Source organism: Cyprinodon tularosa, unplaced genomic scaffold (assembly GCF_016077235.1).
Source record: "Cyprinodon tularosa strain WSP-4 unplaced genomic scaffold, ASM1607723v1 ctg1586, whole genome shotgun sequence".
NCBI lineage: Eukaryota > Metazoa > Chordata > Actinopteri > Cyprinodontiformes > Cyprinodontidae > Cyprinodon > Cyprinodon tularosa.
Window position 1 is genome coordinate 1 of NW_024038423.1, and position 56,069 is coordinate 56,069.

A 56,069-nucleotide genomic window follows, 5' to 3' on the forward strand; every position below is an offset into this window, starting at 1 on the left:
TTTTTTTTTTCATGTGATGATTTGGTTGGGAAACACTTTGACTTTTAATTTTATTTAAAATTAATTAATATTCTAAATATTACATTTGAACATTCCACTAAATTCAAATTATCTTCTTTGATAGGTTTGTGTGTTTTAAGGATGTTTAGAATCTAACGTATACATTTTATTTATATTCGTTTTCTACAATAAGGTGTATGTTTCTACAGTAGATAGATTTCTTTGAAAGTTGATTTCATTTGTACAAAACATCTTGGTTATGTGTTTCATCTTTTAGCTATTTGAATAATTAAATTGAACATGTTTTTTTTTTCTCAATGATTTTAGCTTTTTGTTTAGTTTTTTTAACCTATAATGATATTGAGTGATGTCTATACAGCATAAACCTGATATGCGTAGAAGTGATTGTTATATGTATTTTCTGCACTTTTGCTGTTCATTTTATGTCATTTGCCTAATTAGTTACCTTTAAATACATAAATAGGCTGAAAAAAATTCTGATGCTTTTAAAATTTAGCAACTGCTAAATATATTTTAAGAATGCATGATTTCCTTGATAAAGCATTACTACTTTAAATTTATTTCAGTACAGCCAAAACATTTTGATAAAACTATTACAGTTGCCCTGTATCTGTGATATTTGTACCTTTTGTAGAGACTGCAGATTTTGTTATACCCGTCTTCTAACAAACCTGTTGTGTATCCCAAAAGACCCTAATTGCTAAGAATGTTTTAATTATTAAAGAGCTTTTTCATTAATGTTGCAAACAGAGAGAGTTAGAAAAGTTTTTTTTTTTTATAAATCATCTGTTAATGTAAGAATGAGCAGTAATTGTTTAATCATAAATGGTATGCATTAGCTAGTATTTAAAACACAAGTCTTCCCTCTGAGTCATTATTGGTGCAATGAGCATGTGTTAAAGTTACTTTCATTTTTTTTCTCTCCATACAATCCTTTACATTCGCCCAATATGGAAAAAAAAATCTCCACAGTTATATGAGCACCAGCAGTAAGTTCACGAGAGAGTCATTGGGATCAGATTCCCTGGGAGGTTCCATTTGTTATTCAGACTTACCATCAGTGCAATATTCATACAACCCATGAAGTTCTTGTGCTGAACAGGGCCACACTTCACTAGAATGATGGTTTCACATACCAGTTTCTGAAATAACTGCATAAAGCCCAAGACCCACTTTTGTTTCAAAATAAAATCAAACAAACCCAGTAGGCACATTAGTTTTAATGACATTGACAGTGTGTAAAGTAAGCAGAAAACAGAAAGACTGAGATCATAGAGGATTCCACCACGGCAACTGTGGCGTCACTGGTTGAGACATAAGAACCCAGGCACGGACGAGTGGTCAGGACCTTTTGATTGTTTTAGACACGAGTATGGACCATGCACAAGGAGGACAGATGAGCAGGGACCCCGGTAATGGACCTGGCGCAATGTGGCAATCTGCACAGAACCAGCTTGCATCAGGGAGCAGTCAGAGCATAACAATGTTTTTTGTACTATGTTTTGTTGGATCAACCTTTCTATTACTGTTGTGGGAAAAAGGTAGCATTTTGTTTTACTTTGTAAAGTAAAAAGAGAACCAGACAACAGCCCTCCCTGCATGGCGTTCAGCCCTGTTTTGCATAATGAGCGTTTGTCTCTCAAAAATTAACCCTGCGAAGGTCAGATCTCTACCCAAACAAAGACAAACATTTTTTGGAAATATAACATAATGTTATGAAATAATCCCTGAGAAACGGTCTAGATGTCATGAGGGCTTTTCATAACTTTTTCCCCTTTCCACTCATTTACTCGCTAGCTACAGGGTTGGAGGAGATACACAGAACATTAAACAGGAGCTACTTCGATATATGTTAAAGTAAAAGTTAGGAGACGGGTTGGTTAAAACAATTAGAGATGCCATCGAAAAATCTGTTAGTTAAACATATCACTTGATCACTCTGTTGAGGCCTTGGCATGCGAGATCTTGGAGCGGGAACAAGAACAGAATGAATGAATAATAAAGACAGCGCAAACCATCCATGAGGGGATGAAGAAATACATGTCACATAAATCAGTGCTTTGGAGCATAGTGTCTACTCCTAAAACACCAACATACAGACATGCAATCCCAACAGAAGCATCTCCCCTCCAAATGGACCTCCGAAAGCCCTCCACAGCAAAATTCCCTGTTTCCTGCCCGTCACTACAGCTGAATCTCTCAATTCTAAATGATAACTCAATTTCTCCCTCCATCACCCCCAAAACATCCTCCTCGCCTCATCTTCTCAGGTAAACACTACATGAAAAACTCCTCCTCCCTCGACTGTGTCTCCTCAACATGCAAAGACATATAGCAGTGTTGGCAATTAGTACCTTCAAATTACTTTCTTGTGAAATGCTTTGGGTTCAACTTTATCAGAAACGATTCTCTCCAGGAAAAACTGGGGCCTCAAAAAGAAGATGGATGTAAAATCTCAGTTTTAATATGTGGCAGACAAAACAGCAGTAAATCATCCAACTTGAAATCAATACAATGTAGAGCTCAACCAGCTGGAGAGAGAACATATCAGCCATCCCTCTGTAAGGAAAATAATTTTAAATCAATTACTTAATTAATCTGCAAAATCTTGATTTTGTGGTTATAACAGAGACGTGGCTTGATGACAATAATGAGATGCCAACTTTATTTGAGACTCCAGCTCCAAATAACATTTTTCTACAACAGAACAGATTGTTTAAAAAAGGGGAGAACTTGTTAATCTGTTTAATGATTCACTACAATTTGAAAATTGATCCTGGGTGACTAATTCTTTTAAATATCTGACCCTGTTTGAACCCTGTTTATGAAAGTTTATAGGCCAAAAAAAAAACATTTTTAATTGTTTAAATTACCTTTTATCTGTGATATGTATTGAAAATGACTACCTAATTATTGTGGGGGACTATGGAGCACATGTTGACAACCCTAAAGACAAAGGTAAAAAATAACACTGTGATATAATTAAAAGTTTTGGTTTGACTCCGTCTGTTAAAAAGCAATCACACTGGTCATCAGCAAAGGTCAAACTATCTCTAATGTTTCTCTAACTGATGTTGCCCTATCAGATATTTTTGTTATTTTTACTTAGAAACAATTTTGACCCATGTTCTACATTTAATTTTTGAGAACTGAATGTGAACCTTAAAAAAACACTAAGCTGAGAGGGAACTGCTGACAGGCAATCACAGGATGTCCACAAGAAGTGATGCCAGCACCAGGCATGTAAGATTTTCTCAGACTCCTCTCATCAGGCCATACTCTTTCTGTTCCTCCCCCAGGCTCTACCATTTACGCAGTTTGCAGACTAACACAAGCAGGTTCAGGTTGATAGCCGGCAAACACTTCTTGCACTGCACGGTTAAATTTGAGCCATTTTCACAGATGTAAATAAAATGCTCCTTAAATTTCCAGTGCTGGAAGGCTGTCATTTTTGATGCGCTGCTTGAGCTGATATAGAACCGTCCGCTCGCTTGCTGTTCCTCAAGGAGGCTCCACCAGCACAGGATGGATCATCAGAGTGGCAAATATGATAGAGACAAGGAGCCGTAGCGGGAAACGGTGATACAGGGCGCGAAGCAATAAAAGTATCATTACTGTACATATTTCGCAAAGGTTTTTCTTTATATTTTTTAAAAAATGTAACTAAATTTGTAATTCTTAATATTTTTGGAAGTAACTGTAACTGAATTACATATTTTGTCATTGTAACTGTAACGAATTACAGTTACTCTGTTTTTGTAATTAAATTACGTATCGTCGTTACATATAATCCGTTACTCTCCAACACTGCTTGTAGCGACAGTGGAGAGGAAACTCCCTTTTAACAGGAAGAAACCTCCAGCAGAACCGCACATTTCAAAACAACCTTTCATTTAGATTACACAAATTTATTCAGATTAAAAACTGTTTAAACTGAAGTCAAACCGAATGAAATCTATAGAAAGTTATATGTTTTGCATTTCAATATTGATATGATCAACAAAAAGTTTGATATTCATATATTATGTTATTATAGTATATAAATATTATATATATAGTATATCATTATTATTCAGTAATTTTATTAAGGATTCATCTTTGATAATTTGTATTATGATCAATAGAGCAAACATAGTTGTAATGTGATTTACAAAAGTGAGGAAAGTTATTATTTTGTATTTTTTTATGAATTTATGTTAATTTTTGTTTATTTTTTGTCAATGTCAAGACTTTTGATGAATCACAGTGAATGGGAAATTTATTTTGTGTTTTTCCTTTTAAGTTTGTTCTTCTTAAACACCAGACATAACATTAACTGTGAAACATGAGGATAATCTGTCATAAAATCCCACTTATGAAAGGTAATCCCACTGAATCTGTTTTTGTAATCTCCTTTAACTGGTGCATCCATAGGCAGAATAAAAATTGGGTATCCTGAGAGGTACCTCTGAAAATTTTATACCTTTTAATACAAAATCTAAATTATGTATTAAAAATAGAAAATCAGATCAATCAGTTGGTCCCATGTAGCCCGAAAAACATTCTTATTTTCAGTCAACCAATTTATCTGGAAATCGGTTAGGAGTTCACCAGATCCAGAGTGTCTAAATTCATAATGTAGGGTAAGCCTCTATTGACTGTACTATCTATGACAGCAGCTTGGTCTGACCTAAGATGGCCACTCTGTCAGCAAATAAAAGCAAACACAGTAGGCACATTGGTTGTAATGACAATAGCATTGTGCAAAGTAAGCAGAGCACAGAAAGACTGGGATAATAGAGGATGCCACCACGGCAACTGTGGCGTCACTGGTTGCAACATAAGAATCCAGGCTCGGAGGTATGGTTAGGACACAAGCATGGACCATGCACCAGGAGGACAGAGGAGCAGGGACACCGGTAATGGAAATGGCACAGTGTGGCACCATTGGGAGTGGCTGCCCTCCAACAGAGAGCTCTTGCAGACCTGAGCCTTGGGTCTGGGAGAAACCCTACTGCACAGAACCAACTCACATGCAGCAGGGAGCAGTCACTTTATTTGATAAAATGTATCATCTTGTTGTGTATTTTTTAAAATACTGATTTAAAAAAAGAATTGAATGTGTGTAATTTTTTTTTCAAAGTACTCAAAATGCCCCTATTGTACAACTGTCCATTGTGCTGAATGCAACTGGTAGCTTGACATAACATTCCACAGCATTGAATTCTTAAAGAATTCTTGAAAGTTAACATTAGTTGCACAGATATATTGCATCTAATGTTGCAATTATGATGTATTTAGTGACCATCTCAGTAGGGATGACAAATGTTATTTAATCAAATAATATTCAGATGATCATAATGTTCTATGAACACATGCCCAAAGGCTGTGTTAGAACGAAAAAAATGTGTCATAAGACAGGACAGAAGGACCCATGTTCAAGTTTAGACAGACAGTGGAAAAATTCAAATTCTTTAGAAGTGGGCTGCGGATCCGCGATATCAGTGGCTAGGGCGAGGCACTGGCAATCACTGGTAACTCTGGTTGCAGAAAAAGACAGATTGGAGACCATGATAATCTGACATGCGATGATTATTCGTGTGAGTCACTAACCAGGTTTAACAGTTCAGTCCATCGCCCAAGAAAAAGGTAGCATCCAGCCAGTGGGCTGCCAACAAGATGCGGCGGGTGTCATGCAGTGTCCTAGATGCTGCAGCCCTGGAGAACATGCACGAATCCAAGCAGGGTCAGGGAGACAGATCAGAACAGGAAGGCTGAGAGAATAGGAACCAATCAGAATAGGAGCATGCCGGTTCAGGGTTCCAGGAGTCCACAGACAATTCAGGTCAGGATCAGGAAATCAAAAACAATATGAAACGCTTGAGCCCTCTCTCCACTGGCCCCCAAAGAATGAGCACTAAAACAAGAGCAAAAATCTGGCCTTGATGGTTGGGACTGAGCCGTGTAAATAGAGGAAGGAGCAGGGGGATCAGATTTGCAGTACTGAGCAACCGGGCAGAGTTAGACAGGTGAATGGAGTGAGCAATTAGGTCAGCCATCAGTGCCAAGATCATGACAAAAGTAAATGAAATGATGGAGGAAATTCACCACAACTTCAATTTCAAATATAAGCTTAATAAAAATAATTTAGCCCAAAATGAAACATGTCAGTTAAAAATTCTTAATTACATTAGTGCAACTCAACTAAACTAAGTTATAATGTAAACAAACAACACGAAAAACTTGGTTGAAAACCATAAATAATAAAAAGAAGTAATGATAACACAGTTCAGGATTAGAGAGATATTTCTTGAGAGATATTTTTTGCTGAAAAGGGAAAGATGCTCTGTTTACAATGGAATAGCAAAATATGGTTATTTAGCCTAAAATACAATAAAAAAATATATATAATCCTTTTCAAGGCTCTAAAACTGGGTTTGCTGAGTTTTTGGAAACCTACAGCTATCAATGTGAGGACTCCTGTCTGTGTGTTTGTGTTTCTGTGTTTGTCTCCCTTCCTCCACCAGGAGGCACCTGGTTCTGGTCCACCTCCTCACACACCTGCTGATGGTTTCCGCGTTAACGGAGTGTTCTTAAGCTGCTGACTGCCACTACCTCCACGCCAGAGTGTTTGCCAATTTTGGGTACTCTAGCCAAGCTGAGTTTTGCTGAGTCAAACTGAGTTCTTGTCAACCTGAGTTTTAGCATTGTTTTTGTCTTTGCCTCTTGGCAGGAAGTCATCCTGCAAACTTGATTTTTCTGTCCTTCTCTCCCTGTAAGGATCAACAGAGCTATAAGCTGAGCTGGGGTTACAAACAGGAGGTTTGGATCCACTTTCCCCAAGAGATCGTTTGAGCTTCACACTGAGAAAGGGATTAATCTCCACCACGACCCATTTAAATACCGAAGGAAATCTGAGTGGCAGTCAGATTCTCCGTTCACCTACAAACAACCGCATTCTGGGTAAACCCTGTTCTGCCCTCCACCGAATCAGACAAACATGGGAACAACAGCATACAGACTGGAGTCAAAGATTCAACAACTTCTCTGGAAACGTGAGTCAGCAACCAGATCCTCTTCTCCAAGTTCACGAATCAAATTTCCCACTGAGCCTGAACTAATCGCTGTGTCTTCCCCTCACTTATCAGTTCTGGTTGAGCAGTGTTCAGAGCAACACTTCTCTGTGCATTATCTCTTCAATAAAACCTGTGAAACCTTTTCTCCTGGTCTCCCTGTTTGGTCTTCAGCATTTGGGTATGAACTTTAGTAAAATCAAGACAGTCAGGAAGTGTAGCAGTTTGTAGCTGGACCCAAGATGCAGAGGTGGAGGCAGAGATGGTTTCTTGTAGATTTAATGATGAAGGCAGTGGTAGTATAAATCCAAAAGTAATCAGGCGAGGAACAAGAACAGAGTACAGAGGAGGTGACTGACAGGAACTGAGGAGTTTTTCCTCCCCACTGTCACTACATGCATGCTTGTGTGAGTCGATGCAATCAACTAGTTTTCCTTAGATAGAAAACTTTGAACCAATCTGACTGTATGAATTGTCTCTGTAAGGTGTCTTTAAATAACAAGTGTTGTGAATTGGCACTAAATAAATAAACTAAACTGAAATTAATTTAAAGTGGCACAAACACTAGCAATACTTACAGGTTATCTACATACTGATTTCTTCTATCACGTTTGTCTTAATACATCCATTGTATACAATGAATACGATGTTTCTATGTAAGCACAAAATATAGTAGCCTGGGTGCCAGTCCGAACTTAGTGCCGCCCACAAGGTTTGAGTTCGGGGAAGTTCGGTCTGGCTCTGCTCCATAGTAGCGCGAGTATTAAAGCCCACTGTCAGGCGATCCAATCAAATTGTCAGGGCGGGCTTTATACGATGATGGACAGATGATCAAGAGTAACGTTATCAACCACGTGACCAATGCGCGCTTGGGTGACAACAATAATGGCTGCCGCTGGAGAGTTTGGGTGAGTAGATTCTGCTATTAGGTCTATTCTAGAAGATATCGACAGCAAATTAATTTTAAAAGAGGAACAGAGAAACGCGATCAAGTCTCATCTTCTTATTCTAGGCGTGAAACTGCACGCTTTGATTTTTGTGGACAACAACTATGCCTCGCTTACGATACGTCACGCACTCCGTTGCTCTTATTGGTTGTAGGTCTATCCAATTGAGTGCAGAGGCATTTTTTTTCCTGGTTCGTTCAAAACACGCCCCATAATCACAGCTCTATGGAGCAGTATCAGACTCATATTCTGACTAGAATTGAGTCGGACTACGTCAGGCTAGCAATATAGAGTTGGAGTGCTCATTTTTTTAAGCAACATGAAGGGCCATTTTCCTAATCAAATTCCAAGTCAGATGCAAAATCAAAGTCCGACCATGACCTAGATGAACTAGAATTTACACAGTTGTTTGTGTTGTACCATATTATTTCTCAGTTTAATTTGCATAAACATCACTGCTTTTTACAGATGATTTTAATCCTGTCAAACATGATAAATTAAACTTTAATGGTTTTGAATGTTAGACCTGCTGATATATGTGAGAGGCATGGAGCACATGGCACATTTCTATAAGTAGAAGAACATTTTTTTACATATATTGCTGTTAATAATTGGAATTGCCAATATAAAGTGCAATAAGAAATTAAATGAAAGCAATTCTAACAAAATTTTAGCTTAGAGTAATTGATGCTTGTATTTTATAAGTATAGAAAGCTTGTTCTCAGTGTGCACAACGTAAATGGTCTGTACTTATTAATCTTAACACAACATTCACTCATCCACCCATTCATGCACACACTGATGGTGGCAAGCCACAATGTAGCAACAGCTGTGCCAGGGCTATTTGCTAACAGCAAGGCTGCTTATACCAGACCCTCAGATCAACCAGCAGTGGGTAATGTGGATGAAGTGTCTTGCGCAAGAACATAACAGCAATGAAAGCCAGAGGCAGGTATTAAGCCAACAACCCTCCAGTTGCAGGATAAACTCCTGCATGTAATGCAACAAACACCCCCAGCCTGTGGCGTTAAAGCAGACAAGAAATTTGAAACATATGTCAATATGGACCGAGCCCACAGTGAAATGATTCACTGTGACCTCCCACAAACCTAGGTAGAGTCCTTAAGAGAAATTCTTCATGACTGAGCTTCAGTCAGAGTTCAGGGAAGTGAGCTCATCAACAATCAAAAATCACAAGAGATTGCAGATTGGTGAGTAACTTTAACATTAAAGTCAAAGATTTTCTGAAACCTAAACGTTCTCAAATAATCTAGTTATCTTTAACCATACTGATTCACTGTCAAATTATGATTTGTAGTATTTGCAAATTCAGGCAACCAGACTTTTGCTCAGTTGTTTTGGAAAAGTATCTGCACCTTTCCAGGAGTCCCTGCTAGTTATTTTTTTATTATAATATAATTGTATATCATTTTTGTATTTTTTTTATATTTATTTTTGCCAACTTAACAAAAGCCAGTTTAGATAACCAAATGCTTCAAGTGATTTACTAACATGTTGAAATCACTTGAAGTGTGTGGATCAAGTGACTTCAACATGAAAGATAAAACTGCAGGAAGAATAAAACTGCATCTAACACAGAGAAGATAAGAGACACAGAAACATTGTCAAAAGCATTTGCTCAAAACACAAAATAACGGTGAATTTCAAATCCAGCAAATACTCAGATAAAAGCTGGTTCATCCTAGAAAGACCACAAAAAGCTAAGCAGAGGACTGTATAGCCTCCTCACTGGAGAACCACAACTAGATAAACAAATTGCACAGCATAGGAGAGGCAGTTGTTCATGCAAGATTCAACTGAAAAAATGCACCTCAAGTATAAAGAACCTCAAGAATAAAGGACACACCTCTTAGACCGATTTAGGTCAATTCTGCTTAAATAAAAATGGGCTCCAACTAAAGATTTCTCTGGTGCAAGGCTACAGGTCTGACAAAGACTCGTGAATATGAGTTGAAACATCTTCAAAAAACTGACCAAAGGTCTAGTTAGCTTCCAATTTAAGTCTGTTTTGTGGTTTCCATGACCCAGATTTCTGAGAATTTACACAGGCATTCTCCCTGAATCTACAGTGCATCGATATGTTGGGTAACTTCTCCACTCCTACGGATCCCATGCTCTTTAACTGCTCGAAATCAAGAAATGCAAATTACATCTACATTGGCATGCAATCTGTGAAGACAATCCTTCTTCTCCCCCCCTGCATTTACATCTTCTATCTGGGTTACCAAAAATGGCACCGGCAGCGCTCCTTTCAAGTCATGAGCCACTCTGACCTCTTCACCTACCACCTGGCTGTAATGGAGCTGTTCTGGGTTCCTGGATTAATCTGTTATCTCTGTGGCACCTACACAGACTGCAAAGTGTTATTAATTTCTAGTACCTACAGCTTTTCTGTCTGTTACTTTGGAGAAAGTTTTTTTCACCTCCTGACCTGTGTAGAACGGTACCTGGCTGTTGTTCACCCCATCACCTATGTAGGTTTTCGAAATGCCCGCGGAATCAGAATCAGAAACATCTCCATCGGGAGTGTTTGGATGCTATGCATTGGACTCTCAGGTTTTACTGCTAATTTATCAATCGTTTATGTTGTTATTTTAATGCTTACTATCTTGTTTTTCCTCATGCTAGTTATAACTTTCTGCAGCATCTCTGTGCTTTTTGTTTTGGTTCGTCCAGTGCCAGGGGATAACGGTAGGGGAAAGAAGCAAATAGATCAATCAAAGTTAAGAGCATTTCAAACAATCACGGCTATATCATGTGCACTGTGGTTGTGGGGCGGTGCAGCGTTGTTCTACTTTGCTTTATTTGTGTCATCTCTGCAGACTGAAAGTTTGCTGTGTTTATCAATTGCAAGTAGTCAGTGGTTCAATTTGCCTTGCAGTTTAGTGTTACCTCTGTTGTATCTAAACAAAGAAGGAAAACTATGGAGGGGAAGAAGCGATTGTGACTGACTCTGAAGGGTTCCACTATAACACAAGATAATAATAAAGAGAAAGGTAATAAAATATTTCAAAACCTTTAGTTTTTTTATGATTGCAAAAATTTTCATTGTTTGATGAGAGACTACTGCTGCAGTTTAGACTGGACTGACCACTTCACACTAGACCAGGCATCCCCAAACTTGGTCCTCGAGGGCCGCTGTCCTGCAGGTTTTAGAGGTTAACTTGTTCCAACACAGCTGATTTGAATTGAAAGCTGATTAACAGGCTTTTGCTCTACTGCAATCATTATAATCAGCTGTGCTAAAGCAGGGAAACCTCTAAAACCTGCAGGACAGTGGTCCTCGATGACCGAGTTTGGGGATGCCTGCACTAGACAGAGGTATCTTTTGATTTTAAAGCAAATTAACAACAGAAGTGATCTGATACTTCAAAGCAAAGAGACTTGATCAACAGCTATCAATAATTAATCAGATTTTATTTAAAGGAAGACACAAGAAGCACAGATTCACCACAAGTGCAGACAGCTGTGCCCAAAGGGTGATCTTACTAATAAGTAAATGAGAGACAAGAAAGGAGTCCCATTGAAGTCAGAGGGAATAAACCGATTTGTTTGGCTGGTATCGCTCATCATGAAAATCTATATGTTCAGATCTGTATAAAAAAGTATTTCCACTTAAAACAACAATGGAATGGGAGTGAGTGAATCATGTGATTATTGCTTTCTTTTCATAATCAATGGCTCTGTTCGAAAACCTGGGCTGCATCCTTCAAGGACGCGGTCTACCTAGACTGGATCCTTCGAGGTCCATGAAAATAAGGAGACCGGAAGAGTTTTGGCTGTCAATTCGAACAGGTCTACCCTTCGACGGGTTTTACCGCCGTGCCCTCTGTTGCTTAGCAACCGTGAAAGTTGACACACAAAGCAGGAAAAGAATGAAAATCGAAGTTTTCAAAACTGTTTGTTTATTTATTTATTTTTTATTGTAAAGTGAACAAAGACTACACTGACAAGAATCCAGAATGGAATAAAGGTTCCAAGCACCGGGAGCAGGAACAAATAAAATCAAATGTAATGATAGAAACCTTAGTCAGCTAAATAACATGCTGCTGTCATTTTGCACATCTCTGATGTTGCTGCTTTTTTCAAATATCCATTACTGTAAAAATGTCCATAGCATATTGGTTATTAATTCTCCAGTTTTATATTGTTAAAGCACTTTACAGTATTGTATTGTTTATATTTTAACTCTTCCCTATTATGTTATTCTTATAAATTTTTTAAGGTCCACATATGTGTGACCATTTTCAATAATCTTTCTGCTGCTGTAAATTTGCCCATTGTGGGACAATAAAGGGATTTTCTATTCTATTCTATAAAAGGGGTAGAAAGATATAAGTAAATCTAAACAATGTTTGTATAAAAAATAAATCTGCGAAACCTCTAATATTCAACAACAAAAAATACTTAGTTAAGCATATTGTGCAAAACAGCAATAAAAAACTAAAAATCCTATCAGATTTATAGTCCCCACCCTGCAGATCTTTTAGAATCTTTCCTTAAATTACAGCCAAACCCATTTACACAGTAACAGATTAAAACCTTTAGATAAATCAAACATTGCCTCCACATATCTGACTCTATAACCATTAAAACAACTATTTTCATTCATTTCAGATGGAACTATTCACAGACTGGATTATATTAAACTGAACTTCCAATTTTCACCACTGTTCGGCGTCAAGTAACCTTTCCTCTGATCACGGAGCAGCCGGCTTGCTTGGTCTCGCAATGAATCCTGGGTAAACCAAGGATACATCGGTAAAACAAATCGGGCAAAAACAAGGACGCATTTTAAGGTCGCATAACGAGGAGTCTTGGAATCCGACCAGACCTCGGCGCCTCGCTATGACGTAATTGTCCTTTGAATCTGGCCTTCTAAGGACGCATCCCAGGATTTCGAACAGAGCATATGTTTTCTGCATCACTACCTTTTATTGTAATTTCGGTGAGAGCAATACTTCCTTTAACTAAACAAAGACGTAAAACAAAGAGGAAATTAAGACTGGCTTAATATAGCAGCCAATTTGCTAATGGTAGAAAACAGACCTGCATAACCATACTAAGCTTTTACAAATACGGTCCAATAAAAGACAAGATAACTTAAGTTTTTTCTATGCTATTCATCACTCTGCTAAAGTCTTGGCTAGTTTTTTTCCCAAAGGAAACTTATTGTTTACATTTTCACTTTTTTTTCTTTTTTTTTTTTTTTTTTTTCATGTGATGATTTGGTTGGGAAACACTTTGCCTTTTAATTTTATTTAAAATTAATTAATATTCTAAATATTACATTTGAACATTCCACTAAATTCAAATTATCTTCTTTGATAGGTTTGTGTGTTTTAAGGATGTTTAGAATCTAACGTATACATTTTATTTATATTCGTTTTCTACAATAAGGTGTATGTTTCTACAGTAGATAGATTTCTTTGAAAGTTGATTTCATTTGTACAAAACATCTTGGTTATGAGTTTCATCTTTTAGCTATTTGAATTATTAGATTGAACATGCTTTTTTTTCTCAACGATTTTAGCTTTTTGTTTAGTTTTTTTTACCTATAATGATATTGAGTGATGTCTATACAGCATAAACCTGATATGCGTAGAAGTGATTGTTATATGTATTTTCTGCACTTTTGCTGTTCATTTTATGTCATTTGCCTAATTAGTTACCTTTAAATACATAGGCTAAACAAAATTCTGATGCTTTTAAAATTTAGCAACTGCCAAATATATTTTAAGAATTCATGATTTCTTTAATAAAGCATTATTACTTTAAAATTATTTCAATACAGCCAAAACATTTTGATAAAACTATTACAGTTGCCCTGTATCTGTGATATCTGTACCTTTTGTAGAGACTGCAGATTTTGTTATACCCATCTTCTAACAAACCTGTTGTGTAATTCTCAAAAGACCCTAATTGCTAAGAATGTTTTAATTATTAAAGAGCTTTTTCATTAATGTTGCAAACAGAGAGAGTTAGAAAAGTCTTTTTTTTGATAAATCATCTGTTAATGTAAGAATGAGCAGTAATTGTTCAATCATAAATGCAATGTGTATGGTTGGTTTTTCGCCCCTCCCACAGCACAGAAACAGCTCTCATCAGAGTCACCAGCGATCTGCTGATAGCTTCTGATTCCGGTTTCATGTCCCTCCTCATTCTTCTCGACCTCTCTGCTGCGTTTTACACAGTAGATCACCACTTAATACCATGACACACTTGCACATGAATGACGCTGGTCAAATTTGCCCTGCAGCCTTCAAGAAAAGAATGTAGAGAACAGCTCTCTACATGTTTTAATATATGTGGTGTAATATCCCAAATACATGATTGTGCATTCACAATCAAGAGAGCAATAATGTTTTTTTTGTTCAAGTACTTCTGCCTCTTTGCCTGCTCAGACACATCTCTTCCTTGCTACTCGTTTGCTTACATTTTTATAACTTTTAGACTTTCTATCTCTCAGCCAAAGTGACAGTAATTTAGGCAAAACTATTTTTTTCTTTAGAGATTCTCTAGCTGGACTCATTTTTAAAGATTTTTTATATTATTTTGATCACCCCGCAGAGAAGGACACTTAAGGGCAAAATGCCTGCCTTGACTGCACAGGACTTAGACAAGCTTCTATAGAGGATGGCTGTATTGGAAATTTGAAGATTAACTGAATTTAAATAAATGTGGAACTGAATGCTGGTTATGGAAATTATACAACCCCGCTGTCACAGTCTTGGTTTTCCATTTGTTATCCTCTGCTGCCCTCTTGTGTCCTCTTTTCCCTAGCTCTGTTTTCTGCTCTGCCCTCACCTGTTTTCAATCCCCTCGTTAGCCCTCTCTTTGTCTCTGTCCCCTTTAAAAGCCTCCCTCTTCAGTTCATGTTTGCTGGATCCTCGTCTAACGTCTGTCTGCCTTCCTCGTCTCTCCCTGGTTCCTAGAGTTTGGTTTTCCCCTGATGTCTCCTTGGTTCTGGTTCGTTTTTTATTTTGTTGGATTTTTTGATCCAAAGTTCCTGTGAACTTTATTAAACCCACTTAAATTCACCTCTGCCAACTTGCCTCTGCATTTGGGTCCTCAAACCAACACCAAATCCTGACACCCGCCAACGCCGACCCTCCCAGTTTCTCAAAATGCTGATAGAACCCCACCAGTGGTTTTGAATAGCAACTCATCACAATAACAAATGACCAACGGAACATAGAAAAGAGGTGCTGCTTCTAATGAAAAAAAATCAGACTTGCAGCCCCGCTAGGAAACACTTGGAGCAAAGCCAATCAACAAACAATCCAATCAAGAGCTCAAAATCTAACAGGACAAACACCACATTTACAAACCTGGCCAAGAATTCAGAGAGAAATGTCTTCCACCCCAAGTATCCACAGGTGCAAAAAGCTGCTTTCTCACAAAATAAAAGATAAGGAACAACCCATTGTGATTAAAACTTTTGCTAAAAACTTTTAACCCTAAAAGAAACTGACCTTGAAGAGAACAGCCCGTTTCTGTTTCCAGACGTCAGAAAAAAAAGGCATGACAACACTCAGCTGTCATGTTGGGGTCTAATCTTCTAACCCACATGCAGAAACACTCAAGAGACAGGAAAAAAGTTAACCCTCCTATCGTCCTCAAATATAGTAACAAATTTGGTCCTTGGGGTCAATTTGACCCCAGGGATATTTACCTGCAGAAAATGATTTACAGAATATTGTTGACCAAGTTTTTGTGACAGGCACTTTGTTTATTTGTTGAATACATAAATAACCCCTTGAAAATCAGTGAGTTGACCTTCCCTCTAGCGCCACCATCAGGCCAAACCTTTAAATGAAAATGAGTTTATTTTGATTTTTTTATACAAATCTTCTCAAATTTACAGGTTTTGAGCACATTCATGACTCTCACCAAATGAACCATATTGACTAATGTTGGTGACTCCCCCTTTCCTCTCATAAACATATTTATTTACTTATTTTTGTCTATTTTGTTGTAATATATTTGTTGCTAGTTACTGTAGGATCTTACTCACCCCTCCTCTTTTGTTATCCGGGCTTGGGACCGGCAGTGGCAGAGTTATAGAGTTTTTTTTGTTTGTTTTTGGTTTTTTATGATTTTTTTTGGTTGTTTTTTCTGTTTTTTTTTTTTTTTTATTCATTTGTGTGACAGAAAATGGATAATGAGAACATGTCACGTAGTAGTTAGAACATGGAACAGTTTTTAGAGAGAAACAACATGAAAATCCATCCATTTTGAACAGTGTGACAATGTCAGTAGCTAAAACGTGGAACAGTTCATGCCACAGTAGCTAAGCGTTTAGTCTGCACTACTGTACACAGGATGTGCAGAGTGTGTGTGCATGCTCCTTGCAGACATACTTTTTGCATTTTGAACAGGTCATGCTGGTCTTGCAGTCGTTTCGGGTGGGACAGACCTGACACCTGCCACGTTTCTTGCCTGCAGTTTGTGCCACTGGGGGAGTTGGGGTGTTTTTCTCCCTCTGTATGTCCCTCACAATAGCTGCAGCAACTGGTGATGCTCTTGGAAGGCTCTGTCTTCTCTCAATTTGAGGCCTGACCAGTGCATTGCCAAGCTCCTCCAGGAAAAGCCTCCTTCGGCTGAGTTTTCCCCTATTCCAGTCTTTGTTTATCTCACACCAAATCACGAACGCATTATATGCACTCACATCAATGATGTGGAAGAAGATGACAAGGGGCCAACGGGCAGTCATGCGTCGACAGCTGTATGTGGCTGTGACCTTGTCTAAATTGTCCACCCCTCCCTTTGTTTTATTGTAGTCCAGCACCATTTGTGGCTTTTTGTCTTCTCTGCTGCTCAGGGCAGCATCTTTGTGCATGGTGCTGAGCAGCAGGACATTTTTCCCTTTCTTGGGACAGTAGGAGACCAGAGTTGCTTTCTCAGTGAAGGCAAACATGGAAGATGTTACCTTCCTGCTCTTGACAGAAAGGAGTTCAGAGGGAAGCTCTGGCTTGTTCTTTCTCACCGTCCCCAACATCGTAACCTGCCTTTTGAGCAGTTCCTCACCCAGGGCGTAAGACGTGAAAAAATTATCACATGTAATATTATGCCCATGCAGTCCTTCAGCCATATCAAGCACAACCCTTGTGCCCTGATTTTTTTCTGGTGCTTCGCCACGAGATTTGCCCGTGTACACCTGCATGTTCCAGGCAAAGCTGGACTGTGCATCACATGCTGCCCATATTTTGATGCCATATTTAGCAGGTTTGCTAGGCATATACTGTCTGAATGGGCAGCGCCCACGAAACGCAACCAGGCATTCATCGACAGTCACGTGAGCTCCTGGATTATAAAGCAGGGGTAAACGCTGCACCCACTTGTCCCACACATCCCTTACTGCAGCAAGTTTGTCACGTTCTCGACGGCCCTGCCTTGTTTGTTTGTCATCAAAGCGTATGACACGAGACAAAATGTGGAATGCCTTCAGAGACATGGTGGCTGGAAATATTGCCCTTCCAGTCTCAGCATTCCAAAGACTTGCTGTTGCTTCACCTTTTGACTTATAAACTCCTGCCAAAATTAGCAAGCCAATGTAGGCTTCCAAGTGAACTACATCCAAGTCTTTCCAACTGTCCCCATAAACACGCTTTCCCTCTAAATTTGTCATCCCAAGCACAATATTTTTAATTGATGGTGTTATGAAGAGCTCGAATGATGACTTGATGTCATCAACATGGCTGACTGCATATCTGGTGGGTCCTGGAACCATTTTGATTATATTACTTGCGCTATGTCTACCCTGCTGTTTCAGTGGGGAAAGGGACCATATTATTTTTCCATTTTTGGAAGAAATTGTGTCTGCTGGTGGTTGAGGGACAATAGGAGGGTCAACACTCTCATTCTCATCAGATGAGAATTCCTCAAAATCAGGGTCCTCCTCAACACAATCCTCAGTCTCAGAGACAGTCTCCTCTAAGTCACTTTCACTGTCAAAGAGCTGCTCCAAAACCTCTTTGACAGTAAACCTTTTTCCAGAAGACATTTTCAAAGAGAGAGTGTGCAGATTGCAGTATACTCAGAGCACAGTGAGGAATGATTTGGATAGAGGACTGTAGTGCAAGCTTATGTTTGCTCCTCCCTGATTTGGCATGAACTACCAATGGCGTTGTAGGAATAACCCGCCCTTCACAAGGCGGGAAAAATCAGTTCTACTTTGGCAGGTGTGAGTTCAGAAGTTCACACAGATCCCCAGATGTCTCAGTTCAAATGTATCAACTAAAATGTATCAACTCTGCACCTGCAGGTGTGGTCATGTTAGGTCACTGACAAGTTTTAGCAGCTAAAACAGCTTGGGGTCAAATTGACCCCAGAGGATAACCAATGCGTGTAATATGTGTTCAGCACATTAAAAAAATAACATCACAAACATTTTATGCTTTACCAGTTGTCCCCATCAAATTAGGAAAAGTCATGAAATATGAAGCAAAAAAAAAGTTAACTACTATTTTTTGAATTATAAACATTGAATGGGGTCAAATTGACCCCAAGGACGACAGGAGGGTTAAAAGGTTTATTGACAATGATTTCAGAGAAATGTGAACGGGGTCTTGGTTCGTCAGGCTGGTCACGGGAGGGAAGATACTAGAGGAGGACAGATCGGTTAGAGCGGATCCAGGAAACTTGCTGTTTAACAGCGATTTGAGTTAATACCTGCTCAGGGGGTATTCTGACCGGCAGGGGGGGAAGCTTGAGGGTCCAGAGGCTGATCGGCAGGCTGAGGGCTGAGGCGGAGACGGAGGCTGAGGCAGAGGGCAGACAGGCAGGTTCCAGGCAGTGAGAGTTTTCTCCAGGAGTTGACTGATAACCAGATATGTCAGGATCTGAGAGGCAGAAGAACACAGGGTCAGACTAGTTCCCAAAAAATCAGGAAAACAGATCAGAGTTAGCTGGCTCAGGTTTGCTGGTACCATTATTGGCAAACACTCTGGCAGGGAAGTGTCAGCCTCCTCCTCCTTAAGAAAGCCTCCAGATGAGCAGATGGGAAACAGGTGTGCAGAAGTCAGCTCACGCCCTCAGGAGGAAGATCTCAGGCTCCCTGTGGTGGAGAAAGGTTGACAAGCCTCCAGATCCCAACATCAGCTTTCTCTTAAACAGCCTCACAACAAACTAGCTGCCAAGCCAAGCACTTTAATAAATGGCAAGTGGCCTATAAAACACTTGTTCAAGTCAGGAGACTTGACCAAAGCACTTTACACTACATTCAGGAGGAGGTCTGGTGGGAGACAGTGTGTTTGAGTCTGGTGTTCAACTGCTTTCCTTCTGCAGAAGGCGTATGAAAAATCCCTTACTGTATATTTCAGTTCTTCTTTTGCAAACCTACATTTATGAACCCAACATACACCACTGCAGCCATTTTCAAATCAAGGTGTTCAAATCAAATGAGGAGGACTCCACTCAAATTACACATACTATATTCTACAACAGCGGCAGTAAGATCCTCTAAAAGTCAGGTTTCTTACCGGCTACCTCTTCAGTTTTTTGATATGGGTCCTCAATTCTCTGAAGATTAGCAGCTGCCTTCCTAGGTGTTAGTTATGCCTTCACCAGTGTGAGGCAAAGCACTTCAGGTGTGCACACTAATAGCCCCGCCCTGGGCTGCCACCAATTAGTAGGCCAGTGCAACTTTCACAAAGTTAACAGAATTAAACACAACCTTGAATTACTTAATCATTCTCATTGGAGCACAGAATTATGTTGCGAAGAGGAATATTAAAGGATGATGTGATTAGTCTCCTTTGCACTGCAGAACAGACACATTTTAGTTTTCATTAGTGGCCCTTTCACACCACCTTCAGCGGTTCATTTCAATTCAGTTTATTTATATAGCGCAAATTTAAAACTTGCCATCTCAAGGCACTTTACAATTCAACCAGATCATACAGTCAAACTGATTCAAAGTTTTGTATCTAAGGAAAACCAGCTGATTGCATCGACTCATTGACTCAAAGGGTTCCCTCACACTAAGCATACTTGTAGCAACGGTGGAGAGAAAAAACTCCTTTTAAACAGGAAGAATCCTCCAGCAGAACCAGACTCAGTGTGAGCGGCCATCTGCTGAGGCCGACTGGGGTTCAAGGAGACAGAAGCAGACATAGCAAAAGAAGCAGAGATACAAAAAGCAACTGGAGATGGAGTCTTCAGCTGAGTTTCTTACCTGAATAATTGGATCAAATGAGCCTGCTCTGCAAGATCGATTGGTGTTATTGAAAACTTTAATATCTTGTTGGAAAAGAGACATCTGTTCAAAAGAGATGGATTTCACCTTAATGGAACAGGTGCAAAACTTCACTTAATGAAGTACAGGATATGAATGAAACCCAGATAAAGAGCTTCCATCATGATAAATGATAATCACTCTGCTGAGGCCTTGGCATGCAAGAATAATAAAGACAGCCCAAATGGTAGATGAGGTGATGAACAAATACATGTCACATAAATCAGTGCTTTGGAGCATAGTGTCTACTCCTAAAACACCAACATACAGACATGCAATCCCAACAGAAGCATCTCCCCTCCAAACGGAACTATGCAAGCCCCATTTCCAGCCCAACACTACAGCTGAATCAATGACTAAATTACTCAGCATAATCTTGATTTTGTGTTTCTAACAGAGATGTCGCTTAATGAAAATAATGAGATATAGATTTTATTGGAGAATGCACCTCCAAATTAGATTTTTCTCCAACAGAGGAGATTGTTTAAAAAAAGGGGAGAACTTGTTGCTCTTCCTGTAACTGAGATTATCAACAAAAACATCAACAATATTGGCACCTTAATTGCAACAGGTAACAGGTTAACAAACCCTCCTATCTCTGCGGCTGATAAACTACAATCTAAAAAGGCCTGCAATAGCTTTACAAAAGTAAAAGCAGTCCTGTTATCAATGCCATCTCCAGTACCAATCCTGTTTCCAGTTAGAGAAACATGGTAAAATGTTCCTATTCTGCCCAATAAACTGCAAAAGCTTGGAAGAAACTGTTCATCCGCTAAGCTCTCCTTCCTTCTGTCTTGATGTTTTATCCACATGTTTTATGAAGAAGTTGTTGTCTGATTTAGTGTCTGATTTGATTCAAATCATAAACACATCCCTCATGGCGGGTATTTCGTGGGTATAACTGCAGCAATAACAATTCCCTAGAGATTTCCAAGTAAACTGTTTTAAAGGTTCTTCCATTGCAGTCAGCTACTATATTGTGCTTTCCAACTTTTTTAAGTTTAAGTTTTTGTCTAATTAGCCATAAGTTTAAAGGTGAAAAGTAGTTGAGGAAACGCGTCATATGTCAACTGTAATCGACTGCTTAGACAAGAAAGAGTATAGCCTGCTCGGTGGAAATATGTAAATATTTGTAAATGATTCTAGGAATCTGCCCGAATTTATTAGACAGATGTCAAATTGGCAAATAGGTTTTCATTTGAATAAACAATTTAATGTTATTAGTGGCCTGTCTGTTAAAATGGACTTTAAAATCATATGATTACTCCTTTTCTGGTAGTATGGAAATCATCCATCCATTTTCTCCTGCTTAGATCTTCTCCAGGTCACGGTGGGGCCATTTTCCTAGTATGGAAATCACGCTCAATAAAAATGTCTGAATAAATTTTTATGGTTAATTGGTAGCCATATTTTAAGAAGCGACCTATTTGAATACATGTGGTTGAACAGCTTAAATGAACAAAAAAAAATTGTAGTTAATAATGAAATTAGATGTAGTGGTCTCGCCATGCAAACAGACCAGCTTTGACTAATCGATGGTACCACAGGTGTGCCTATAAATATGCCTAAGTTTGCCATTTCACCACTACATAAATGTATCTGAAAACTGGAAAAAAGGATTATATACAATTTATCTGCCAAGGTTTGTGTGTTTATCTGGTCTTTAAACATTCATCATTCTCTGTTTAAACCAGTAGAGTTGTAGCTAGAACTGGAAATCTTTTGTAAATATTGGATTTAATTACTTCTTTGGAATTAACCAATAAATGTAATACTTTAACTTTGCCAAAAGTCAAAAATTACACTTTGAAACTATCAGACAAGCATGATTGTTTGCTTGGGCATTTAACAATAGCACTTATATGCAATCGATACCAATACTGGAGTGATTTGCACAGGCATCCTGGTAGGCAGGCACTCAAATGGGGTTAAAAATGGCACCTTGTTTAGCACACTGAGCAACAAACTGTCTTAGTAGTTTGATTTTTTACAGGAACAGCTTAAAAACCTTGTATGAAAGTTTCTTTAAATTATGATCCATGTTGTCTGATGCAAATGTTTGAAAATGTTTAAAATATTTATTTTCTACAAATCAAAATTGAAACAACAGAACTAATTATTGCAATTCCAAATTATTATATGAATAAAAAGAAAAAAAAAATGAAATACAGTAGTTCTTAGAAAATGTAAAATAGACTATTTCAAAGACATGAATCTTGACTTATTTTTTTTGCTCAAATTCTTACATAAGAATTACCATTCTCTTTTTCTTTTTTTCCTCTTTTTCTTGCTTTAAGGAGCTTCCTCTGAACTGCATTGATATATATGTGGAAGCCAACACCACCTGCCAACAGGTGATGGTGAATGAGGACACCTTGATAAATTAGTGAGCACCTATACAGTATGTTCTTAAAGATGTAGGGTGACATGATGAGGAAGTAAAAATATAATAAACTCACCACAGGGATGCGTTTGAAGTGCACTTAGGAAATTCTTAGGAAAACAACAAAATTAGTAAAGACTGGATAAGAGGTAGAACAATGACTCAAAGTTTTATTGATATTTTATAGTCTAATTTCAAACTAAAATTCTCCCTACTTTTATTCTTGGTAATATTTTTTAAAAGGTCTGCAAGTAGCCAATAAATGTAACCATAATGATTTGGTGCTGCTTAAAAAAAATAATATTAATGTTCTTTTAACCCAGACTTATACTTTCAAACTAATAAGAAAAGCATCATTTTTATCTTGTGCAACAGTTTGAAAAAGTATCACTGAAACACAATCAACTCAGTGTGACTACAGTAGGCTATGTACCTTCAAGTTCATTTCTGACTAATTTAATGTATTCAAGTTCAACGTTCCCTCAGTTTACACAGTGTATTTCTGCTGCTTAATATTATTTGATATAAATGTTGAGAGCTGTTAGTTTGCAGCAGTTTGATGAAAAGACGTTTAAACTTCGGCTTTATGCAAATTTTTTTTTTCCTTTTTCTCTCTATATGAGTTATGTTCTCCCCCTTTTCTTTACAGAAAAGCTACAATTATGATGAATCTATCAGAAAACTCTTCATTCACACCCAGCAGTCTACTGCAGCAGCACTGCACCAACATTTTTATTTCCATCTCTTGGATCAGATTCATCCTCCTCCTTCCTCTGTCAACCGCTGTCCTCTATCTAGGTCTCCAGAAATGGCTTCAGCAGCGCTCCTTTAAAACAGCAAGCCACTTTGACATCTTCACCTATCATCTGGTTGCCATGGAATTTTTGTGGGTGCTTGGATACCTCTGTCAAGTTTGTGCTCATATTTATTCTTCGGAAATTCTAAAATATATAACACGGCTTCTGACTTTCAATGCTTTGTGTGGGGAGATTTTATTTCACACCCTGATCTGTGTGGAGCGTTACATTGCTGTGGTTCTGCCCATTACTTACATGAGGATAAGAGCCTCATCTGGGGTGAGGGTCAGAAACATCAGCATTGTCTTTGTCTGGCTGCTGTCCTTGGGAGTGACAAGTTTTCGATTTGTTAGATATTCAATCTTTAACTTTACCTTATTATGTCTTTTGGGTTTTGCAATTATAGTTTCATCTTTCTGCAGTTTGACTGTTCTCTGTGCTCTGATTCGTCCAGGGCCTGGGGAAAGTAATAAAGAAAATGGGCTGGTTGACCGATCAAAGCAAAGAGCATTTCACATCATCACAGTCATATCTGGCTTGCAGTGGTTGTGGTTCTTAAGCCTACTATCTTCTACAGCTATACTGCAATCTTCTCTGTTAAATTTTGCTGCTGCCTGTGTGTTGGGGGTGAGTGTAGGATTTTGTAATCTGCCTTACTGTTTGGTGGTTCCTCTGATATATCTTCACAGGATAGCAAAATTATCACAGAAATAATTAGAAATGAAAACAAAGAAAAAAGCATCCTTAAATAGGCAATGTGCACCAGGAGATAAGTCACTTTTTTTGATTCTGAAGGAGGTATGATAAAAGGTTTCCATTCATCATGTTAGCATTTATTTTGCCAACCTGATCAGAAAACATTATGGCTTAGAGTGATGGAAAACTTTCTTCTTTGGGGTTAAGTAATATTATATTAGTCAAACTTATTTACACTAAAACAACAAATAAGGTAAATTAGGATATGTTTTAACACATTATGATAAAGAAAAGAAATGTTCCATTTGTTTGTTTTGTTCCTTAGCTGTTGAAATATATTGCCTTCCCAAATAAAGGTTGGAAATTGATGGCGTAATATAATTTTCACACTTTGTAAACATATTCAAGGCCTCATATATAATTAGCAACATACACACATAATATAGAAGACAGGGTGTTTGAACTTTAGCACACAGAAACATTGGAAAGGATAGGTTATGTAGAAATCTTTGCAAAAACAAGATCTTAACCTGTGACCTGTATGTACCGGTAGGTTTTTGAACCAAGAGATTTTGGCAAAAACAGGAAACATCTCTTTCCTGATTAAGGAGCAGAGCCCATCTTTGGCCAGAACACAGACACTACACACATGCATACATACCTAGGAAATTTATAGCCAAACAGATGCACATATATTTCACAAACACTCACATCATGGTTCAGGAAGGTATAAATAGGGTTCAAATAGTGTAATAGTAATGGTGTAAATCGTTTTCATTTATCCTTCTTTCTGTCATATTGTGCATTGTTAAAATCTGTATTTCTCTCTAAAAAATATGTTAATAAATAAGCAGTACCAGATATATGCACAGCGGGTATCATTAGAATAGAATAGAAAATCCCTTTATCGTCCCACAATGGGGAAATTGTGGTGTTGCTGCAGCATTACACCAAACGCGGTCACAAAAATGTGGACCTTAAAGGTGTTTAATGAAAAAAAACAGAATAAGTGGCAGAGTAAGACAATAAACAACATAAAATACTGTACTGTAAAGTGTTTTTACGAATATAGATATTGTCACCCAAAGAATAAATAATGAATAATAAATATAAAAATAAATTGAACATTATTGATCTCACATTGGAGAAATTTATCTCTGCATTTAACCCATCCCCTTGGGGAGCAGTGGGCTGCCATTGTGAGGCGCCCGGGGAGCAGTGTGGGGTTAAGGGTCTTGCTCATGGACCCAGGATGGCAGTCTGGGGGAGTGTTTTTTTTTTTTTTTGCCTTATTCTGTCCAATGATTTCCAAATAATTCTTATGTTGCTTTGTGGAAAATCCCTTCATGTCTTCTGGATGCATGAGAATTGTCAAATAAAGTGTGATTCAGTGCAAAAATGTACAAAACAAACAAATAAAAATTAAAAGTGTGCTCAAAGTCTTGGTGGTAATTAAATTATGATGTTTTATTATTCTTTTTTATTTCTTTCTACCCAGGGTTAGTTGCTAACAGATACAACTTACTTCTAACTTAGTGTTCTGCACTTCATATTTTCAGGAGATAAAAACGTCATAGTAGAGAATTTAAAACATTATTATTTTTGGCTATTGATAACATTGTACACTGAAAAAACAGCTCATAAGATTTACTTGAAAAATATATTGTAAGTATTTGCACTCAAATGATTTAAATAAAATTTAATGCTGCAATATCAAGTAACACTCACTTGCCAGTATCAAGCGAATTTTACTCTCCATTAAACATAACAGTTGCGAAGATATTAAGTAACATTTACTTAATTACATCCAAGTTGTAAGTTAGATTTATTAAAAAAATTAAGTAAAGTGAACTAGCATTTTACTCAAAATTTTAAGTAAAGGTTATATCCCTGTAGAATTTGCTGTCACAAAGTAATTTAAGTAGATATTAATTATTTTCTCTGATTGACATTTACTTTGCTTCATTATGTTACATTACTCACTAATATTAGGTAACTATTGCCAGTTTTCTTTTGATAAATGTTACCAAATACATTGAAATAAAAGTCTATACATTTTATATACCATCCATCTATTTTCTTACACGCTTGTCCCGACTGGGGTCACAAGGGGTGCTGGTGCCTATCTCCTGCAGTCAATGGGTAAGAGGTGGGGTACACCCTGGACAGGTCGCCAGTCCATCGCAGGGCAACACAGGACAAACAACCATTCATGCACACACTCACACTTAAGGAGGAGAAGCCAATCAACCTAACAGTCATGTTTTTGGACTGTGGAAGAAACCCAGAGAGAACCCACACATGCTCAGGGAGAACATGCAAACTCCATGCAAAAACACCCCCCGGCCAGGAATTGAACCCAGAACCTTCTTGCTTCTCAGCAGTGCTACCCACTGTGCCACTGAGCAGCCCACATCTTACATACATTCATTCATTATTTGGTCCATTCTTTCATGGGCCAGCCAGAAATTTGACAGTCTAACTGGAATTGTACTATTCAAATAGGCAATAAAAAAAAGTAAAACCCTCTAAAACTCAGTTTCAAGATTCATTACAGAAATTTACTCATGTAAGATCAAGAATATTTAACCTACACAAACATGCTCAAAATAACCTCTGGGCGAGGATCACAACTGAAACAGCCATTTAAACTTTGAGCAGTGGAGTATAGATTATGTATGTCTCTATTTAAATGAAAAAGCATGTACAAATATTGCATTATTATTAAGTGCATTTTGTTGTACTGCATTAGAATTTGTACAGAAAAAAGAGAAGTTTGGTATGACTTAAACAACAAATACAAAGTATTAAATATACAGGTCTGGTAATTAAAACATTTTTATTAATAGAAGAACACCTTGTTTTCCCTTCACTTTTTTTTGGCTTATCGCATAAAATCCCCGTGAAACACACTGAGGTTTGTCGTTGTATTGTGACAAAATGTGTACTAATCTGACTCTTCATCTTGCAATAAATATCCCATCATAAACCTTGGGCAAAGTTCTCCACAGACTGGGATGCATTTTAATTTAACTGCAAATCTGCTCACTGTTATGCATTTGGAGATGTGGGCAGTTTACGTAACTTGCTCTACATTTAGGAGAAATCAGTTTGTACGACATCCCTCAGGATGCTGTTCTGAGGTTCAGGGTTTCTCTGTCTCAAACACATTTTGATTCGTTACACAGTTAAGACAAATACTTTGAGATTATATATATATATATATATATATATATATATATATATATATATATATATATATATATATATATATATATATATATATATATATATATATGTCTTTAGTCCCCCCCCCTCCATGTTTATATTTCAGCTATTTCTCATCTGAACTCAATTACTTTTTATAGTTACTGGAAACTGTTGTGAAAGCAACAATTAATATAGTCGCCACTCAAATCAGCAATAAAAATCAAACCTACACACAAAAAGTGCAATTTCAACATTTGAACCAGTCGTTCAGACAAGTGGATTTTAAAGAATGCAATTTCCACAATGAACCAAAATCATTCTAACCATTCTCAATGAACATAAAAATCTCTACTAAATATTTAAACATAATATTTTTTTGCCAAATAACATACCTTGTTTGGAAAAAAAAACATTGATGACAATGCAACCTTGCACTAACATTAACTGGAACCCACTTCTAATTCTTGGCATTTGATGCCACATTTGCCTCCTCTAAGATGAAAGCAACTTTAACTTCAAGTTGTTTACTTTTGCTGATAGTTTGAATCCATCCAACTCCAGGAAGCGTTTTTGGAACACTTCAAAAGTGTAGCGCAAAGGGAGAGGGTATGCCAAGTTCAGCGCATATATCAGTCCCATGAGCAGCGAGCAGGCTTTTGCAGTACTGTGGCATGGTGGTAAAATCTCCTGACCTTCAACAAGGATGGATACATTAACGGGATCCTCATCAGCACCATGGAGAGCAACAATCTTGAGGATAGGTTTGTTGAAGTCACACCGGTTGTCCTCCTGCGTGTAATGCACAACAGAAAATAATGTTTATTCTTTTATTTGAGAAACAAATAAAAGAGCTGCATGAATCAAAGTGACTTATTTATCATGGAAGAATGAACACAAGAATACCTCTGTTTGTTTGACTATTTTCTTCTTAACTTGAACATTTAAAGGGACATTGTGTAACATCTACTGTTAAAACTGTTAGAAAAATTAGCGTTTGTGCTGCTTTGGTTTCTGAGATATTATCGATTTTAATTTCGGCCGGTGACTTCATCACAGCCCGCCGCTTAAAAATAAAGCGCTATCCGGAGTTCAAAACTAAAGCAGCACAAACGCTTATTTTAAGCAAGCACGACACAGCTATCCCCCCAATGCTAAGCGTTGTTCGTTTATCTTAAATACCTCAAGTTAAGCTAACGCTAGCTACATCCATGTTTTGACAAAAAGTTTTACAAGGAACAGAAACGCGAACAGTGAAATTTCCCGCATCAATGTACACGCAGACTTAGTTATTATCACAAATGTAAAGTAGAGCAATAATAACTTACCTCAAACTGTTGTCGGGACTACCTCTTGCTCCGTCTCTGACGTCTGGACTGGGAGTAGAATCAGTGCGCATGCGCCGTGCTACCGCTTAAAACTGCTACATTTTCTGAGTAACGTTTATCCAGTATTTTTGGTTTATCTTCAAACAACTGGTAAATATTTATATAGTTTAAGAAAATCTAAGTAAAATTTAGTCTTCCTCCAAAATTCATGTAGTACATTAAAAAAAAGGTTTAATTTTACTTCAGAAACTCTAGTTCTTACAGAAGCTTAAAAATTAAAATTAGAAATTATTTCAAATACTCTAATAGAGTTTACAAAACCAAAAAGTCATTTTTATAAGTGTTTCACTTGATCACTCTGTTGAGGCCTTGGCATGCGAGGTCTTGGAGCGGGAACAAGAACAGAATGAACGAATAATAAAGACAGCGCAAACCATCCATGAGGGGATGAAGAAATACATGTCACATAAATCAGTGCTTTGGAGCATAGTGTCTTCTCCTAAAACACCAACATACAGACATGCAATCCCAACAGAAGCATCTCCCCTCCAAATGGACCTCCGAAAGCCCTCCACAGCAAAATTCCCTGTTTCCAGCCCATCACTACAGCTGAATCTGTCAATTCTAAATGATAACTCAATTTCTCCCTCCATTACCCCCAAAACATCCTCCTCGCCTCATCTTCTCAGGTAAACACTACATGAAAAACTCCTCCACCCTCGACTGTGTCTCCTCCACATGCAAAGACATATAGCAGTGTTGGCAATCAGTACCTTCACATTACTTTCTTGTTAAATGCTTTGGGTTCAACTTTATCAGAAACGATTCTCTCCAGGAAAAACTGGGGCCTCAAAAAGAAGATGGATGTAAAATCTGAGTTTTAATATGTGGCAGGCAAAACAGTAGTAAATCATCCAACTTGAAATCAATACAATGTAGAGCTCAACCAGCTGGAGAGAGAACATATCAGCCATCCCTCTGTAAGGAAAATAATTTTCAATCAATGACTTAATTAATCTGCAAAATCTTGATTTTGTGGTTATAACAGAGACGTGGCTTGATGACAATAATGAGATGCCAACTTTATTTGAGACTCCAGCTCCAAATTACATTTTTCTCCAACAGAACAGATTGTTTAAAAAAGGGGAGAATTTGTTAATCTGTTTTGAAAATTGATCCTGGGTGACTAATTCTTTTAAATATCTGACCCTGTTCGAACCTTGTTTGTGAAAGTTTATAGGCCAAAAAAAAACATTTTTAATTGTTTAAATGATCTTTTATCTGTGATATGTATTGAAAATGACTTCCGTAATTTTTGTGTGGGGATTATGGAGCACATGTTGACAACCCTCAAGACAAAGGTAAAAAAGAACTGTGTGATATAATCAAAAGTTTTTACAAGAGTCATAGTTTAACACACCTCTCTGCAGCTTCTCTACTGTTACCCACTGATTAGTCCATCCAGACAGTGTCTTGCTTATGACGAAAATCAAATAAATTAAAAAATAATCCTAAAGGACTTAATCATAATAATCTAATAAAAATAATTCAATTGGAGAAAAAGTTTGAATTACTAAACGTGGTTTATTTATCTCTCTCTGTTAGTTAATGCCTTGATTTGTGATAGTCAAATTCATTTATTTCTCCTTTGGCTGCAGCAAGTTTGGCTGCAGCAAGAGGATTGTGTAAGAATAAATGAGGCAACTCCCTCTAGTTAATAAAATTTTCACACACCCAGAAATTCCGGGCAAGGAGGAGGAGTAGCAACAATGTTTCAGTCTGATTTACTGATTAGTCTAAAGCTAGTTAATAATCACATCTGGTTTGAACATCTAACACATAGTTTCCAAACAAAGCTCTTCTTTTTCTAACTTTGTATTGTCCACCAAGTCCTGGTTAAGTTTACTGAGGATCTCTAACTGGTTCGATGTTGACCAGACAGATGATGATAGATAGAATCCATCCATCCATTTTCTAACACGCTTATCCCAAGTGGGGTCACGAGGGGTGCTGGTGCCTATTTTCAGCTGTCTATGGGCGAGAGGCGGGGTACACCCTGGACAGGTCGCCAGTCCAGCACAGATAGTTAGAATCCACCTGTGTGAAATCAAGTCTCCATATAAACCCATATACGACCTGTATTTGATCTTTTCATGGCAGTCTAAACAACACAGATCCAATTTTTTTTCCAATGCGACCCAGGCCACTTGACTATGTGGTCCTGAATCCGATACATATCTGGTCTTTTCAAATGCAACCTGTGTCTGAGGTCGCATTTGTGACCAGGTCGCATTAATCTGTCCTGAACGTCATTGCTACTGTTAAGGAAGAAAATATTCTAAAATAGTTAACTTTGGAAAAAGTTGGCTTTCTCTCTTCCTTTTGGATCCCAGGCCCTCTCGGCAAGCTGCGTGTGGCCACAAGGAAAACCAGCAATGCGTGTTGACGTCACAGAATTACAGAGTTTAATCCAATATAAGACAATGCATAAACTTAGAAGTAAGACAATGCACAAACTTACACCAGAAACTGCAGAACAACGCAGACACACATTCAATTACCTGACATAAATGGAGAGAAGGAAAGAAAGCAAAGACGTACAAAGACATCTTTGGAGAGTTGCAAGAGCAAATCTGATTTGTTACTTCTGTGTAGAAAGTTTTATCCTCTTGTATTTAATTTATTCAAATAAGGCTGGCTTTTGCTCCTCCAACCAGGAGCTATCTCTGACACTCAGAGAAACTTAGAGCTTCCCCTAATTTACGGCCTGGCGTCCAGGAATTCTAAGGTCTTCTGGCTAAAGAAAACATAAAATAAGACCTCACAGAATAGCTGTGGAATGCGGGGCCTCTTCCTGCCATAAATTCTCAGGAACAAACTTAAATTCAGTAATTTGGTTCAAGGAAAGGTTATCTTCACAAACTTGTTCAAAATTAAGAAATATGTTCAAAATGAGAGTGCTCAACATACCTTTTACACATGCCATAAGATTAACTGTATTAAAAACTAAAAATAATTATTTTTCTTTAACAGTCCCTCTTTTGAGGTCTGAGACACACAGACCTCACAAATAAATTGATTAAGCCTTCTAATAGAGGAACCAAAAAACTATTTAGTATACTAAAAACTAAAACATTAGCCTAATTATATAACAGTCCCCTTTTTAAACATAACCTCCTAGCTCCACTGCCAGGTCATGTGTCTGAAGCTGAACTCCATTATCTGAACTTATCAAATGTATCTTGCGCTATCCAACAATTTTAATACTCACCTGATGAACCACCAAATTTTAACCAGTAAAAACTAAAAATACATTTCACTTATCAAACATGAAAAATCATAAAACTCAGTTATGTCAATAGAAGAAAAAACACAATAGAAATATCAGCCCAAGTATAAAATTAGAAAACAAGAGTAAGATATCTCGAAATTACTAAAAAATGCCCAGGAAACTTAAAAGACAATACTCGCCACAAAAATTACAATTTGTCAATACAAAACAATAACAACATCAAAAAAGAAAATAAATCATAAACACATAAAAATTACAAAATACCTTTTTTTTTTCACATTCAATAATAAGAACTTAGAGTTCTTCTCTATGCTCCTTCGATAGTCCTCCAAAAATTAATATGAATTCTTCGTCAGGAAACGATCCAAAAATACGCGCAAAAAGAAACGAATGTTCTTTAAGAGCTCGCAAAAAACGAAAACACGCAATAAAGAGAAGATAAGTTAATGATGATCTTGTAGCCTGATCCTTCACGTGTTCCTCCTCGGTTGTAAACCTCAGGTTTCCACCTGAGTGTCCGTTGCTCACTGAAAATTGGAGTATTGTGCCAATATAACAGTGAGTTTAAGGAGAGGGTGCAATCTCCTTTTCTCAATGGAAGGACACCGGAACAGGATTATTGTGCCTGTCCGGGCCTTTTAAGCCTTGTATTTCAGGAAAATGAAGTGGTCTTGGCAGGAATCCCTGCTACACTTCTGCCTGGAACTGCAGATCCTCCTCCGCGCTGGGATGGGCCTGCAGACACTCCTCGACCGCAGGTTGAGACTGTAGATTCTCCTGTATGCCTTGTAGCGTGCGTTGTGGCTCCTCAGCTGCTGTGCACTGACTCCAATGGAACCACGTGTCTCCTTTCCCTTGTAGACGGACAGCATGAGATGTCCTCTCCACGACTCGGTATGGTCCGGTGAAGCGAGGTTCAGACCACTTTCTTTTGATGACCTTCAGGCGCACCCAGTCGATTCCCGGAACTGGACCCGAGCCTGGACGTTCCTGTGTCGTCTGGTATTTTGTAAATTCCGCTGCCAGGACCTGTAACTCATTGAAGAAATCTTTATGAGATAAATGTGCAAGCTCACCTTTCCATCCTGGAATGCGGGTAGCAGGTCCTGGAAACATCCGTCCTGTCTGGAGCTCATATGGAGAGAACCCTGTTGATTGGTTAAAGATTGATCCGACACTTTATGACAGCTTTGCTGTCTTCCTTTTGTATTATAAATCTGCTCCTTTAGAGCTGTATTTTATCAATCCTTTGACCCTGTTTTTATATAAGGCCTACATGAGAAATAAATGTTTCCTATCATGTTGAACCCAAAACTTAAAGGTGGGGTATGTGATGTTTTCTGGAGCATGTTTTTACCATACTGATTGAAAACCTCCTCACGAGCCCATTGCGCCAACTGAGATAGAATGTTTGGAAAAAAAACGAAATCTTTTAGTCCAGTGTAGAGGGCGTAGTCAGAGGAAAACGCAAACCAATAGAAGTAACTATCATCCCTACTTCTACTGGTTGCTGGCACGCCCATCAACCGTCAGCTCTGAGCTCTCCCCACCCCTCCCCCCTGCGCGTTCACAGACTCGTGACCCCTAGCTAGCTAGCTATCAAGCCCAACTCCACAGCTTTATCTCACACAGCCAGAGAGAATATTGACTATGGCAGAAAAGACGACAACAACGGGTTCGAAAAGAAAAGGCAAAACTGTGCGTGAAAAAGCAACAGCTAGGATAAAAGCAACAGAAGAACGAAACAGGACGAGAGTGGTAATCGGTACAGCTTTCCAACGTTGGCGTCAACTGAAAGAAGACAGGGGACTACAGACGGATGCTAAGGTGGCCTTGTTTCTACTCGATAGGTAAGAGAACGTTATGTTTTCTTATATGTTGAGATAATACTTGGTTACTTCTTATTTACCACATTAGTGAGAAAGTCAAAGATGTCGACTACATGCAATGTCCCAGCATGTTTCTCTAGCTTACTAGCTCCGTCTGAAATATTGATTGCTATCATGGCACTATAAAGTATTATCCTCCTTGACGCTGCATTCCTGTCCAATCCATGCTTGTAAACATTTTGTAAGATACGCTTTATGTGGTACAAACACCGACGTTCAGGTTGTACAAATTGGTGTTCTTTGTTCTTGTTAGCTATGATGCGTCCATGGCACACACCAGTTCCACTCCAATGAAGATCAGCGTCTTGAAGCCCCCTCCTGCCCCTTCTCTGTCGAACATCGGTCCCGAATCCCGTGTACACTCAGACGAGTAAGTAAAACTACTTTAGATTTTGAAAAACGATTATTTATTCCCTTGACAAACTTTTATTTTTTACGTTTTGTTGTGTAATGTGATCATCACTGATGTTTTCGTGGTTGCACGGGTCAGGGTAAATGTAATGTGATGTCGGGGAACAATCGATGCTAATGCCACTATTTTATGGATTTAATTAGTTTGATGTTGGAGGCTTATCAGTAATTCCAGTACTTTAAATACTGATTAATGCACAAGTTTTTAAAACAAAAATTATTGCGATTAGCTGTGGTTGTACTGTACCACCTGATATTAGAGTCTCCAAATACGGAATTGATCCACATATAGATGAAGTCTGTCTGAGAGTAAATGATAACATGGTACTTGTTATCTTTTTGCTGTACCAGTATGTACACTTCCTGCAATGTCCCTGTTGTACAGTTTCCACGACTTGCTTTCTTTTTTTGACAACAACCCATATTAACACATTGTAAATGTACTGCGCACCTTGTGTCTAGGAAGAAACAGTTGTAAAAGAGATTTATTGTCAGGGGAATTGTATTGGCCTGATTCTATGCTGTTTCTCCATCTGTTATATGTTTCACAGAGATGATCCGTTCATTGAGGGGATAGAGAATTTGGACAGCAGAACACAAGAGGGTGATGATGAACAGCCGGGTACTATGTATGTCATGTGAAACACTTTTCAGCCACAACTCTGTGAAATATATCAAAAGGAAACCCTGTAAATTACACACAAGTTCATGATGTTCTGTCCTCTGCTTTATTTATCTGATTAGTTCATCTGCATTGGACGCATATGCTGATGTCAGTGAGGAGCAGTTCAATGACATTCAAAATTCTACGTAAGTGGTGTTCTCAAAACAATGTATGGACATAAAAGCTAAGAAAAAAAACGAGACCTCTTTTAAATAATGTGCATTACTACTTAGAATTGACTGGGGTGATGATGACACCTGGGACCCTGACTGGGGTGATGATGACACCTGGGACCCTGACATGGAGGAAGACTCTGTCTCATCGTTGGAGGAAGATGTGACCAAGGAAATTGACACATACAGTGACGAGAGTGATTCTGATTATGTGCCTCGTGTTTGTGTGCGGTAAGCTATATTCTGTACCACTACCTTACCTTACTATCTGTGAGTGATGTTGTTATTGCTGTTATCATTTTTCTGTATCTTGTTTATTCTACAGAACAGGAGGTGCTCTGACGACGAACCTACGTTTGGAAACACTGCCAACAGTCACCTTAGAAGAATCGGTTCTTGATGTGGACTTCAACCGTGATCCGGCAAGGCCAGACACGCCGTTGCCAGAGGCGATGAAAGTTGAGGTAGAAGATGATGTGATTGGCCATCCTGCGTCAATTGTGTACCACGATTGTCTGAAGCAGCTTGCGGGGTGCGTTGCCTTGCCAATGGCCGAATGCACAGAAAAAGAACCGATGACAAACAAGCCGTGCCCTGCAAAGGCGCCTTTTGAAATTCGGGTAAAATCCCGGGGCACAGCAGCTGTTGTAGAATGGGTGAGTTGTCACAAATGTATTATATATTTCCATATGAGTCATATGGTGAAGTGGCTGTTCTATGTATTCTGTTAAACAAACCCCCCCATCCCCGTTTTTGACTGTGTTTTCAGATGTGCTCTCGGGGTCATTTGGTGTGGCGATGGAGTTCACAGTCCATGTTCAAGTTTGGAATGTTGGCCGGGGACTTCATGCTAGCCACCAATATATTGCTCTCAGGCAACAACTATGCCAAAATTGCACTGCTTTTCCAGTTTATGAATATGGGGATGGTTGACAGGACCAACTTCTTCAAGATCCAGGACTCCTTCTGTGTTGAGAGCGTAAAAGAGTTCTGGAATGACAAGAGGGCCAAAGTGATTGCTCAGCTAAAACAACGAGGGCCTGTTGTGGTCCTTGGTGAGTTGTGAAGACACACACACACACACACACACACACACTCTAATTATTTCTCATTTTTTATTCAAAGGTGATGGTCGTATGGACAGTCCGGGGTTCTGTGCACAATACTACACATACACAGCCATGGATAATGATTCGAAGCAAATAATTTCCATGGTAAACCTTGACAAACGGGAGACTAACAGAAATTCTGTCATTATGGAGAAGGAGGGCTTTGTGCGTACCCTGGAGACACTTCGTGAAGAGCTGAATGTGACCGAAGTTTGCACAGATGCACACAGTCAAATAGCAGCACTTTTTAGTAAGTAATTTCTATATTACTGTACAGCTTCACCATACAGCTGTTATTGGATGATGTATTCATCATCTTTCTGCACCATTCAGATAAAGGGCTGTTCAAAGACAGTGGCATACACCATTCTTGGGACATCTGGCATGGCTCGAAGAACCTCAATAAGAAGCTTGTGGCGGTATGTTTATTTGCAATTGCATGCTTTTGATCCACTAACTTCATATGTGTTTTGCGAGATTTCTGACATTGTTTACTGCTCTGATATCCTGTTCAATGTCCAGGCAGGACAGCAAAAGGGATGCGCTGGTTTACTAGCATGGAGCAGGGATATTTGCAACCATTTCTGGCACTGCTGCAAGACTTCAAACTCCTATCGACAGTTTATGGTAAGTAGCCTAGTACAGAAATATTAAAATTTTTAATTGATGTCCTCATTGACTGGACAATGTAAGCATAGTCTGGCCACATTTCTCCTCAATATGTTGGTGGTAGATGTCATCCAGTTTAATGTACACTTTGTGTAACTTAGTAACCTTACATTTTTCTTACTTAGCCAAATGTTGGGATGGTACAGTGTAACAGCAACTATTGTATTGCTGGTAACACCATCTTGCTGGAAACGTCATGTCAATTTATACTTACCACGGGTTATTTGTCCAACAACATTGGAACCTTCTTACGCGCACTGAGACTCCTTATTTGAGAATACAACTCCTTACTGCTTGTTTTTAGGACATGTGGTCGGGACTGCTGCACCATGTCACCGGAGAGCATGAGTGGTCCCTGTACTCCTGTCACCATGGCCCTCTGGAGGACAGCAGAGACAAGGAATGGATCGAGGCAGACAGTTTGGCACACCAAAGACTGAGAGAAATTGTTCTCGACGCACGCTGGCTGAAGAACATTGACAAATACCTTCACTTCAGGTAAACCTGCAAATGGTCATGACTTTCCTCTACCCAGAGCAATGGCCTTTTGGCACCGGGTATAGATTATTATTTACATTTTGCTCACTACATTTCAACTCCTCAACATTTCAGGTTGCATTGAATTATGAGATACATACTTTGTTGTTATTGATTCTTTGTTTGTTTATGGCACCTGGTCCTTCACTGCTTTGTCTGGTTTATACAATTTGACTATGTAACTGTGCAGTGCCACACAAAACTGCTAATTGAACTGAACTGAACTGACACCCAATGCATGGAGGGTGACCCAAAAAGGGCCATTGTTAGAGAAACTGGGTGCCTACAAAGTGCTGTTTTCAAGCTAATTAATGGAAAGTTAGCTGGAATGCTCACTGGACTTGGTTTTCAAGATTTGAAGACGTTTCGCCACCTCTCCAGGAAGCTTTCTCAATTCAAATGTCTGGATCCGCAGTGAGTTTGAGTCTTATATAGACAACGCCTATAAGACTCAAACTCACTGCGGATCCTGACATTTGAATTGAGAAAGCTTCCTGGAGAGGTGGCGAAACGTCTTCAAATCTTGAAAACCAAGTCCAGTGGATATTTTTTGAATTTTTACGGAATGACTATGACCTGGATGACTGAGAACCTTCATCAGCACTTAGCTGGAATGAAAAGTAGACAAATAACAATTACAAATACTTCAGGGAAAGGGGAAGGAAAATCATTTATTAAGAAATAAAGAAAGAAATTGAAAAATGGCAAAAAAAAAGGTGGAATGAAGATAAAAAGGAAGAAGGTTATATAAAGTACAAAAGTCAGTATTAAATAGAAATATTAATGAGAGAAACCGAAGGGAAGAAATAATAATGATCAGATTAAGAGTAGTTCATACTTATTTAAATGACAATTTATACTTAATAGGGAGGAAAAATAATGATAAATGTGAAGGATGTGGAGAGATAGAAAATATAGAACACGTATTGATGAACTGCAAAACATATGAACCTGAAAGGAAGAAATTGAAAAGAGGACAGGCCAAGAATGGAGTCTTAAAGGATTATTGGGAAATAAAGGAAATATAAAAGATATTTATAGATTAAGGAAAGCATTATTTATTTATCTTCAGAATACAAAATTTAAAAATAGAATTTAATAGATGTAAAACAATGTTGCTACACACTCATGAACAGTAGGTGGCGGTATGCCCGCCCCTTCCCTAGAGCCCGGTGGGATCGAAAACATTTTGAATGGAAATCAGTGGGGAGAAATTAATAAACTTCTGGTCCCAGTCGCTCTCTGTCACTGATTCCAGATATGCTGGTTGTGTATTTAAATTGTTTTTTTGTTTTTTTTAGTTCCTCTCTGGTCAAAATCTGGTCAAAACCCATCAATGAGATCGCACCAAACAGGAAGTGAAATGCACAAAGGATCCGGTAGATTTCCAAATAAAACACGTCCGATCTTAACCCATGATCCTTTTTTAAACTAGTTTAATTAGTTTCTCCCGTATGCCACGACGTAATGCATTGATCTGAAAATCAACCTCAGACGCAACGCCGCAGTGGCGAGGGTTTGATCCGTCAGATGGAGTTAAATCACAAAGAATTCAATGTTGAATCGGTGCGGCAGCTAAATGCTAGGCGATAGGTAGCAGCCAAAACGTTGCAATTTCACATAATCCTGACGAGATCCGAAACACCGTAGCAAAAACTAGCAAGCGGGTGATTATGTATGTTCACTAAGTAAATATTATGTAAATAAACCCGACACTTCTCGCTATAAATGTAATCAAAAACCCATTTAAATGCAGAAACTGATTGAAATTATTGATTTTCCCACTAAAAGTTAGAGAAATCTCAGCCATGTTTATACCAAAATGTTACAGTTTCACATTATCTTGAAAAATCTTTGCAAGAAACGAACAAGCAAGTGAATATGTACATTCCCTGAGTAAATATTCTGGCAACAAACTATACATTTCTCACTAGAAATGTAATCAAAACTTATTTTAATGCAAAAACAAACTCAAGTCATTAATCTTTCCACAAAAAAATGAGCGAATGTCGGCCATATATTTATTTTTTTTCTTCTCCCAGCTGGAATCTTGAAAGTCACGTGACTAGGACGTAAAACAATAGAAAGCGTATAGGCAGAAGAAACGTAACAGTACCACAAAAAAATGGCCTTTAATGTACCTCCACTACGTTTTGCAGTGTGGACCAACGTAGTGGGGGTACATTTTCCCATGAGACTGGTTTGAATGTGATGTATGGCTGATGTGCAATTTTTGTTATACTTTGTCTAAAATTAAAATCCACCACAAGATCTTTACAATTTCTGCTTTTCACTCAGGTCAACGGCAGATTTGGAGTCGTTTCATAACCACATACTTATGTATGCAAGCAAACGCTACAGCTTTTCCCCTCCTGTCTATGAAGCGCGTACTTTGTTGGCTGGCCTGGACTACAACCATCACCTGAAGAGACCAGCCAAGAGAAAGGCGGATGGCACAATTCAGTATGTATCATCATAAACATTTCTATACAAGTTATGTCAATGTATTCAAATGTCTTTACAGTGATGATGGCAAATGGATTTTCATTGAACAGTTTTACAATATGTTAGCAATATGTTGTTGATTACGAAACACAACCTGGGGACCCAAGAAGATTTGCAGCAGCCATCGCCTAATTGGCTGGAGAGAGGGTCCTAACATCAGAGGGTAGCAGGTTCTAATACCACCCTTACCCTCTCTCCCCTTACCCTTTCCCTCACACCTCCAATCGTGGCTGATGTGCTCTTGAACAAGGCACAAAATTCCACACTTGACTAACACACCCTGTAAAAGCACTATCTGAGTGTAATGAAATGTAAATTAGCTCTAAGACAGTCTGTCACATTTCATGTTTCAGGTACGGGAAGTTGTACAATAAGAGGTCCAGGAGCTGGAGGCTGCATATGGAAAAGGTTGAGAAGGACTACAGCTACATCGATGACCTACAGAGAACCATTCTGCGTCGTAGACTGGCTGCCACTAGAGGAATGGCTGACCCGAGACCCTCCAGACCAGATGACCCGAGAAGACTTGGCCCTCTCTCTGGTGTACCTGCCCCAACAACCCAAGAGCTGCTACTGAAGCAAGTCAGCAGAGGGCTTGGTAAGTACCATTGACACTCACTGTTCAAAATTCGTGGCTGCTCACATTTGAAAGTTTCACTATTGTCAGACATGTGACATATGATTCTGTTTTATCTCTTTACAGCACAGACTCCTCCACCTGCTGACTAGTTCTTCAGCTGTTGTTCTCCTTTTTTGCATGGTGGTGATAACTGTAAATTTGTATATATTTTAATTTGCCCAACATTTTTTTCAACTGTCCACACATGACAATATGCCAATAAATATTCTTTTACACTATTTTACTGTGTATGTCTGTATTTTGTAACCATTCTGTGGTCAGAAAATTGATAACATTGACAATTTGTATTCCACAAGACAACAATAGTAAGGATTTTTGAAATTATGCTTTTATTTTCAAATGCACACGCAAATGTCAAAGGTAGAATGGTTCAAAACCAAGAGAACAGTATCCATGCAGATGTATACAACTACAAATAACAATAATTATACAATACAACTATGTACACAAAGACAGTAGGAATAAAAATAATTATAAAGTTATGTACATCGCCAGTTTGTGTTCACACCCTACTTGCTACAAACCCTCTATACTGGCCCAGTGGATCAGGATAACGGTCACGGATCCTCCATACGCAGCAACTGGGTATAACGACACGCCGGCCGTGACCCAGTGCCCCATACTGCCACACCACAAACTGTCGGTAGGCTGCATGCCTGAATCTTCTGTTGCTTTCTCCAGGTCCAACAACATCAGCCTCTGCCCGCACTTCTGCCCAAATTCTCCCTGCAAAATAGAGAATCCCCTCTAACAATATGAACTCGTCCATGTGTTGCATCATGGCGATGCAGGAGTCGGCCGGTTCTCCACAACACTTTCTCTCAATGTCGGTTGGCATCTCCTTGCAATTGGTGCAGACGCACCAGGTAGGTTGGGCTGCAGGGGGCTGTGGCTGCGGACCTGGAGGGCCAGATGTCCGGTGTGCTAAGTCGAACATCAGGCTGGGGTCACGGGTCAGGGCGCCTCGCAATATTTCTCGAGCTTGTTGTAAATCCAGGGATTGAATTCGGGCCTGTAAAGAAATAAATGTTTTATCTAGTGCCTTTCCTTTGTCATATGAAGTAGACAGAGGTGTCACAAGTAAAAAAAAAAAAAAAAACTTAAATTCTAACACAAGTTGAAATCTGAGTAACCAGTAGACCTGTGTCTTACAATCAGTTAACTCTGCACTGGTTGGATCAAGTTTGTGGGTGGGTCCTTGATAGGTTTTCAGTGTTTTTCAGTAACAACACAGTCCATCTATTTCATATGGTACAATGGAGTACATGGTGTAACAGCTATGTGATGTCATGTGCTAGTGTTGTAATTACACCACAAATGTACTTTCATTTTTACTTTTGACACCTCTGCCAGTAGATGATGACTAAGTATTGCCATTGACCATGAGCCCGGTGTGGACATTACCAATTCAGTAATTGCATTTATGTTCCTATAATACCATGTTGTTGAGACTTCCATTTGAATAAAAAAAAGTATTGTGTCAGATTCAAACAAATATGAAGTACAATGTGTCTTATGGATCTAATTACAAGACAACTGATGTTATGTAGCTACAACCATCTCACGTTGCACAAGTATTGTACTAACACTTCACTTACAACACTTCTTCATACATCTTTGGAGCTAAACAGTTTATGGCATTAAAACCTAGTATGTGATCAACCTACATCCTCATTTGCAATCCTGTCCGCTCGCATGTCTCGAATTCTCTCAAAGTCCTCCTGCGTAAGTTCAAGACCCCACGGCTGAGGTCTCCTTCCCCTGGGTCTTCCTCCTGCTGTCCCAGCTCTTCCTCTGCCTCTGCCTCTGCCCCCACGATCGCTGCCCCTCGGTCCACCTCTTGTACTGGTCTGGCGTTTCGGGCGTTTGGACGTTGGCTCAGGGGAGCTGTCGCCGTGGAAGCTCTAAAATAAATAAAGCGTGGACAACACCGTCACAATCACCTCAACTTCATTAGCGTTGATCTGTTCTGTTGTTTTCTTTGCTCGCACAAGTACACTATAGCCTAAGCTACGGGCGACATCCCCATTTTACAAATGAAAAGAATAGTCAGGTTTAGCGTAAGTTAGGCTGTGGAATTTCCCCGTAAGATTCGTCCGTAACAAAAAGACAACGGATTACACTGTCAGGTATGCATGCACACAATAGTAACATACATATTACACCTATAGAAATATGTCAATGTCCGTCCTTTTTTTTTTTTTTTGCTAGGATGACAACAGTAGGTCTCTGATCACCACTGTTATTACTACAGTGAGATTGTGTGAGTAACACGTATCAAAACAACAAGTAAAAAAACAACGACTTGTCTAGTATACATCTACTATCAATACTAGGGTAACCATATTTTCATTTGGGAAAACCAGGACACCTTGGAGCGGGGGGGGGGGGGGGGTTGGGGTTGATTGAAAGAACAAATGTCTCATCATCGGGAAATTGGAAGTTCAGTTTAATATAATACAACTCTGTGAATAGTTCCGTCTGAAATGAATGAAAATAGTTTTTTTAATGGTTATTGAGTCAGATATGTGGCGGTAATGTTTGGTTTATCTGAAGGTTTTTATCTGTTATTGTGTAAATGGGTTTGGCTGTAATTTAAGGACAGATTCTAATAGATCTGCAGAGTGGGAACTATAAATCTGATAGGAGTTTAATTTTTTTATTGTTGTTTTGCACAATATGCTTAACTAAGTATTTTTTGTTGTTGAATATTAGAGATTTTGCAGATATATTTTTATACATACATTGTTTAGATTTACTTATGTATTTCTAACCCTTTTATAGTTTAGAAAATCCCTTTATTGTCCCACAATGGGCAAATTTACAGCAGCAGAAAGATTATTGAAAATAGTCACACAAATGAGGACCTTAGAAAAATGTATAAGAATAACATAATAGGGAAGAGTTAAAATATAAACAATAAAATACTGTAAAGTGTTTTAACAATATAAAACTGGGGAATAAATAACCAATATGCAGCTATGGACATTTTTACAGTAATGGATATTTGAAAATAGCAGCAACATCAGAGATGTGCAGAATGACAGCAGCAGGTTATTTAACTGACTAAGGTTTCTATCATTACATTTGATTTGATTGGTTCCTGCTCCCAATGGTTGGAAACCTTCCACTCTGGATTCTTGTGAGTGTAGTCTTTGTTCACTTTAACTTTTAAAAAAATAAATAAATAAAAAAACAGTTTTGAAAACCTTGGTATTCATTCTTTTCCTGCTTTGTGTGTGTCAACTTACACGGTTGCTAAGCAACAGAGCATACGCCGGTAAAACCCGCTGAAGGGAGGATCAATACTTCTTGAAATGACAACCGTGACAACTTGTTTACGACCATATTGAATTGTTCAACACTCTTACCGTACTAGGAGAAGACGACGCCATCATGGAAGTTAGCCTGTTATGTTGTGGTTAGCTAGTAATAGACATGAGCTTCTCGCCTCATCCCGAGTCACGTGCACTCGCGAGGTCTCGGCCTGTTTCGTTCTCGGGAACATCCGAACATTCTCGACTGACAGCAGGCGCGTTCATGTAATTTGGAGGCGTGGTTTCGTGGGGTGGGCTGAAGGTGTGTATTTTCAAAAATGTAGCTGGCAGGAACCGTTTATCCAGGATCATATACCCCACCTTTAACTGTATTTTAGAAGCAGTTCCATAATTGTTAATTTGTAAATCTCCAATTTAGACCAATTTAATTTCAATCATCATATTTTCTATTTTTTTTTTAAACCTTAAAGAATGATCAGCCTGTTTTACATGAGTATAGTTAACCTTGTCACTAAATATCAAAAATGACCTACTTTATTCCAATCATAGTTTTAAATCCCCAAAATTTCAACCATTTTTTACCTTTGATCCATTTATTCTTTTGAAAACCTATTTATAAAATATTCAATTAAATAATGTATTACCCTTTTTATATTGTTTATCAATTATCAATGCCTTTTCAGTTTTGGGGAGAGATTCGATACAGCTAAGTTTATTAAATGATGTAAATCTTTAGTTTAGACCTTCCTGGATGTCTTAGTTAAACAACTTATTTTAAATCATATGAATAGAGATACAACAATCCAATGATCACCTTCCTTAGTTTAAGAAACACTGTTTTATGTAAATTATTTGATAGGTAATATTTAGTATAGTATATTCAATTTATAAATTTTACTTATTTCATATCCAAATAGTTAGCTCATATTTAATGCTGCTAGTACACCGTAAAGCATTTAATGTATTTTGACTTAACGTCACCTACCTACCTCTTTTTCCGAAAAGTAAAGAGAGATCCAAACTAAAAATTTGCTTATTAGATCAATTCCATTCATGTCCCCCTGTTTCTATAACAGAACAAATGTTCTGTCATAGAATACAATAAAAATCCTATACAACTCATTGAGATGAACTCCGCTATCACCACTAACTTTAGCCTCATGTAACACAGTTGGATGCAATTCAAACATGGTGTCCCAGATGCTGTTACAATCTGCACACCTCAATCATAGAATTTAATGTTTGATTAAATTTTTTAAATTAACACAGACTATGTAAATAAAATTTAGATCATCTTCCTTAGTAGATGAAGCGTAACACACAATGCAATTCAGCTATGGTTAAGAAAAAATATGTAATTGCAATAGTTAGTCCCTGCCCATTCTTTTCAGGCAGGAAGGGAAAAAAGACACATTAGCATTTTGTGAGACAAACAGAGTGAATCATGGAGGAAGTTAATGCATTTCCGAGGAATGCAGTGTCGTAACAGTTGGTGCACACCAACCCTCAAACTGCATTGTAAAACCTCTGACACCAGGAGATGGGGTGTGCTCAACACTTAGCATTACACTGCAGGGCTTCAGGACGTGAAGACAACAGGGCGCATCAGTGCTATAACTAAAGTAAGAAGAGAACAATGGCATCACACACTACAAAAATTTAAAAAGAACTTATTCACCACTACCAAGTTTTGTTGGCACCCATTTCGTCTCCAACCTGCAGACTGAAGGGAACCCCAGGAGTGGGCTTTGGCGCCCAGGTCACATGATCAGAGGTGAGAATCCAGGATCAAACATGAGAACACACAACAGGACCACCGCTGAGTGACTTGCCATGCCCCAATTCTTTATCTGCTGAATCAGAAGGTGTCCAGAGTAGCAGTCATTCCCGCAGTGCAGAAACATCTGGATACAGTCCCGCTTTGATGAACTTTGGTCAGCCTTTCGTGGTCGACAGAGCAGGACATAGAAACCAGGAGATCAGTCATCCACTGAAACCCCCGTCCGGGTTTGGACAAAAGGCTAAGATCTTTGTGGTCCTGACTCACTGCTGATTCCCAGCCGTAGAAGACTCCCACAGATAACGCCTGAGTCCCTTTTGTTTTCAGCCAGGTATGAAAAGCAACACTCAAAGGAGACATCTGTTGTCAGGTCCTGTGAGCAGCACTCTGCCCTCACATGACAGCAGGAGAACAGTTCGTCTTCGCTGATCTTCGTAATCGTTCATCAGCTTTTGGCTTTCATACAGCAGTCCAGCCAAAGATGGGCACAGTTCAGCATCATCATGTCTTTGTTCAGCAACAACAGCGGCCTGATGCGGTAATCAAGAAGATCCCTTCAAATACATTGTCCCATGATCTTTGAGCTTAAAAGACCCTTTCCCCAAGATTGCCATCAAGTCAGAAGGAAGGAGAACTGCCAGAGAAAAAATTATACAAAGTAATTAAAAAGCAAAACTTATATATGCCACATTTTGTTACTTTCACTATTATAAATAAAATTTATCTTGTGATGCATCCTCCCGTGTGGCTCTAGATTTGTTGTTGTTATAGCACAAACGGCCAACTGCCCCAAATCCAGAACTGCAAAAAGAATAAACATAGAAATGTGTTAAAATGGTCCACGATCAGATGTGCCAGAATTAAGAAAATAATGACATTTACTGTTCAAAATCAATAAACATCAATACCTCGGTGACATTCACTCTGCCTGTGCCAAATATCAACTACAAATTTTAAAATCACAACCTCACAAACTCATTAAAGAATTAGAACAAACTCTAGAATGTCCTAGTACTGACACTAATAAAAGTTGTGATTGAATTGCACTTTGTCAAATAATTATGAATTGCATATTGTTCTACTAAATAGCAAACATCCTTATCATTGTCCCACGCTTCAAGACAAAGTCTTATTTTAAAATTTTAGAAATTATTTACATTTTATTTGAATTTCATAGCAGTTTTAACCAAAATTTTCCTCAAAATTAACAATTTACACCCAACTGTATATAATCAAAGTCAGCAGTGATGCAGAAATCTATCAACAATTTTAAATGTAAATAAACATGGCATAGATGTTATTTGAAACCGTTCAATTTTAGATGATCAAATCTAATTTAGTAGAAGCTTCTATATCACATACACCATTTTTTAGTCAAGCAGGAAGGCCATATGACTCTACATTAAAGAAATCCATAATTCACTATTGTTGAATGAAAAAAATCAAAATGATTGATTAACTAATTTACAATTAACCATAACCAAAAATTTACCAGGAATTAGGGTCTACTTCTCCTTCTCCCCCTGTTGATATAATAAAATTATCATTTTGAAAACAATTTGGAATCTATGTCACTGTTATATAATAATTTGCTGAAAAACCAAAATATCATAAGATGTTCCACGATTTCTCCAATCTTCCATCTAATATTCAAACTAGACTGAGATGATGTAAATTTAAAAGTTCCATCTGTAATATCTTATCTTTATAACATCCCCCTGTGTTTTCTTATTTCCAAAAGAAAAACAATTTAGAGGTGGAAAACAAAAATAGAAGAACGTTCCCCCATTATGCTAAAATTTCAACATGTCCAATCAGTTACCCATATGAAATATAAACCAAGTGCATTTAGTTAGAATTTAGGTTAGTTTGTTAGTGTTGTTAGTCAAAGTGGATAACACAGTTTCCTAATAACTACATCTATCTGCTTTAAGCCAAGGCTGATTCTCGTTTCATATTAATTCCACTGCACAAGCAGATGATTCAGCTTCAACCAGATTGTGACACCAAAATATATAATCGTCTTTACCTTAAAATTGTCCGTAAAGCAGTAATAAAAGTATATTTATGAAGCAAAACCTTTACTGTTCCTAAATAGTTTAAAATAAGAAAAATATCACACAGCTACTCACTAAAGTGATGTCATATTTACATAGCCCTTCCTAAAACCCATCAAAGGCCATCTGCCTACACATTCACTCTCATTCACACTCAAGCAGACTCATCAACACCCCATTGTAAAAAAAGATGCAGGATGTTACCCCAGATTCCAAACCAAAATTCATCCTGTGAAAGTCTTAAACACAATTATTATAACACCATGGTTGAAAAAAAACATAATTATCCAATAGTTCTAATATTGTTCAGTTTTCAGTGAGCCTGTTTTAAATCTCCATATTAGACACACAACCGTATTACATGATAGCCCACTGTTATTAAATGGCTACCTAGACCCCCTGTAGGAAAACCCAAAAACCGTTCATGTGGTCATGTAATATGCAAAATGGGCTGCACACGAAGATCGTCCTACAAGAAACAAAGTCATTCATTAGTGTTTCAACATGTCCTACATTAACAGTGTAGAAAACACTGTCAAGCAGAAAAACATCCATATGTGCTCGTTTTTGTTCTCTTGTTCCAATCAGTGAGGGTGTTCCATCCTGTCTCAGGAAACCTATAAATTGAAGTAATTGTCAATGTTAAAATATTATAAAAAAAACAATTGGATCATTCCAGTGCTCCAGCCTGGAACTGATGCCACACATTTCTCCCGCTGAGAAAGTAAAAACATCTGTAAATCTGTTAGTTTGTACTTTTTATTTCAACACAAAACACAGTTCTAAAAGAAATTCACATCAAAATCCAAGAATCCTGAAAGAGTGAACTGGAAATATCAGTGCTAACAGAACTGAAGCACTCCCTAAATGCAAATGGGGGGGGGGGGGGGGGGGGTCAATCAATCCCCCTGCTGTGAAACAAAACTTGTAACCAAAATGGATAAACCTCTGTCCCACAGAAGCACATTTTAACAGAAAGTTAGTAATACAACATCCAGCAACTCGATTCAGAATGCCAGAGAAAGGTGATCCAACTGGCTATTAGTCCTTTTTCCATGACTGATACAACTCGGTCCAATTAACCCAAATAATTAATTATAAGTCCACTGGAGTTGAGCCATAATCTCTGGGCTGATACAAGCCCCTGCTAATTAATACACAGACACCCGAAATTCTTTTATTGAGGCACAGGCATGGATCCTCAGGGTAAAGAATATAAATAAGAAACCCAGCTTAAAATCAGAGTTAACGTAAAGGCTCTGTTTGAACTAGCCAAAGTTCCCTGTAATGTGTATTTATTCAAATCCTTAAACAACCGACTCTTTTAGGAGGGATTCTATCTACCTCTGCAGCTTCTGAATTCTGTGAGGCCGCACACAGCAAATCAGCCCCGGTCCGACCACACGGCGCTTCAGACAACTAAAAAATAATCAAATACTGTCTTACCACACCAAAGCGTCGGGCCGAAACGGATCAATCAGGACCAAACAGCGCCCGCCGAGATTCCAGAACCGGCACGAGCCCCCAATTGTTAAGGAAGAAAATATTCTAAAATAGTTAACTTTGGAAAAAGTTGGCTTTCTCTCTTCCTTTTGGATCCCAGGTCCTCTCGGCGAGCTGCGTGTGGCCACAAGGAAAACCAGCAATGCGTGTTGACGTCACAGAATTACAGAGTTTAATCCAATATAAGACAATGCATAAACTTAGAAGTAAGACAATGCACAAACTTACACCAGAAACTGCAGAACAACGCAGACACACATTCAATTACCTGACATAAATGGAGAGAAGGAAAGAAAGCAAAGACGTACAAAGACATCTTTGGAGAGTTGCAAGAGCAAATCTGATTTGTTACCTCTGTGTAGAAAGTTTTATCCTCTTGTATTTAATTTATTCAAATAAGGCTGGCTTTTGCTCCTCCAACCAGGAGCTATCTCTGACACTCAGAGAAACTTAGAGCTTCCCCTAATTTACGGCCTGGCGTCCAGGAATTCTAAGGTCTTCTGGCTAAAGAAAACATAAGATAAAACCTCACAGAATAGCTGTGGAATGCGGGGCCTCTTCCTGCCATAAATGCTCAGGAACAAACTTAAATTCAGTAATTTGGTTCAAGGAAAGGTTATCTTCACAAACTTGTTTTTTAGAAGCAGTTTGTCTCAGTCTACGCAGTGATTTCCTCATACATATTATACATTTTTTTATATTTACCACTACTTGGACATTTTAGATCCTTGTTAAACCCTTGGGACTGATTTGCTAACAAATACTGCTCACTGCCCAATCAGTTTAGCTGCACTTAATACGTTCTTGGGAAAGCTGTGATTTTAGATGGGTCACTGTGGGGCCAGTTCCTAGTATAGAAATCATGCTCAATAGAAATGTTTGAATATGTTTGTTTATGATTAATTAAGAAGTGACCTATTTGAATACATGTGGTTAAACAGCCTAAATGAAAAAACAAAGATTGTAGTTAATAATGAAATTAAATGTAGTGGTCTCGCCATGCAAACAGACCAGCTTTGACTAATCCACCTAAACCATAGGTGTGCCTATAAATATGCCTAAGTGTGCCATTGGAAGACGACATAAATGTCACTGCGAACTGGAAGCAAGGATTATATAGAAATAATCTGCTGAGGTTTGTGTTTTTATCTTGTCTTTAAATATTCATCATTCTCTTTTTAAACCAAGCAAGTTGAGCTACAAACTGCTTTAGTAGTGTGATTCCTTACAAGAACAGCTTAAAAAACCTTGTATGCATGTTTATTTAAAATCATGTTCCATATGTTGTGTGGTGAAAATGTTTGAACATTTAAAAAAAATTTCTTTTCTACAAATCAAAATTGGAAAAAACAGAACTCCTACATGCAATTCCAGATGAAAACAGAAGTAAAAAGTAACAATTGTAAATACTTAATTAATAGAAAATGTCAAATAAATAGACTATTTCAAAGATATGAATCTCAACCTACTGTAGACTGTTTTGTTAAAAGTCTTACTTAAGAATCACCATCCTTCTGTTTCTCCTGCTTTAAGGAGCTTCCTCCTTGGTGAAATGTAATGAAGGATTCATGTTACCTATATATGCTTGATCTAAATGAAACCGAATTTCAGAAGCTAACACAACCTCCCAACAGCAGATGGTAAAGAAGGACACCTTCATAAATAAGTGAGCACCTATAAAGCATGTCCTAAAAGATGAGGGTGACATGACCATGAAGTAAAATAAATAAACTCACCACAGGGATGCATTTAGGAAATTTTAAGAAAAACAACAAAATTAGTAAAGACTGATTAAGAGGTAGAACAAAGACTCACAGTATTATTGACAATTTATAGTCTAAATTCAAACTGATCTAAATTGAAACTGAAATCGTCCCTACTTTTAATCTAATTTGGTAATATAAGGGTCTGCTAGTAGCCAATAAATGTAACCATGATGATTTAGTGCTGCTTAAAAAAATTATTATAATTATAATGTTCTTCTAACCCAGACTTAGACTTTCAAACTAATAAGAAAAGTATAATTTTTAACTTATACTACTATTTGTAAATATCACTGAAATACAATCAACTCAGTGTGACTACAGTATGTACCTTCAAGTTCATTTCTGACTAATTTAATCTGTTCAAGTTATCACAAATGTACGGAACGTTCCCTCAGTTTACGCAGTGTATTTCAGCTGCTTAATAATATTTGATATAAATGTTGAGAGCTGTTAGTTTGCAGCAGTTTGATTGCATGAAACTTCAGCTTTATGCAAAATATTTTTTTTCCTTTTTCTCTCTATATGAGTTATGTTCTCCCCCTTTTCTTTACAGAAAAGCTACAATTATGATGAATCTATCAGAAAACTCTTCATTCACACCCAGCAGTCTACTGCTGCAGCACTGCGACAACATTTTTAATTCCATCTCTTGGATCAGATTCATCCTCCTCCTTCCTCTGTCAACCGCTGTCCTCTATCTAGGTCTCCAGAAATGGCTTCAGCAGCGCTCCTTTAAAACAGCGAGCCACTTTGACATCTTCACCTATCATCTGGTTGCCATGGAATTTTTGTGGGTGCTTGGATACCTCTGTCAAATTTGTGCTTATAACTATTCTTGGGAAATTCTAAAATATATAACACAGCTTCTGACTTTCAATGCTTTGTGTGGGGAGATTTTATTTCACACCCTGATCTGTGTGGAGCGTTACATTGCTGTGGTTCTGCCCATTACTTACATGAGGATAAGAGCCTCATCTGGGGTGAGGGTCAGAACCATCAGCATTGTCTTTGTCTGGCTGCTGTCCTTGGGAGTGACAAGTTTTCAATTTGTTAGATATCCAATCTTTAACGTTACCTTATTATGTCTTTTGGGTTTTGCAATTATAGTTTCATCTTTCTGCAGTTTGTCGGTTCTCTGTGCTCTGATTCGTCCAGGGCCTGGGGAAAGTAATAAAGAAAATGGGCTGGTTGACCGATCAAAGCAAAGAGTATTTCACATCATCACAGTCATATCTGGCTTGCAGTGGTTGTGGTTCTTAAGCCTACTATCTTCTAGAGCTATAGTGCAGTCTTCTCTGTTAAATGTTGCTGCTGCCTGTGTGTTGGGGGTGAGTGTAGGATTTTGTAATCTGCCTTACTGTTTGGTGATTCCTCTGATATATCTTCACAGAACAGCAAAATTATCACAGAAATAATTAGAAATGAAAGTAAAGAAAAAGCATCCTTAAATAGGCAATGTGCACCAGGAGATATGTCATTTTTTTTTTATTCTGAAGGAGGTATGATAAAAGGTTTCCATTTATCATTATAGCATTAATTGGCTAGATTAAATTATTTCTTCCGGCACTGTTTTGCCAACTTGATCAGAAAACATTATGGCTCAGAGTGATGGAAAACTTTCTTCTTTGCGGTTAAGTAATCTTACATTAGTCAAACTTATTTACAATAAAACAACACCTAAGGTAAATTAGGACATGTTTATATACATTCTGATAAAGAAAATAAATGTTCCATTTATTTGTGTTGTTCCTTAGATGTTGAAATATCTTGCCTTCCCAAATAAAGGGTTGAAATTGGTGGTGATATAATTTTCACACTATGTAAACATATTCAAGGCCTCATATATAATTAGCAACATACACACATAATATAGAAGACAGGGTGTTTGAACTTTAGCACGCAGAAACATTGGAAAACATAGGTTATGTACGAATCTTTGCAAAAACAAGATCTTAACCTGTGACCTGTATGTAGGTTTTTGAGCCAAGAGATTTTGGCAAAAACAGGAAACATCTCTTTCATGTTTAAGGAGCAGAGCCCATCTTTGGCCAGAACACAGACATTACACACACACATACATACTTAGGAAATTTAGAACCAAACAGACACACATATATTTCACGAACACTCACACACATTATGGTTCAGGAAGGTATAAAAAGGGCTCAAATAGAGGGGCCATATTTGGAGGAAAATGGAGATGTGTGACGATGTAGCGCTGAACTTATCAAGTGTTTAAGACAGCTGTAGGAATTTGAAATGTAAATAATTGTTTCCCCCCTCCCGGTGGACAAATGGTGTGAATCGTTTTCATTTGTCCTTCTTTCTGTCATATTGTGCACTGTTAAAATCTGTATTTTACTCTGAAAAATATGTTAATAAATAAGCAGTACCAGATATATGCACAGCGGTTATCATTAGAATAGAATAGAAAATCCCTTTATTGTCCCACAATGTGGAAATTGTGGTGTTGCTGCAGCATTACACCCAACGTGGTCACACAAATGTGGACCTTAAAGGTGTTTAATGAAAAAAAAAAAACAGAATAAGTGGCCGAGTAAGACAATAAACAACATAAAATACTGTACTGTAAAGTGTTTTTACGAATATAAATATTGTCACCCAAAGAATAAATAATGGATATACAGCTGTGGACATTTTTACGGTAGCGTGAAAATAGCAGCAACACCAGATATATTTACAAATGACAGCAGCATGTTATTTTGTTATTTGTAATTATAACAGTAGAACTTTATATTTGATTAAAATGTATTTTTCAAACTGGGCTACTGGGCTTGGTCCTTTTCTGGGAAAAGAATGAAAAGTTATTGATGAACATAAATACTACATTGTTGTACTCCATGTTAATTTTATTTATATGTAGCACTCTTGAACATGACTTATTTTTAGCAATCCAGTTTAGTATTCCCATAAACAAGCAAGTTCCAGAAAAAGTGACGCTGAAAGACAGGGAAAAGTGATAACTATGCAGCTGAGCACTCTTTTAATTTTAATGGGAAAAGTTTTCTCTAATCTTTGGACCCCCATGAATTGACTACATGTCAAGTGTGAGGTCAGGTCAGCTGGATTTCTGGGCACCCTCTATGCTCTACTGGAAGGCGATCTATTCGACCATGGTAGACATTTGTCATGGCGTTAGGTAAATATCCAACCCACATCCAGAACACAACTCAGGAGACCCAAACAGATATAAAAAAAATATTTAAAGGCACACTATGCAACATTTTTCAGTTAATTAATGTGTTCCATAACGTTATGGATGATTAAATGAGTCATTTCAGGTTGAACAAAGGTATTCTCAGCCGCCCTGGTGGTCTGTGGGGGAAATACTGCACTTGCAATTGCAGGAGCACCGACCCGCACCCACAGGCTCAGAAGTCTCGTGAGAGTCAGTCTTGCTTTACGGCGAGAACTGCTACACCCCCCAGTTAAAAGCATGCTCGTTGCTAGCACAGTGGCAATCTTTGTGCAGTTATGCTACGTTCATGCAGCAAAAGCAGCAAAATCGCGTCTGCTGCTTCCTTTTTGCTGCTTGTACCAGTTAGTTCTGACGTGCGGCTGAAGCAGCTTTGCTGCTCTGGCTGTGCGGTGCAAAAGTGTATCTGAGGCGCGTTGGGCAGAGCTTCACTATCCTTTCTCTGCCTTGCAGCTATATTTGCTGTGATCAGTGGGAATAAAGTAGTTTTAATATGTGTTTAAGTGAGAAAATACACCTCAAAACGTAATCAGTGCCGTCAGTTCATTCAGATTATTATCCTGCCTTCAATATTTTTTCTGTCGGAGCCGCTCAGACCCCCACATACCAGGGATGCGCCGACATTATGGATCCCTTCATCAGCAACGGTTCACCGCGGCAGCTGGTAGGTGTTTTTCATCTAAATAATCCAAACTGCTTATTCTGCCGGCAGATTTCTGCATTTTAAGTTAATTTAGGCGTCAATAAACTGTTTAAGAGGAGAGATCATCAGCGCTGTGTCTCTCTCCCTGCGTTAAACGCACCGACGCGCTGCTTCAGATGCTCAGACGTGCTGCGCCTGCTGCACGTCTGAGCAGCTGGCGCAGCACCGCACCAGCAGGCGCAGCACCGCACCGGGCCTTTTGCTGCGCCTTGACGCGCCTCAACCATTGACTTTGCATGTAAACTCGCTGCTTCTGTCGCGCCAGCTACGTCCAGTGTGAACGCAGCATTAGTCATTCGCTGCTAAGCTCAAAACAACCGCGCCTGGCTTGACGGAGAAACCAGGAGAACAGCTGAGCATATTTACGACAGTGCACTTTTACTTTCGCCCTCTGGGGGGAGCCTCGCTGGAAAATCAACACCGGTTGCATAGTGTTCCTTTAACAGAATCTTGTAAATAAACAGCAATCCAGGATGACATTTAGCACAGAGGCAATCTATGATATGTTCATTTAGAATGAGTCATAGATGGTTTCAGATATATTTTTCCATCAAAGTTGCTTACAGGTTTTGATGCCTTGATGCAAGGGTGTAACTTTGTAATGAAAACTGGTGGGGACATTCTAAGGATAGTGGCTGATGGACCTACAGCTACTCACGCTTTCAATAGGGTTTATATTTTCCAAAAATGAGCTCAAACATATATTTATTGAATGCTTTCCTATTGTTGAGACCAAAAGGGTACCACAGTACACTGATATTTATAGTTATAGACTGATGCCTGGCTTTAGTGCATCATTTATAAAGGGTTAAAAAACAATAATATATAAAAAGTTACGAATAACAGCTGATACCGATGCCAATATCAATATATCATGCATCCCTAGTATGAACACAACTTCAATTCCATCCATGCATGGCTTCCCTTTTGTTCGGATCTGGAGATGTACCACCTTTCTCCAGCAGAGTGTGCTATGGGTCTCCTGGGCTGAAGCCCTCCAGCACACCTGAAGCTCATCAGCCCATCAGGAGACCTTCCTATTTAAGCAGCAACCAGACCTTCCTTCTATGCCGCAGTGTTGACCAAGTTTGGAAACCCGTCTAAGCCTAGAAGCTCTGGATGAGCTTTGCATGAAACCTGCCTGCCTGCGTAAGGGAGCCAAACCTGAAGATCTCAATCCGGGGCT

At 38.4% G+C, this 56,069-nt stretch overlaps 3 protein-coding genes across 3 annotated transcripts; 1 reads left to right on the forward strand and 2 right to left on the reverse strand.

Annotated features, from left to right (window-relative positions):
* Nucleotides 1-16,315: 16,315 nt before the first annotated feature.
* On the reverse strand, nt 16,316-18,320 carry LOC119780284 (piggyBac transposable element-derived protein 4-like). The gene has a single exon (XM_038280275.1). It carries the CDS (start codon nt 18,045-18,047, stop codon nt 16,353-16,355), a length of 1,695 nt encoding a protein of 564 aa, XP_038136203.1. The 5' UTR covers nt 18,048-18,320; the 3' UTR covers nt 16,316-16,352.
* A 17,973-nt stretch (nt 18,321-36,293) lies between these two features.
* On the forward strand, nt 36,294-40,695 carry LOC119780282. Its single transcript, XM_038280273.1, has 7 exons — nt 36,294-36,478; nt 36,562-36,647; nt 36,751-36,855; nt 37,202-37,395; nt 39,733-39,897; nt 40,293-40,537; nt 40,643-40,695. The coding sequence occupies exons 1-7, from the start codon at nt 36,301-36,303 to the stop codon at nt 40,666-40,668; spliced, it is 999 nt and encodes a 332-aa protein (XP_038136201.1). The 5' UTR covers nt 36,294-36,300; the 3' UTR covers nt 40,669-40,695.
* A 194-nt stretch (nt 40,696-40,889) lies between these two features.
* On the reverse strand, nt 40,890-42,399 carry LOC119780283 (P2X purinoceptor 7-like). Its single transcript, XM_038280274.1, has 2 exons — nt 42,247-42,399; nt 40,890-41,591 (listed from the first exon to the last, which is right to left on the reverse strand). Exons 1-2 carry the CDS (start codon nt 42,274-42,276, stop codon nt 41,082-41,084), a joined length of 540 nt encoding a protein of 179 aa, XP_038136202.1. The 5' UTR covers nt 42,277-42,399; the 3' UTR covers nt 40,890-41,081.
* Nucleotides 42,400-56,069: the final 13,670 nt, after the last annotated feature.

What these genes read in the sequence shown, in the direction of transcription:
- LOC119780284 (XM_038280275.1), bottom strand. Translation starts at nt 18,047, where the DNA reads ATGTCTTCTGGAAAAAGGTTTACTGTCAAAGAGGTTTTGGAGCAGCTC.
- LOC119780282 (XM_038280273.1), top strand. Translation starts at nt 36,301, where the DNA reads ATGGATAATGATTCGAAGCAAATAATTTCCATGGTAAACCTTGACAAA. An exon ending in GACAAATACCTTCACTTCAG is followed by an intron (nt 37,396 to 39,732) that starts GTAAACCTGCAA and finishes CTTTTCACTCAG; the next exon opens with GTCAACGGCAGATTTGGAGT. An exon ending in AAGGCGGATGGCACAATTCA is followed by an intron (nt 39,898 to 40,292) that starts GTATGTATCATC and finishes TTCATGTTTCAG; the next exon opens with GTACGGGAAGTTGTACAATA.
- LOC119780283 (XM_038280274.1), bottom strand. Translation starts at nt 42,276, where the DNA reads ATGCGAGCGGACAGGATTGCAAATGAGGAT. An exon ending in ACAGGATTGCAAATGAGGAT is followed by an intron (nt 41,592 to 42,246) that starts GTAGGTTGATCA and finishes ATTTCTTTACAG; the next exon opens with GCCCGAATTCAATCCCTGGA.